The following is a 72,089-nucleotide window of genomic DNA, read 5'->3' as shown; positions in this document are numbered from 1 at the left end:
GCTGACCAAACGTGCTGGAACTCAGCTTGGGTTGCTAGGTAACGGCTGGGCTTGGCTGAGGTTGCTAGGTAACGGTGGAATCCCTTTCAAACGTGACATTACATTTGATAGATTTTTAAAAAGCTCAGTTTCCAGACACCTAAAATATTAATTTATTCCCACAAAAAGTGTCTGTGTGTTTTTTAAGTGCTTAGGCTGCTTCTAGAATCAGCAGAAACACAAACAGAAGAATACAATTTATACAAAAAGTGAATTTTGCATAATAGAACTCCAGAATACTCACTGGCAAAATGCTTTTTTTTTTAGACTAAAATCACAAAAATCTTTTATTAAGAATTATTTTACCACCTCTACAATGAACTAGACATTAAATATTTCAATTAAACAAATAAAATAACAATTTAAATTTTATTTGTAAATCATTGATGTTCCAAAATGTCTAAATTGCTCCTTTATTAAAACACTTTACAAATTTAATTTAGGCTCGATTTAATCTATTCTCAGCAATGAAACACAGTTTAAGTAACTCTTGTGGGCGACTGTGGCTGTGTGGGTAGAGTAGTTGTCTTGCGATCAGAAGGTTGTAGGTTCAATTCCAGCTTCCTCCTGCTTCATGCCTATGTGCCCCTGGGCAAGGCACTGAACCCCAAATTGCCCACCGATCGGTGTATAAATGTGCGAATGGGTGAATGTGGCTGCAGTGTAAAGCGCTTTGAGTGGTCAAAATGACTGGAAAAGCACTATATAATTTCAGTCCATTTATCTTCTTTTGAATTCTTGTATTTAGTCAATTTTAGTAAATTAATCACAAACAGATTTGGGTGCTGCTGCTTTTCAGGCAAAGTCACAGGAAAGATGCAAACCTTGCAGGAGAAACCATAAAACCTGCTTCTATTGTGAGAAGATTTAAATTTGTCCGCGATAATTTTCCCATCATTTGAACAAAAAGTCTTTGGGAACCTAAATGGTAAATAGTTTTTCAGAGGACTGTTGAACAGTTGTTGCAGATGCATTTTCTTACACTCCTCTAACCCCGTTTTGACCTTTCACCCCCAAAACATCTCCTGTCCTCGTTTTTCTGCCTCCAGGATGAAGGAGACGAGCAGGAAGAATGTCGTCCTCGCCCAGTTCAAGAAGGCGGACAGAGACCGACAGAAGCTCATCGACGCCGTCATCAAACAGCTACGCAACCTCATCGCGCAGCATCACGCCTAAACGGAGCCTCCTGATTGGTCAGGAGCGCCTTCCATCAGCCAAAAATCAGAACTAGCGCCGCGATTTTGGTTTTCGTTTCCATTCGATCTCCTGCTCTTTAGTTGCTAACCAAGCTGCCGTCAGTTAGCAAATCCTTGTAGAAAGCTACTGAGCCTTTATTTTGGTGGAGAAGCAGCAGATTAATGAGCCGAATCTAAAGGTGCTGCTCCTGAACGTCATTCATGCTGTCAGGTTTGACTTATTCCTCCATATGGTGCCAGATGTACGGAAGCCCTGAAAGGCCAAACAAGAAAATAAAACATTTTCAAAGTCTGACCAAATTTTGGACTTCTCTCAACTTCAGAGGTCAAGACAAAAGTAAAACTAAGATTTTTTTTGTCAAATTGGAGGATAAAAAAATTTTTAAAATTGAAAATATTTCATTCTACATGGTTTGTTGTACTTTCACGACTTTTAAGGTCAATAAAAAACAAAAATTTGGTCAAACTTAGTTAAAAACAATTCTCATTTGGCCTTTCAGGACTCATGGCTCATTGAGTAAGACGTTTCCATGGAAACGGTTCATAAGGAATCCATGAACACCAAATTTAGCCTGAGACTCTTCCATTTTTCCCGACTGAATAGGTTGGTTTAAGAAGCGACTTTTATTGTCTTCCACTTCGCTCGTCTTCGTTTCCTGTAGCACAACGATGAAGCACGTTGAATGTACGTCTGAGAGATTATTCTGCCGTTTGTGATGTCATGTTAGGTTGCTGAAAACTTAGAAAAGCACTGAAATAAAGTTTAAAAAAAGCAAAGTAAATACAGAATGTTACTGCAATATTTTCTTAAAGGGATATAGTCATATTAAATAAAAAAAGACACCCACTGGTTGTTGGATCAAAATTTACAAATGGTCTAACATTCAAATGCAAACATCAGTTTAAAAAAAACACAAATGGAACCAAAATGGAAATGTTTTGTGAAACTAAGTACACCTTTGGGTGTGTTTTCTTTTTAACATGACTGTAGTTTGGATTCTGCGAAGTGGGGTTGAATGAAAAGCCTTGAAACATTAGCTTAGAGGGGGAAAAATAAACATTTAAGGAATATTTGGGTTCTGTGGCCTAAGTATGAGCAGTCACTATCTTCCCAGGCTTCAGTCTCAGTGATCCTGGATTGGAAAACAGTTCCTAGTTTATTGAATATTGGCTGATATGTGGATCTATGGAGCAGTTATAAGCAGTCAACATCTCATTTAGACTGAAGAACCATACTAATTTTGGAGATATTATAGATTTATTCAAAAGCGGAGTTCTGTGGAGCAGTCATGAGCTGTCAATATCTTACCAAAGTAGAATTCGACCATTTTAAAATAAAAATGAAAAATCTTTACACTGTTGTCATTTTAACATTAGCAGGTCATTTAAGGTAAAGGTAAAAAAAAAAAAAAATAGCTTATTACCTTGTTAGGTTTTCAGTATAAAATACTGGAGTTGGTTTATGGATATGGGAAACCAGATCTATGGAGCTAAAAAATAATAATTATAAAAATCTTTGTAACTGAAAATGATATAAAGCTGAAAAAAGTTCAAAACTACTGTTCAGGTTCAATTGTAAAAACTCAGTTGCAAAAGTTTGTTTTTTTTAGAACGACAACAGGAAGGAAGCATAGATTTACACAAGTTGGGAAACCAACTGCAAAACTGGGGAACACAACTAGAGCCAAAACATTTCTTTTCTTTTTTTTTTGGGAAAAAAAGAAAAGAAAAAATGATCTTGTTTTCATGAGATCATGAAAAAAATGATCTCGAGCTGAAAAAAATGTTCAAAACTACTTTTTAGATAGCTTACCCTTTTTACAGAACATCAGTGAAACAACAAAATATAGATGTTTTGCTCCCTATGAAGCAATAATTTCTCTGTAAACACAGATGTTTCTGTTTATTGCTGCTAAATTTGGTGAATTTTGTTGTTTGGTTGCTTTGACTGATGATATTTATACAAAAGGCTCTCAAACAAACCCACTTCACAGAAAACCACCTAATATACAACCTGTAAATACTTGAACCGGTGCCAGAACTTTACACCTCCACACAGAGAGAATGAGAGACGCAAAGCTAAAGAAAATGGGGGATGTTGTCCAAACATGGCAACTTTTTCCCTCCCAATCCTTATAGTGAAACTTGATCAGAACAGAAAGGGTGTTTGTTTATAAATAATTATAAATAACTGGGTCTTAAAGTGGAGCGGGGGATAATGCTCCAACCTGGCAACCACTTTACATTGTTTGTGTAGAACCATTTAACTAATGCCAAGCACACTCAGTCCTGTCTTCCATGACGCCAAGATCTCAATACTTTTACACACAGTTCACTAATTAAAGCACAACATCTACTTACTTTCACACTAGATTGTTTCTCAAACTAATAAGAATCTTTTTTTCCTTCCTTTATTTCTCTTTCTTTGTTGTTGTTGAACTTGGGTGCAATATTGGAAAATGCAGCAGCGCGTTTAATGAATTAACGAACAGTGTGTGCTTTTTAAAGGGATTCAGACCTAAATGTACGTTTTTCTGTTTCATGAAGAACATTTTGTTCCGCTTTCTGTCTTGATTTTGCTGAGCGGCGTCTCATTTTGTGCATTTCTACGAGAACTTTAGTTACATTTTGTCTTTTTTTTTTTTTTTTGGTTTGTTTTTTACTTTTCCAAAAGGGAACGGGGTGTTGAATGTGCCTTTGCTGTACGACGTTGTTCCGTCAATGAAGCAGCAATACTGTGTGTTTGGACAGTTTACTGATGGTTTACATAAAAAAAAAAAACATTTTCCCGCATGTCAAACTTATAACTGGTTTCACTTGTTTCTGACTAACAGCATTAGCGCATCTTGGAGGGTTTTTGGATTTTTTTTGTGTTAAAACATGAGATTCAGTCCTTTTTCTGCTGGTTTTTCCAGAGTCTTCTCTCTGCAGAAGATGTTGTTACTTTCTGTTTGTTTATGCGAAGCAAAAACTGTTGTGACATTAAATACACTGTACACTCTGATGTAGTAAACCACTAATTAATGAAAATACTAATAAATGAGATATGCCAACAGATTAAAAATGGGATAAAAGTGCAAACTGTTGAATATTTTCTTCAAGTTTTGTTTATTTGAAGATATTTTTTAAATTGATTCTAATTTCTGGCTCAACGGCTCAATTTCAAACAGAATGGAAGTAGAGTACGTAAAAGCAAATGGTCAAAGTTTTATTGCCGGAAAAAGTTTGATGCAAAACATCCAGTAGCAGACCGCTTAACTTCGCAACCAAAAATGTTTCGTAAAATAACATTTACTGGGAAAAATGTTGATTTTTTTTCTCCTTGAAAAAGTGATAATAAATTGCAAAAATGAGTCCAGGCATGTAATTTTCAATACAGATCTCTCAAAACGAGGCGGACGGTTAAAGTTTAATTTCACTTTAGAAACCTACATAGAAACGTGTTGAAAACATCAATATCTTTGTTTTTAGCTCCTAGAAACAGTTTCACAACCTGAAGTAAATGACGGTAATGATGAGACAAAGTGAATTTCTTCTGGGAATTTATCTGAATCCAAAACTACCAAAAGCTCCAAGACGTTTCCAATAAACTGGCCTTTTTGCTCTGACCCGTTGTCGAACCACCTTTGTTCACAGTTTTCTTAAATCATTCATGTGCTAAAAATTTCTAGAAGGGATGAGTCGGCCCGTTGTCACATCATAATCATTATGAAAGCCTGCTGACTCTTCAGATTTTAGTTCCTTCTTTAAGTTCCTTTTCCAAAGGTTTGTCAAGTTTTTCAGTTTTGAAATTTTAATGTGATCACAGAATCCATGTACTCTTCTCCAGGAGTTGGCATATTTGCTAAGTTAAACTAGCATTTTGATGCTAAACATGTTGCAGCAGCACAGACCTCCCCATGCTAACATTAGCATCAACAGTTCACAGTTTTAAAGGACTAGTTCCACAGGTGGATTATCTCACTTATTACATGAAAAATATAAGTGAAAAAAAATCAAATTTCAATAATTATTGATTGAAAACTAGTTAATAAGTGCTGGTAAGTTAGTTTTCTGGTACTGTGGAAGCATATTGCTGCCAAAATTCAAAATAAATTCAGGAACAGTATCTTGTTAAAATGAGAAACTTTCACATAATTATTCTGACAGATTCCTTCTTCTCACCCTGTTGTTTTTTTTAATTTTTTAAACCAAATTTAAAAATCCTACTTTTAGCGTTATGGCATTTATTATTTGAAAGATATTTTGGTTTTAAGAAAATATAAACTTTGTTAAAACAAAGTTTTCTTCTTTTAACATTTGTGTCATTAAAATAGGACAAGTTTCTTGTTTGCGAGATTTTTTATATCGCAATAAAACGAGAGTTGTCTTGTTTTTACAAGATTTGGCAGTTAAGTGCTTCCGTAAGTTTCACTTCATCACGAGGAAGGACGACGTGTAAATCCAGCGTTTCCCACTCTAATCCTAAAGCGTTTTCCTGCTCTTCTCCTCTGATCTGAACCTTCGCTCTGCATATTTTCCAAGGTGTTCAACAGAACGACGGCGCCGCAACATGTGTGTGAGTTATCTCATTATTTATGCGCTGACAACCCGGGGGTCGCAGTAATGTGGTCTGAAGCAGATCCATCAAATCTCAAAGCCATCTTCATGTTTCATCTGCTGCTCACGAGCAAAACCCAGTTAGAGCCTTCAGAACCGAGCAGAACCAAGACGAGGCTGTGAAGGATGGGTCGCTTTTAAAGGGATAGTTTCACTTTAATATATCTAATAAACCTATATATAGATATAATAAACAAATTTGTACTGTTTTAAAAGATTTTTGAAAACACATTTTAATGAGATTCATTGCAACATAAAAACAAGAGTTGAATCGACAGTCAGTGGATCCCTGATGTTGAACACAACCGCTGGTTCATTGTTGAAATTGATAAATACTTCAGACTCCCTCTAAAAACACTTTTAGTGGATCAAACACCAAATATATCTGACTGAAAACAGTGTAGGTGACCTTAAACGGGTCATTCTCAGGTAAAACTGAACATTTGACGAACATTTGCAGACATTCGCTGAATGTCAAAAGAAAACTAAATGTTTGGTGGACATTCAGTGGACATGTAAGTAGAGACTAGCCAATGTTCACAGATTGCTTAAGGTTTTGATGTTCTGTGAACATCAGTGAACCGTTTACAAAATGCTAGCGGACAATGTTCGATGAACATCAAAACAAAACACTGAATGTTCGCAGTGTGTTCTGAGAACCTCTTGGTAAAATCCATTGGAATCCTATAAAACAAGTTTAGTGGTGATTCATTTTGATGTTTGGTGAACGTCATTTGCAAACGTTCACATTGCAGACAATGTTCACCAAACATCAAAACGAAACACCATTTAATGTTCAGCGAACGACAAAGTCCAGCCGATGTTTGCTGAACGTTCACGGCGAACGTCTCCAGAAAACAAGAACAAACATTCAGCAAACATCTAGTTAAAATCCAGCCGATGTTTACTGAATGTTTGTAGACGATGTTCGATAAACGTCAGCATAACTTGTATTTATGACAGTAAAGACCACTAAGGTCATGGAATGGTCAAAAACTCTCCATTGTGGTTGAAATGAAGTAATTCTGCAAAGAGAAATGGGCCAAAGTTCATTGACAGAGGAGTAAAAGACTTCAGTATCTAAGGGTGGGAAAGGCTTGATTGCTGTCAAGGTTGGGAAAGCAATTCTTAGAAATGGGAAGAGCGAGTTTTCCACAGATGATCGGGTTGTTTAGGTTCTTTTAGGCTGTGTTTGATGACCTGAAATGAAATTGTTGTTTCACTGCATTGTAGGTGTGTTCAGAATTACAACACTTTGAATCATAAACTAAGATTAAAGATGAAAACATTTTATCTTCTGTCTATTTTTACTTGCTGAGCCATTTTGTTGTCCTTTAGTGATGCGCGCTGATCTTCTGGGTCAGTCAGTTCACACCCTTCATGTGTTTCTCTCACTCCTCATATCTGTTCATCTTTATGGATTTGTCTAATCGGATCTCTTTGTTTTCATGAGACGCTCCGATTTGATTGGCCATTCGAACAGGAAGATATGAAAGTTAAATATAGAAACAGGAAGAGATGCGCGATAAACGACGACTTCCTGCACAAACTAGTGAACCTGGATCCTGCGTCCAAAAGGGGAAGGAGCTGGTACGCAACCACGACAAAAAAAAAAAAAAACAACTCGTGTCCTGCAAAAGTATTTACACCCGCTGAACTGTTTGTCCAATTTACACATTTAAACCACAAGTTGAACTGGTTTTAATGGGATTTTATGTGATTTTATAATGGTGAAGTGGAAGAAAATCATGAAGTACATTAAATATACCACCTGAGTCCAAACTGAACGGTTTTCACAACATTCTACCTCAAGCTCAGTCTGTTCTCAAGATTTTCAATTGGATTTGGGTTTGGACTTTGACTAGGCCATTTTAAATAATGCTTTGAGTTAATTGACCCCGTTTCTGTGTTTACCTGTCGTCCTATAAATGATGCTGCCACCGCCATGTTCCATCAACTAAATCATGTGATTCTGGTTGGATTCCGGTTGGTTTCCAGTTGGATTCTGGTTGGTTTTTAGTTGGGTTTTGGTTGGTTTTTAGTTGGATTCTGGTTGGTTTTTAGTTGGATTCTGGTTGGTTTTTAGTTGGATTTTGGTTGGTTTCCAGTTGGATTCTGGTTGGTTTCTGGACAGGTGATTCGAGGTGCTTGGCTCCATATTGTGTTTTGAAAGTTGTCGATAAAGTTTAATCTTGGTCTCCTGTGACCTGAGCATTTGTTACCTCTTGTTTGCTGCTGTTTTTCTGCTACAGGTGTTACTTCAGGTGTTTCACATCAGAGCTTTGTACCAAAACTGAAGATAAGCATCCAGCTCATCCTGCACCTGTTCATGTCAACAAAACTCAAAGCCTCTCCATCACTTCCTGGTTTGATTCTCCTTTGCATACCGTCTGGCTGAGACAATCAGATATCAGGTCGTTATCTTTGCTTCACACAGAGGAGCAGGCGAATAGAAGTACAACAAGATCAGGTTGATCTCAGGGGGTTTGAGGCAAAACCTGATGGATGCAAATCATCTTGTTTCTAAGGTTTCTAAAGGTGTTGCTGATGTTTCAAAAGAAATCAGCAACAAACTGAATATATTTGGATCAGCTGTCAGACTGGCTGGTTTCCATCTGATCTTCGTTTGGATTCTGGTTGGTTTCTCAACATTAAACTGTTTATAAAGTCTGATAGTTTCGGTTTTGTGAAGAATGTTAATTTGGACCCTGCTGATCTCCGGGGACGGGAGCCTGACTGGGACTGAAACGAATGCAGCTGGATTTGAACCGGGCCTGTTTGTTGTAATCCTTTCAGATTATTTTGGCTGAGATCTGGCACAGATTAACTCAAGTAAATAAATGTTTTGTGTTTGTTCCTTTAAGGGCGGCCATGTTCTCTCGGTGCGACCAGCAGGAGGAGGAGGAGACCCGACTTGGTTTTGGTAGAAAGGTGGGTTCACCTCCAGAACAAGGCGCTCACACACACAGTAGCCTAATGAAGACAGATGAGACAGCACACACACTTTCCCCAGTCTCCTGGTTACTGATGAGCATCAGGGGGTCAAAGGTTAAATAAACACAAACTCACCTCTTTGCTGGAGTTTCCTTCCCTGTAATTTCTGGATTTTTCTGAAGCTTTTTTGTTGTAAACCAACACAAAGAAACAAATTAGCACAACTTTTCTTAAGAATATGTGTCCAAAATTAACAAAACAATCATAAAAACATGTCTTCAAAATCACCATTCTGGATATTCTGACCCAATGGACATGATCTGGGTCAGCACTTATTCCAACGGTTTACAGTAAATTAAGATCCTGAGCTACTGAGAGACGCTTGTCTCTCTAACTTGGATTGTGGCTAACCAGTAAACAAATCCGCCAGAAAATATTTATTAAAGTAAGTTGATTTAAAGCTGGAAGCCTCCCATGCGAATCATGTTTGACTGGATAATTTATCTGTCTGTTTCCCTCTGGATGCCTGCGGTTCCAATCATCTGGACTTCTTTCTGTTCATCTCTTCCACTTTCCATCCAAAATGTGTTTTACTAATACTCCCCCAAAAATATCTGCGGCCTGACCAGAAACTTTTAGCTTTTTTATTTGCAAAGCAAAGACGACTACTGTGCGTTTGTTTCTGTGTGAAGTTCTGCCAGCTGCTCATTCCTTAGTTTTTTATGTGGGCCACATTTGAGTCTGGTCGCTCCGTGTTTTAGCGACGTTTTGCTCGTTAGTGCGTCTTTGAGGACATTTTTTGGGCCGTTTTGGCTGAACTGTGTGGTCGGGATTTGGTTTTAGGATTAAAGTTGAGGAATGCGTTATGTCACAGTTCTCCACGGTGAGCAGAAAAAACAATAAAGTGTCGGATGGCGTTACTGTAATTCCCGTTTTCAGATCTGATTCAATACAGACCTCTCTGGGAATTTTTCTTTGTTAACGTGTGTGTGTGTGTGTGTGTGTGTGTGTGTGCGTAGTCCAGCAGGGAACAGGGAAACTGACTAACAGATCACTGTTACCACTTCTGGGAAATGGGTAATGGTGTACACAATTATTTTTTTTTTCTGTCGTTATCTTGCTGGTTGTTTGAGCGGCGATCCGGCGCCGACGCTCGTTCCTGTTTGTGGAGCAGCTGTGTTTAGAAACTTCTCGGCGCAGCGTTGAATGTAAAACCCATTATGTCTCAGTGGGTGAATTCCTCTGCAGTTACTGTCCTGTAACTTTAAACGTTCCCGGCGTTAGGATTTAATGGAACATTTTAAAAGTTAACATTCTTTGACTTGTGCAGAATGTAAAGGATAAAACCTGCAGGTGTTTTATTTTCCAGTTGCTTAAAAGGTGATTTTAATGATTTTTATTGCCTTTTGTTTTCATAAAGTTAAAAATTACAACAGAGAACCAGGGTCACGCAAAGAAAATCAAAGCATTTAATTATGAGAATAAATTCATAATAATATGAGAATGAAGTAGAAATAATAGTGGAATAAATTTTAAATAATATGAGAATAAAGTCAAAATAATACAAGAATAAAATCATAAAAATATAAGAAAGTCACAAAATTATGAGAATAAAGTCAAACTAAAATAAATTCAAAGTAATATGACAGTAGAAATAATACTTAGTTGAAATAATTCAAAAATAAAATCATAGTATTATCAGAATAAAGTTATAAATTACTAGAAAAAGTCATAAAATTGCAATAATGTCACCTGCGAATAAAGTTGTAAAATTAAGAAAACAAGTCATAATATTTTGAGAATAAAGTCATAGTTTTAGTAAAATAAAAAAAGTCTAAAATAATTTTGTGCATTTTTTAACCTTCTAAACAATAAGCACATGCAACATTTTAGGTAAATAAAATAATTAATCTGTAGGAAAACAATCTGTACATTATTGTAGAACCAAAATATAAAAACACTTATTTTTTACTCTTGTTTTATTAACAGAATATAGTTTATGTTTAGATATTAAAATGTTTTAAAAAGCAAAACATATAAATTGTTGTTAAAGGATAAATACTTTGTAACATTTTTCATTAAAACATTTATATGAACCGTAGTTGAATTCTGTTTTGGGGGCCACAAAAAAAAAAAACAGTCGAGGTGCCAAAAACGGCCCCCGCGCCGCACATTGGGCAGCATAACAACTGGTTGTTGTCATGGTAGTTTCATATCTACGCTAGAATTAAAACCCAGACAGATTTATTCCCGTTTTCCACCTCAAACGTCTCATCTGGCTTCAAACCAAAACCAGTCAGACACTTTCTGATCTACGGCTCCGTGGAGGTTGGATTTTCACAATAAAACCGATTTGAATTCCTGCTGTAAACATCGCTTGGAAAAAAACAAAAAAACTGAGATTAATCCCAGTTTATACTAGAATCGCATCTTGTCTTCGTCAGAACAACAGCTCTAAATCTCTGAACTTGAACTTTTCCCACCAGTGATGACGAGATTCAGCAAATAAACGATAAAAAGAGAGACGGAGGTGGTGATGACTGACAACCTGCAGGAAAAAACAAACGCTCACTCAGATTAGTAATCCAGCTCGCTTCTCTACTTACAAAGGTAATCATGGTTAAAGTTAGATACAAAGACTCTGTTATATCCTCAATGCTCACAAATGATTCACTCAGATAAACACAAACACGTTAGCATGAGCAGTGTGAACACACACACACACTCACACACTCCCTGACCTAATGAACCATGTTTTGAAGCCAGAGGCTGTATGTCATCATGGCCAACTGGTGCTACATGTGTTAGCTATAAAGCCCTGATTAACAGCAGTGTGTCTCTGTGCAGAGGAGCGCCGTACATGTGTAACTCATGATGGTTGTAAGAAACGCGTTGTTTGACAAACAGACACACTTACGCTGCAGCCCCCCCCCCCGCCTCGCTCTCTCTCTCCCTCCCGCAGCGCAGACTAATAGCTTGGCGATGTGCGTTTCGTCTCGTCGGCACCGGGCTGTGTGAACGTCAGCGGGGGAGCGGACGCCTCGAAAACAGGGATTTTTTAAACAATATGTCACTGATGAGCAGCGGGTCTGATTGGGACGGTAGCCAAGTCGAGCTAGAAAACAAGTCAACAAAATAAAACCATAAATAAAAACAGATTAAAAAAAAAGAACATGATAACATAATTTGGGTTTTAGGTGAAAACTAAAAGCTGTCTTTTCTACACCTCTTCTAAAACATATGCTCCTTTAAGTTTAATTTGAGAATTTTTGACACTGTATTTTTAATAAATTTACAAAAATGGTTTAATGCGTCTAAAGTTGTTTTTTTAATTATTTGTTCAGCGAATAGATATAACATATATGATCATATTTTAACGAGAGAGAATCAAATACAGTCCAGCATTCTTAAATGCACAGTCATTTATTTTGGTGACGATGGGAAGCTCCAACCGGATGCTAACGTTAGCATTGTTAGCGGCTAACTGTTAGCTAATCGCACTATTCACTCAGTGGCTCAGTTTCTGCAGTCTTTGACAGCTAGGAAGCGAAAAATGCCCCAAACATAATTTATATTTATTATATTTTACCTAGAGAGGATAAAATGTAGTTCAGAGTTTTGAAATATTCCAAAAAGTATATTTTCTGTTCTGTTTATTGAGTTTAGGAGGCTGCAAACGGATGCTAATGTTAGCAGCTAACTATTAGCTAGTCGCAGTCGTCTCTCTGTGGCTGTAAATGAGTCAGTTTCTGTCAGCTGGGATGCAAGAAATGATCCCAGGCATATAACCTAAAAAAGTAAAGTTTTTTAAACAAAAACATAGCTTTTATTTCAGTTTAAAAATAACTTTTAATGCTTTTGTTTGTTAGTTTTAATTATTGTGACTGTCAGCAAAACAGGATGTTGAGTTTAAAGCAAAAGCATTTTAAATGTATAAAGTTTTAAAATATTATTTTTTATATGTTTTTGTTCTTTACTCTTAAAAATATTGTCTTTCATTCAAAGTCTTAAACTTTGGGGATTTTCGTCTGGAATGATAACAAATTATTAGATATAAAATATTATAAATGTTTAATTAATAAAACTAAAACACCAGCAGAGGTGGAAAGTAACCAGTTAGATTTACTTGAGTAACCTTTTTGGAAGAATAATGTACTTTTAGGAGTATTTTTACTATTCTTTTTACTTTTAACTGAATAATTTTATTATGAAGTATTTCTTCTCTTACTTGAGTAAAATTTCTGGATTTTCTTCCCACTGAATGAAAAACAAACATGTTTTAACCGAATTTTCACCAGGCAGACGCACCTGCAGCTTTCGTTAAAGTTCAGGTTTTTATGAAAATACACTAATTTGGAAATATTTTCTTTTGCCCGATTTTGTTATTTTTTGTTTCTTATATGAATTATTGTAATTTTGATCTTTAAAATACCATAATTTCCACTTAATTTAATATTTTGGTCCATCTTATGATGTCATTTTTAAATAATAAATGATTGATTTGATCAGTTTCTCAGTACCTGAATAGACTTGAGTACAATTTTTGGGTATTTAAATAAGAGTGGTACAAAAGTGAAAAAACACATAAAATATAAAGTTTAAGTGGAAAACTTTATGCTTTTAAAGGAAAACAGACAAAACTCTTACTTATTTAGCCTAATTTTTTTCTTGTTTTTCATATAATTAACATTAAAGACGCCTGATGTGTTTCATGGCGTCACATTTTCCTCCACATTCGTTTTTGTCGTTCATCATTTATTTTGTCAGTGAAAAATCGATTCGCTCTTTGTCTTCTTTCCTTCACTTCTGCCTCGGCTCCTTTTCCATGCGAGGCTTTATTTGTCAGAGACGCTGCTTTAATCCCTCCGTTTTGTTGCGTCATCAGACGTGCCGCAGTTGGGATTAAATCTGTCTACCCAAAAGATATTCTCCTAATCTGAACCATCCTTCATCCCAGCAGCAGTATGGCGCTTTCCTGTGAAGTTTTTAGTGACACACGCCGTCCAAAATGAGGGGAAAATAGTTAAATGAGTCAGAAATCAGACGGAGCCAGTGGTTGCTCATAAATAATGAGTATTTAGCTTTGGGCTGCATCGAGTTGTCCCTATCTTAAATCACAAAAATAAACGTTTCCCGAAAACATTTGCTGCACTGATATTAATGAGTTGGCTCAAAACTCTGCAAAACAAATTAATTTGAAAATAAAGTTTTATTTAGTGGTCTCTGTTTGGTCCAAGTTCTGGTTTCATTGGCTGTGCTGCTGTTTAATGATTAATGTGAAAATTATTGAAATTTAAGTAACAGGTGGTTTTTAACTGTTATATTAACAGTTTATTTAAGCTGTTAAGGTTTAAGGTTTCACAAACTTCTCAAAAATACACACTTCCCCTGGGTGTGCTGTGGTGAGGCAGGGGTTAAGCACAAACCACATATGGAGGCCTTACTCCTCGACGCAGCTGTCGCAGGTTCGATTCCCGGCCTTGGTGACCTTTGCTGCATGCTTTCCTACTTCTCTCATTACCCACTTTCCTGTCAATTAACTATCAAACAAAGGCCAAAAAAAAAACCACACTTCCCTTTATTTTTTTCTGATTAGTGAATAAACAGGGTTAAATGATGTCATTTGAATGCAATTAAATCACTTTCTTACCCAGATGTTAGGAAAACCTTTGCATTACATAATGAGAACAATTTTCAATATGATGGTATAGATGAGGAAAATGAATGAATAAAAAATAAATAAGATTACAAGAGCAAAATTGTAATTTCACCAGATTAGGTCGTGATATTATGACTTTATTCACATAAATACTACAATTCACGTATAATTTCCACTTTATTCATGAAAGTCTTTATTCTTATGATTTTATGTTTTATAAATGTTTTAGCCTGGCCCTAAACTCCGTTGTATCTGAAACTAACAATTATGTTAGTAATTAATTATTCTGACAATAAATGTTATACAATATTAAAAATACAGAATTTTTTTTTATAAATAATTCATTAAATTTTTTAAAATAAGGAAATAAACATTTTATTGCTTAAAACTGAACAGCAATATCTTTGTTAACTTCCTCCAAAGCAGAAAATCGAAGCCATCGTTCTTTAGAAATCAAGCTCGACGGGAGAAATCCAAGCCGGAGAAGTGGGGGCGATGAGAATCAAGCAGGATTCCGTAGAGAGGTGATAGCGAGGCTAAGCGTTAGCATTACCCTGTTGTTTAGCTATCACTATGAAACATGCATTCAGAGTCTTTAGACAGAATAGATGATTGTTGATTTTGTTTTGAAATAAAAGCAGTTTGATCCATTTCTACATGTTTCTGTTGTTTTGCCGAACATCCTGTGAAAGTATTATTTTACCTCAAAGTTATGAGGATCACAGTACGAACCACAAACACTGAGGAAACAAGCAGCTGTTGAAGATTATACAGCTCATAGTAAAAATAAAGACTTACACTAGCAAACTGTTTTAGATGTAAGTAATGCTGACTCTTCCATAAATAAAACCATACAAAGTCTGATGAGGACCAGCTAAATTGTCACACAGTAACCTTGAGGAATTGGATAAAAAACCCACATCCTTGTTTCATTCGGAAGTCTTCCCACAAGTCCCTATCCAGAAAATTTGGCAGAGAGCTGGGCAGCTTTGTTCTTAATTAGTTCAAGGAATCTGCATGAAATCTTGAGCTGTTTAACCACATTTAGTCACTGACCCGTACCCCTGAGGACACGACACACACCGCACACTGTTTCTCTCTTCTCACCAAATTTAACCCCAAAATGTGTCCCGTGTTCGGCCTCCACCTTCCACAGATGAAAAGGACTTCATAAATTACATCAATTTAGATATAAATTTAATTAATGGTGATAATAAAAACCAGACTGCTGTTTGACCTCGTGTGAACTTTTCGGTTAGCTGAACCCACCGGCGCTCGATATTCTGCTTTTTTAAAACTTTTCTGTTGTTGAGAACGACGCAGGACGCAGATCATAACCAGATGAAATCATAAAAGATCCAAAACAACTTTGAAAACCTCCGTCTTGCAGTTAAAAATGAGCCACCAGCCACATCTGTAACAGCTGTTTCCTCGTCACGGTGGCTTTCCTGTTGTTTTGTTGCTCTTCTTCTCCGTCCTGACAGTTTACCCAGCCACCCTGCTGGGCCATGCGGCTCCAATTTTGTTAATAGAGGTTACATTACATTTTTATTATCTATATTTTACTCAATCAGAACCTGTTTGGAATAGTTTAGCTATTAAATCTGACTGTTTAAAACACTAACTTTCTCATCTCCCCCATGTATTTTGGCAGATCAAAAACGTGCTGTAAAAGTCTAAATGTGAGGAAAGAAAGCAAATTTTCTTTATTTGGCGAAAGTAAATTGTTTTCTGTGACATCACAATCTTGTTTTAAGTTTTTGCATAACTAAAGATTGTTTATTTATCTCTGTTTTCATTGAGATTTGTTTCTTTTTGGAGAACCGTTCCTTCTTGTTGTGGATACTGTGTGATTTATGGCAATAATTTTCATACTTTGCTGCTTTGTTATGGTGCGTAACCATAGCAACGTGGTGGTTTACAACAGGGAACAGCTGATTAACATCGGAAAAGCTGAAATAATGCCACAACTGAAGCCAGAAACCCCTGAGGAGTCGGAAAGGAGGGTTTAACTTTTCCTTTGGGATCAATCAAGTATTTTTGAATTTAAATTTGAAAGTACGTTGGGTTGCCATACGTAAATTTTCATCAGTGCAAACAGAGTGTATGCATAGCATAGCAGGAGAGTAAATAATGTGGAATCATTGCTGCAACATTTGAGTAACATTTTTATGTAGAACTGCATGTGTGGTATTTCTTTTCAACATTCAGAAAACATGTAGAGGCTGGAGATCTCTGAATTACATCCTTTTTGTTGTTGTTGTTTAACACTTTATTTTCAAAACAAAACAAAGCCGGTGTTGTCATGGTAAAAACTGAAGTGTGAAAAGCTAAAAAATAAAACCCTAGGATGATGCAATCAACTCACTCTCTCGCTCTCTGGTTACCTAGCAACAACCTGTCGAGTAACTGGCACTTTTTACTACAAATAAAAATCTGAAAAGTATTAAAATAAATGATTTGCCCTCAGATGTCACGTTATTACTCTCTTAAAACTTTAAATGAATGAGTTACAACATTTAATTTCCCTTTGGGATCAGAAAATTATTTTTGAATTGAATTTGAACCAGTAGGCTTCAATAAATTACAATGAATTAAGCTACATAAAAGGTTAATAAATGTCAATTATATTAAATAAACAACAAATTAAATAATTAAAAATATATTCACTGTCCCATTATTAAAAAATATTTATGAAAAATGCTAAAAATGTAACTGTGTCATTTTGAAGCGATGAATCGAAGCGGGTTTCGCTCTCCGTCCTCCTTGCTGCCGACGTGCCCCCTGTTCGCTTCCTGTGCCCCCCTAAGCCCTCCAAAGCCCAAACTAAACACCCTGGCTGTGAAAGGTTGTTCCCGGGTCAGAGGAAATTGAAAATGTGTTCAGCAGCAGCAGCAGCTGAACACATCATCTTTCACACGCACACCTTCTCCAGTCAGTCCACCAAGTGGAGCGAATGCGCTGCAGGTGTTAACAGCTTAGATGGACATAGATGTGGCATGTAAAGATAAGCCTGTAGCTCACATGGCGACACAAAGCAGTAATTATCTGAGTTACACACATAACCGTGTTAACAGGTCACGACCTCTGAGCAGGAGCGGGGTTTGTTTGGTCGTGTGATTTTACAGGAACTGTTTAAATCAGATGTTTGGCACCAGCTGCCATTATCTCATCCTCAAACCGGCAGCAGGCCGTGAATCAGCTTTGAATCAGAGCTGCTTTTGACTCGTCACAATCCTCCACTTCAGTTCGTTCCCTTAGACTCAGGCGTTGTGTGAAAACAAATGTCACCACCACGTTGTGTTAAAAAAATAACAACACACCAGTACAGGTGAATGTCATCTGCATAAAAGTGAAATTTATTAATGACCTTTCCATTGGTGTATACTTTTATACTGCAACAGAAGAAGTGGGCCAAAAACATCGCTTTGAGGAACCCCACATTTTGAATCAAAAAAAATAAACACTGTTTTTAAGACAGATCTACCAAACTGGAGGTAAAATATATTTTAAAATCATTTCTCTAAAACACTGACACAGCACTGTAAACCTTAAAATATTTACATTTCTTCACACATTGTGGAAAAAGTGAGCGATGGAGTTTCTTTTAAATGAAGCATTTTTATATCTATAACAGGTTTTAAATTACATCAGTGTTATAATTAGTGACTTTTGATGGTGCAGCAAATTACTGGACGATAAACTTATCACGATATAAGAATTTCATATCAGTCGATATCAATAATTATTGATTAGTTTTGTGTTTTGTTTAAATATTTGTTTTTGTCAAACTGGTGGCCTTTCCTGTTTGATCCACAGTTTTCAATCCACTGTGTTGTTTTTATTTATTAGCAGTTATGAGGCGAAACCTGAAACTGCTGCTGTGTCAGTTTCTCAACAGGTTGTTGCTAAGTAACTAAAGAAGGAGTGGGTTGCTAGGTAACCACAGAGCGAGTGAGTTGCTAGGTAACCACAGAGCTTTAAGTTGCTTTTTTTGTGGAAGTGGTTTTTATTCAGTGGTAGAGAGAAAAGAAAAGAGAAAACTGATGATTTCTTACAACCAGTAAATCCAGTATTAGCATTAGCATAGCAACGGTGGCTCATGAAGTCCAAAAAGATGTTTGCAAAACAAACTCTGGTCTGTTTAAAACGTGCTAAATGTGCCTGGTGTGAACAGATGATGAAACTCACAGTCGAGCTAAACTTCTGTGGAAAGATGACAGATGTTGAGTCAGATGTTAAAACAGATGAGACTCAGATTTGGTCACAGCATTGATTCCAGTTGACATAACTATGTATAAATCACACAGATTTGTAAAATCTGTATGAAGTAAACTGGATAAATAAAGAGGGAAATCATCTCCTGATTAAAGCTGAGCTGTTTGGTCATCAGGTCAACACATTTAAAATACTGTCTCATTAAGCCTAATCTTTTTGTGATCCAGATGAAAAGTTATGAAGCTTCTTTCATGGTCGTTTACAGTTTTCTTTGGACTTTGCCTCCTTTTTCACTTCTTTTCTTCAAACATTAAACTAAAACATGAGGAAAGTGGAGCTGGAGTCGTACTTTCAGATTTAGAAAATCTCAAGAATCCCGAAGAAAGTCTGACCTCTTGGACGGAAATGGTTGATTTGGTTCTTTTTCTAAACTGTCTCTGAAAGTCCTTTGTGTCTTTAGATAAATTTTAACTCTATAAAGGAAAATATGTAGTTGTAAAGACTCGTAAAACTAAAGCAACCAAACAATGTATTTGGTCCATTGATTTTTACAAATACAGTAGCTCTAACGTGGCAAAAGTGTGGCTCGGGGGCCATTTGTGGTCCGTGACATGATTTTGTTTGGCCCCTGATTCAAGAGAGAGAAAAAAATTTGCCCACAAAATAGAAGAAAATTGATGAGCCAAAAAAAATAGGAAATTGTTAGTTTTTCTTTAAATAAGGCAACAATCCAAAGCCATTTTAAGTTTTAGATGTTTAATAACAGACGAATTTAATGAAAACGTACAAAAAAATTACAATAAATTAACTTTTGCACTTCTAATTTAATGGATTTTGTGGCCCATTAGTACTTAAAGTTTACCAGTTTTGGCCTCAAGGGCAAAAAGTTTGGACCCCTGCTGTGGAAACTTCAGAAACTCTGGCATTCAATGAACAATAGGAGCTTGTTTTAAGTCAATAATATCAATACTAATATTGATTAAAAGCGCTATAATCAGTGAAATAATCATTTTCATCAATATTAAGGAATCGCTGGCTTAAACAAGCTCCTGCATCTTAAGGAAAAGTTACTTATAAGTTAGTTTTGTGTTATTTCAAGTTTACTAAGATGCAATAGAAACTAGACCAAAAACATTTGGTAACATTTTGTGTTTTTGCAGAGTTTGAAGACATTTCTGGAGTGGCCCAGTCAAAGCCCAAACCTCAATCTGATAGTGAACTAGTGGCAGGACTAGAAAATGGCTGTTCACACCTGATCCTGACAGAAATTTAACAGTTTAGTCAGAAAAATTGACCAAATTTTGACTTGAAATGGATTTTTATGTAATTATTTTAGGTGACAGATTTTTATTTGTTATTTTGTAGAAATTAGTTTTCACTTTGATTTTAAAATGCTTTTTTGTTGATCATTGTGGATTTTTAAAAGCAATAAACATTCAAGGAGGTGAATACTTTTAATAGACGCAGTCATACGAATATATCATATATATATATATATATATATATATATATATATATATATATATATATATATATATATATATATATATATATATATATACTTGCAGAGTCTATGACCTACTTTCATTAATTTACTTTAAACCAAACATCAGAAATAAGAGTTTTATCTCATTAGGAGACCAAAATGCTGAAGACGCTGTTTGAAGGCTGAGAAAGATGAATGAGAATAAATTATAACGCTGATGGAGAACTTGAAATAATCTCTCAATAAGACAAAAATGACTCTTCAGAGTGACTGCAGTGAGCTCAATGTCCGCTAGGCGGCAGCGCTGAGCTGCTGACTGAGGGCCGAAATGAAGAAAAGACTTGAAACGAGGAAAATGAGGAAACCCCGGTCAGGTTCTTCCTCTGTTCTGGGAAGGAAAAATGAAGGAGGGAAAAAACATTTCTACACAAGTTATGAGTTAAGATATAATAAATGATGTCAAAACGCCTCATCTGAGTGAGCGGCTGTTACGGTGTTGGAGATGAGCACAGATCTGCTTCATCAGCAGATTCACAGAAAAGAAGACCAGACACACAGGTTCAAGTTTCTGGTGACATATTAATCTTTTTGTGGAAAAAAAATTAAAAAGGGGGTCAGAATAGTTTTATTTAGTAAATAATTCAGACAGGTTTTAGATGTGATGAAGTCAAGAAGAGAAAGAAAGGAACAATCTGAGAGATGTTTGAAGTGTTTAAAACCAACTACTGTCAGTGTTTAAGTGTTAAAAGTAACCATTTATTAATAACAATTCAGTTTGACCAAAGTTCAGGGGTGTCTCCAAGTGGGGGGACCTTGGGGCCCATCACCCAACCCTATAAATCCTATAAATTTTTGGGAATTTTTATAATAAACACAAAATATTTTCTGCATGAATTTAGGAAAGTTAATTATTTATCTATGTAGTTATTTATTTACGTTGCTATTCTCAAAAGATTCGTAGATCAAGTATTTTAGGTCAAAAAATGAACAACTACAGTTTTTATTCCAATATATATCAACTGCTTCTTGAAACTTGGAAACGTGAATTTACTGTTACGAAAACATTTTGTTCTTTAATTTTGATCTAAATTTTATATTTAACTTTCGCAGCATATTTAAAGAAAAGTAGAAGTTATTTTATTGGTTTGGGTTTTGGTGTGCCATCTCAAGACTACCAGTGGAGAGACATTTTTTAAATTAATTAATTAATTTTTTAGTAAAGTCCCAACATATTTCTTGAATAAAGCTATGATCATAGACAGGTTACCAAAACCCTCACCTTAAATTGTAATGTTTTCTAGAAAAACTGAGGTGAAAATTTATCAATTATGATACATTAGGAGTCATGGATTCAGTTTATTATAGGTGGATTTTGTTTCAACATTTGGTTGGGGAAGTATGGCAAACAAATAAACACCAAATGTATCGGTGATGATACAAAACATTGGAATTAATTGTTTGATTTTGCACATTGGAGCAGTTTTAGCACCGTTTCTTTGCACTAAGAAGGTTCTGGGTTTGAATCCCAGCCTGTTTTTTCCTGCATGTTCTCCTGTGCATACGTGGTTCTCTCTGGGTACTCCAGCCAGAAACCTGACAGTTAGTTAATTAGTTTCTCTGAGGCAAATTTTAACTCCTTGAACTTAATGTTTAGCTATCAGGAAGTTCTTCCTTATGTTCAGTATTCTGATAAAACAGTAATTAAGTATGCCACTGTTATCTTGAATTCTATTTCTGTGACCACATAACTTGCTGTGGTGGGCCGGATTTGGCCCGTGGGCCTCCAGTTTGACACTGGAAAGCCATGTGTGTCGACGTTGGCGGTTCTTGCTGGAGTGGCGCCTTGAGCCCAAGTTATTTAGCTATTGAGGAAATAACTACATTTAATAATTATGTCTTTTTTAAAACCAGATGTCAAACTGAAGGCTCGGGGGCCAAATCTGGGCCACCAAAGCTTTTTATGCGGCCCTCTACTCCAGAGGCCAAGTTACATCAACCAACCCCTCTGTTTGTCACAGTTCCCTCATCGTGGAAATCTATGCAAAATCAACAAATCCCCATATTTTTTAAATTATTTTCAGCAAAAGTGGTCAAAACATTGAGTTTAAGTTATGCTAACTCTAAACAAAAACAAAAGTCTATAAATAAGTTTATATTTTTGCCTACCTCCTTTTCAAACTGTAAATATATATCATGCTGTTTGAACAGTGAATATGTTTTAAATAAACTAAATTAAGCCTTTTTGTTACTGTTGATTTAGTTTTTTATATATTATTTTTAAACACTTTAGGAGCTTTTTATACCTGATGCTGCTGTTTTACCTGAATTTCACCCTGACAGAACAATAAAGACTTTATCTACTTTAAATGAACTAGAGTGTATTCTTAATTATCTCTGATTACTGAGTAATAAACTTTATTCTCTATTGATCCATGTTCACTGGATGAGACTTACTGAAGGAGGAAAGTTTCACTCAGACCGACTTCCTGGCAAAAAGAAAAATAAATGGCGTCTCCATGCAGCTAAATACTGTCTGAGGTTTAAACAGTCAGGTTCTAAACGCCTCCAGAGGTTTTTGATGCACAAACAGCTGTCAAAAACAGAAAATGACGACTAGAAATAGTCTCTCCACCATCGTTTTGGCGCCCCCTGTAGGCTGCATGGATGATAAATTGTCCCAGAAATTATTGAAATAAACAATAATATTGTTGTTTTCACATCATTTTTAAAGTAATATAATGGTAATAGTGGCATAATAATTAATGAACACGTTCTCAGATTAATAAACTTTAATACCTAATGAACATTTAGCACCAGAACTGGAAGACATTTTAAATATACAAATCAAATAAACAAAGAGAAATGAAGTTTCTGTAAACCAAACTCTGCTTCAAAAACAGATCTGAGACCAAAACACCAGGCTGAAGACGTTTGTCATCCAGTTTTCAGCAGGAAAAACAAAGAAAACAATAAATCATCCAAATGGAAACGATTGAGTTCATTTTAATTTATCATATGACTAATTGATTTAGCATACCAACTTGTGGCGCCCCCTCTAGCACGGCGCCCACAGCGCAAACCCCCTTTCTGCGCCCGTCTCCGCGGATTGCGCTGCGTGTTTTCGGCCGCAGGTGACCGCCTCTGGAGCACAAGAAGGATGAGGAGAGCGCACGTCCCGCACGGAGCCCAGCTTCTCCCTCTCCTCCTCCCCTCAGCCGCTGGCGCCGCGCCAGCTCCAGCACGAGCCTCTCCACCTCTCCTCTTACGCCGCTTGCTGCTCACTTTACAGCGGCCCCCTCCTCCTCCTGTTTCTGACGGGAGGGGGGGGGGGTCTCCGGGAGCTGAGGGAGGGGGGGCAGAGGGGGGGGGGGGAAGATGGGAGGGGAGTCTGGGGCTGGAGGGGGGCGACGGGAGCCCTTGGCCGCCTATTCGCCTTCCAGTTGCCTCCACACTATATAAACACTCATTGGTGCCTCTGGCTGGACGCACACACACTCTTCACGCACACACACTCACGCACTGAGGGTGACTTGTGTGTGCAGCCAGCAGAGAGAGAGAGAGACGCTCGGAGAGACAGAAAGGTGCGCAGAAAGCAGAGAGGACGGCAGACAGAGAGCAGCAGCAGGACGGAGCATCTCCTGCGCATCACTGCAGCTTCAAGGATCTTAAACGTCTCCAACTGCAACGCACTGAGGCGCGTAAACCTTTTCAAATATACAGATTTTTATTTTTTCAAAAAGAGTTTTGGATCTGAATCACGCGGTTCCTGGAAGAGTTTCCCCCCATTTAAAGCAACTTTTTCCATCCCAGTCCAGAAGTTTTAAAAAGAAAAAAGTTTAAACTTTTCTTGGCCCCAGGCTCGGCTTCCCTTTTTCCCCGTGTTTTTTTTTTTATTTTAAATATTATTAATAATATTTGTCTCAAATTTCCAGACATTTTTTTTTTTACTTTATACTTCCAATTTTTTAACCCAGAAACTCACAAAAATGAACTTTCAAACACCAGGAGCGTCCCCAGCCAGGTGTGCCTCCAGCCCCAGATGTTTAAATCATTAAAGCAAACTGACTTTCGGTGATTTCATTTTTGTTTTTTCCTCTGAAGGTTTGAGATTAAAGCGTCACCTGTTGCTGCGTCTCCTCCACTCAGACAACCGCGATTTGCGCTCTGGAGACGCCAAAAAACAATCAGAAAAAGAGAACATAATCCATATCACACCTCCGCAGTTCATTCATTCCCAAAGCAAAAAGAAAAAGAAAAAAAAGAAAATCAACCCGCGCCAGGAGCGTTTGGAGTGCGTAAATCGGCGCTGCGCTTTTTACGCACAAGAAAATAATCAACAAATCAACAAAAACTTGTGACCCAGACTTTTATTTCTTTATTTTTTTGAACATCTTCGTCATCCTCCTCATCATGCTGTTCGACAGCTTCGATTTGATCTCGGCTCTGGCCACGCTGGCCGCCTGCCTGGTGTCCATGGCGCTGCTGGTCGCCGTCTCCCAGCAGCTCTGGCAGCTCCGGTGGACGGCCACCCGGGACAAGAACTGCAAGCTGCCGATGCCCAAAGGCTCCATGGGCTTCCCGTTCATCGGAGAGACCTGCCACTGGCTGCTGCAGGTAAGCCTGGACCCGGGTGGGATCGTTTGATTCCGACCCGATCAGAGGGAACTTTGCGTTTTACACTTATCCATTTGGTCAGAATTAGTGAAGTTATCAAGTTACTGATGAGTTAGTCTGATTTTTCCCCGCTAAGCTTTTCACTATAACCCGAGGCAGGAAAGTTCAAACTACTTTGAAATTATCCCGAGTTTGCAGCTCATATTTGTTGGAGATTCCTCCGGTTTGTGAAGTTTGTAGCTGGACTCGTGCTGATAAACGCATTAATCACATTAGATGCGAAGTTTGACTTAAAAGTTGATTTTTTTTGTTGTTGGAGTTATCTCCAATTTGTCAAGTTTGTAGCTTGGCGTCATGTTGAAAGATGCATCAGATTCAAAGGACGGGAATGCGTTTACATGGAGATGATGAGTTTCTGCAGCTCCATCCTCCAAAATCCCAACTTTAAAGAGCTGGAGCATCCTTTGCCTCCAGCCGCAAAGCCGATCAGAGCGAACACGTAAAGCTGGAGGAGGAGGAAGAGGAGGAGGGTATCGGTAATAATAGCGAGGATCGGAGAAATAATGATGAGCGAAGTTCACCGGGACGCGCGGAGGCACGTCGGCAGCGTGCGGGGTTTGAACTCGCGGTGCTCCCGTCGGTGCAACATCTGACACCGAAAGAGAGAGAAGAGAGAGAGAGAAGAGAGAGAGAGGAGACGCGTTCCCGGAATGCAGCCGAGGACCACGGCCAAGTTTATGGAGCGGCGACGGGAGGGGATAGGGGGGCTTGTATGTCAGTCTGATGGAGGAGGCTGAGAGTGTCTGCGCTTATGAGGTCCAAATGTCTCCGAAACGCGCTGGAAAAGTGTGGAAAAGTCCAGATTGTTGGCCGCGGCGCTGGTTCTGCAGGAGACTTTTCTTTTTTCTTTTTTTTCCTGAGGTGAAATCAGAGATGCACCGATCAGCCTTGAGTTCCTGCAAAATACCGATTTTTGTTTTCACCTAAAGATGGTTGGAAGAGTCTATTCCGTTTCAAAATGTTGTTGTTTTCTTAGAGCGGTTCCACGGCGCGTAGTTGTCCTGAAGTGAAGCTTAGAGACTTTCCTTTAACACCGGAGGTCAGGATTTTGTAAAGTGAGATTATTAGCACCTGCAGCAGATTAATTTCTTTGGGTCTTTATTTATTATAAATCCAGATTAGATGAAGCTGGAGGCTGAAATCAAAGCGCATTAAAACTCTAACACCAAAAATGTAAAAGTGGTTTGTGGGAACCTTTCAGTCGTTATTTACACAGAAACCGATTAGAGTTTATTCAGGTAGGAGACGTTATCTTTGAAACGGCAACTGAGAACAGATCATGTAAAAAACAAAGTAAAGTTGTGTAAAAAATATCTCTACTTGTTTCACACAAGAACACAATAGGTGTCGCACCGCCTCCAACCTCCATTTCCTGTATGAATAATCAGCAACTTTTAAATAAATAACCGACCAAAGCTAATTTAACGATTTCTTAGAGGTTCTTGAAATACAGTATTTGTAAACTGAAATGCTGTTTTTTTGAGTTTAGAAACCTACTTTAGTCGTTAACGTTAGCATATAAGAACAGCCAACCTGGATCTTTACTAAACAAAGTTGTTGAAAGTTTCGATTTGGCTTTGGGAAAATACCAAATAAATGCATTTTTACTCATCATACAGTGTCAAATAAAGCTCCACTTAGTAAAATGTGGTAGTTTTGCTACATTGGCTCCTGATATAAATCATAAAATTTAGATGTTACAGTTGCTGCAGTTTCCTTCTTGGCCAGCAGGTGTTGCTGTAGAAACAACTAACCAAGTCAGAGCAGAAATACAACCAGAGTAAGAATTTCTCAAACGTAAATGTAACTCAGCAGCTTTTAATCTATATATAATGTATAAAATATGGACTTTTTTGTTTGTAAGACTGTAGAACTCGACTGCAGCAGCTTACAAACATCAGTATGAACAAGATTAGACAAAAAATGAGAACAAAACTGAAGAACCTTTAAAGATTTGAAAAGGTATCTAAAAGTAGTAGTAGCTCAGTGGTGACACCTACTGTTTGAAACAGGAAGTGCAGCGATTCTAGTACATCCCAAGGTTGTGCTGTTACAACAAAGGCTTTTATGCTTTTCTACAGTTATACGAGTCAAGTTGTTCGGTCCGTTTCTCCCTGCGGGGGGCGCTAGACCTCCATTAAGTTCACAATGAGTGCCACTGTCAAGACTACAAACGTATTTTTGAGAATAAAATGTGTGAATGTCTGATTTTAGCAATGATTGAGTTTTTTTGTTGCTACTATGAGTTTTGGCCACATGGGGGCAGCAGATACGAGTTTTTAAAGTAGTAATTACATATTTTTGCGTTCAGTGATGTTCTTTGACCCGACTGGGTCGTTTTAGCCCAGGATTCCCATGTTTTGGTCCCGTTTTTGGTCGGGTGTTGCTCTTTGCGTACTCTATGTTCCAGCAGTTATTTTCTATCCGTATTTGTTTAGTTTCTGCTGAGCTTTTCAGCCAAAAACAGCACTGCTGGTGGGTTAACGGGGAACCAAAATAGTTCATTTGTGCACCGGGCGGCCAAACATTGAGCTGAAACTCGCTATGAAGAATTACAGCGGGGTGTTTGTTTACATCAATGAACAAGTGGCGGCTCTGTAGCCGCGCGTCCCGAGGTAACAGCGAGGGCTTTAAATCTCTCCCGATACAAATCGACCGGTTCGAGATTATTTTCTTTTCTCAACTCACATCCTCTTTTGTTCTGCCGCGCTCTCGCCTGGCGTCCCCTGGCACCTCGTTCAGGACTCCAACATAAACACTTAAGTGTCTAAACGTGTGTGTACAGTGTATATATTTTTACCTCGTCACACACACAGCTACATATTTCTGTGGCTGATCCATTTTAAAGCGATCTGCAGTTAGAAATAGCGGCGCGGCCACTCTGCCAAGGATCTGTCTGCTCTCATTAGGAGCCGGAGCTTTCTGAATGGACGGTGCCAAGCTACTGAGGGAGGACACACACAGAGCAGAGAATCACTTACCTACACCGGCACATTTATGCACACAAAACAGCAAGAAGAAATAACAACAATCTAGACCATTCCAGATGTGATTACTTCAAATACAAAGTGCGGTCCGGGGGCCATTTACGGCCCTCTGAGTGATTTTGGCCGGCCGAGACTAGCCTAGGTTTGGCTAGCATGCAGATACAGATTTACAAACAATGTTGGGGGGGAAATTTTTCCTTTTCCTTTCAAAAATAGAAAATGCAAGGTGCAACACAAACTACTCATCTAGATTTTTGCTTTTAATTTAATTAATTAATTCATAAAAAGGACCCAAAGCGTCCGGCGGCTTTAACTAACAGTGTTGGCATTTAATAAACCTGGGAAAATAAAGCAAGAGTGAGAAAATAAAATAATGTGTGTTTAGTTTATATAGCAGATAAAAATAATAATATATCAACCTTTGCAATTATATATAAAAAGAAAAATAATACAAGTGCATTAGGACTAGAGGTCGACTTTTATTGTATTGTGATACATTTCTTATCAAAAGAATTCCAATTTATTATCACGATAAATTTAAATTAATGTTTAACTCTCACCCCCAAAATATCCGTATTGTTAGTTTTACTATTTTGTCCAGTTTGTTCAATGAAAGTACCAATAAATATTGATTGATTTGAAAATATGATTAAATGCAGTTAGTGTTTGCAGTTTAATGATACAAATCAGGCTTTTTTAGTGATTGTGTCCTAAAAAAGTATTACAAGTGGCCATGTTCCTCAAGAGAAGTAATAAATGGTTCTTTTTGTCACTTTTATCGTTATCACAATAATAGCACAAAATATCGTGATATAACTTTAAGTCCACATCGCCACCTCTAATTTGGACAAAATGTCTTTTAATTGTTTTGGTATTTCAATAAATATAAAAAATGCTCCTAATGAGACAAAAAATAGCATAAAACCTATTTATTAAAACTCAAAATTCATGTGTCATTGATCGAAAAATGTTTTTGATTTTCAAAATGCCTGATTTTGATCAGTAATTCATTTTTCCCACCTATAGGGGGCGCACTTAGGAATCTAATGGTAATATAAAAACATTTAGAGGATAATCAGACGTGAACATTTCCTGAAACAGTTTATGATTAATCAGTCCAAATAAACTTAACAGTGAATACTTTATGCTTCCACAAGGTGTCACTAATGTGCAAAAATGCTCCATATTTTTTTTTAAAGACATGTATTCTTACAATTTTTAAAAAATAATAACTAAGTTAAAAAAACTAAGTTCTTGGTGAATCAGGAACAATTATTTGTTTTTTCTTCATTTACAGAATCTCACATTTTGATATCTATTGAAACACGTGTTTATTCGTGGTTTATGTTTTTGAATAACAGACACAATATTTTCGCACAGCTTGTTTTTATGCACAAACTGCAACAGCGACAGCTTTTAATCTGTCATCCATCTTTCCTCTAATCCCGTCAGATTGACGGTGATGAAGTGTAAATTATAGTGTGCAGGTTAACAACCGCCGCCCAGACCAAACGCGCTCTTCACACGAAGTCCTTCGTATCCTGCACCTGCTGTCAGCTCTACGCTAAACATCAGGGAAACAGTTTTAAAAATCAAACATCTTGGCTGTTTTTGAGACGCTTTTGACTTTTTTTTAATTTAAATCTTCTTAAATATAAACTGAGTCCAAGCTTCAGTTCAAAGTCACATCTACACACCTTTTAAGTGTTATTTTTTTTAAAGCTTTTATAAATCCTTGTAAAATATGATTGTAATCATGATCCTAATCATAAGTTTGGAGTCAAATTTTTATTTCACTTCAAGTTAAATTATTGAGCTGATCAGTGATAAAGAATCAGAAACTATTTTGGATCTAGGATAAAGAATAAACACTGAAAAAACGTCACTAAGCTAAAAGTTTAATTACGTTAAATACGTTATATGCTAAAATGTATTAAGTAGCCATTTGTGGTTTTAGATACAGCTGACATGGATCACTGCCCAGGGTGGCTTAAAGTCCGGGGGCGGCCCAGACAATTTCCTATCTGTTGTTGATTTTTTGCACATCCACTAAACGGACAGGATAAACAGCTCTGGCCGACGTTGGCACTAAACTAACGGGGATTTAAAAGTGTCTGAAGGAACAGAAATGGTCAACAAATTTAAATATGCCTTGAATTTTAAAAGAAATGACAAAATATTACGTTAATTCTTCTTCATATTTGACTTATCAGTAAAAGTTATACCAACAGTTGATGTCAGAAGTTTTATTTATTTTCTAAGATCAGGTTTTCCTGATCTCCAGATTGTATTTTAAAACTCCTGATGAACAGATTAGTTTTTATGCTACATTTAGTGTTACAGTAATGTAAACACACAAAAAGAAAAGGGTTAAGAGTTTTTCAGGCCCAAAACAAAGTTTCATTTCAGTTCAAATTATTAATACTTAGCCTATTTGACGTAATATTGCACTATAATGTGTTATTGTATTAAAACCGTAACGTCAGATTAAAATTAAAGCATTTTTATAGGATTTTAAGACGTTTGAGCCCAAATATTCGCGATCATCTGGTGGAAATGAAAGTCAGCTTGGTTCGACAGTGAATCCATGAAATAACAAACTGTTAGAACATATTTTCTGTTCTTTAGAAAAACCACAAAGTCTCTACTGTACCGACAGTCATGACAAAACCCCCAGAAATCCATCCAGTCGACTTCTTCAGAGGTTTTCAGAGGGTTGTGCCTTAAGCGGCTCAGACAGAGCGAGCATTGTGAGGCCCGGTGGCTTCATCTATAGTATTTTCCATTACTGCGGTGCAGCTCGCTGTGTGCTGTATGACTGCGGTTATACACACAAAAACCCAAGGCAGGAATCTCATGAAGTCATAAAACATCCCCAAAACATAATGCATGATGATGCAGAATCCACATCCACAGTCTGGAAAAGTTAGGATTTGTTTTTGTCTTCCAGGTCTGGAACGTTATTCACAGAGAAAGTGGAGCTTGGAAATATGTTTGTAATCTGAAGCATCTACTGGTATTAAAGGGCACCAATGTTTGGTAAAGCTACTGTTCAAAACAAGCAGAAAAGCAAAAAAATGTGCACAAAATACCTTAATAGTTATTTAATTAGAGACCAAAATTAGCTCAAATAAACTTACTCCTTACATACAAAACAGGAGAAATTATGCTGGAAATATTTCACATGAAAAAAACCCAACAAACTACTTATTACAATTTAAAACGTAAAGTTAGTAAGCTACCAGAGCAGATAGCCTGACTAAGTAATCAGCAAATATTGGTATTAAAGCAAAGAACAAAGAGATAAAATATTACGCCTACTAAATATCTGAAGAAACTTAATTTTGTGGAAATTTGTTCTATATTTTATGTATAAAAATAGAGTACAAGTACAGTAAAAACAACTAAAACTCAGCATTTATTATTTTACAGCTATATTTCTCTCAAAGAAAGATTAATGTATATTTCTGTCAGAAACTTTAAAGTAAATACAGTGAAACTGGGTTTTTTATTCATCATTCTGATAATAATCTTGTAAAAAAATGCTAGGTCCAGACTGTATTTCTTGTCCTGTTGCTGAGGTGATAAATATCTGAATCTTTTTACATTTTGTGCTGTTTTTATGTAAAACGAAGACATCTTTGGGTTCAGAGGTTATCATTTAAAGACTAAACGTCCAGTGTAAATTCATCAGGAGGTTACCTGTAAACCACTGACTTGTTGGAAAAGCACATTTTATACATTTTCCTTTAGTTTTGGATTCTTTTTGGAACTGAATAATTAAAAATCTCACATTTTGCAAATATCTGCTGTAAATTTTGCACATATTTATTCAAAACTGGAACAAAAATATAAAGATTTTAAAAACATTTGGGTCTGGAAATACATGCCAGTTTTAAATATGAGCGGACCAGGGACCTGGTTAGTTTGTGTTTTTCTTGTGCAGAGATTCGTAGCTCATGAAACGAGGGGCGTCCCTTCGCGTGTTAACATTCAAGGCAGGATCCCCGAACCTCCAAGGACTCTTCCTCAGCCGTCACGTAAACTTTCAAAGCGTCCAATCCAACTTTTCTTGTAGTTTTTGTCAAAACACACATCCAAAAAAATAACATTCGTGTGTAAACGTTAAGATTCAGCCGCATTCTCAGTGCTTTACCGTTACTTCCGTCGTTCGACTGGTTTTGCGTCGTTTCGATCTTTCGTTACGAATTTGTCAGTCTCTCCAACATGTGAGTGTTTTTAAAAGATTTTCCTGTCGCCTCACAATCCGATTCTCTAAATGTGACTTTTCACCCCCGTCGTCTATGTTTTCGTCCTCATGTTTTCATCCTCATGTTTTCATCCTCATTATCAGTTTCCCCAATGTTAAACTAGTCCACTGGTTTGTGGCAGAAAGTGTTAAATCTATACGTTTAAGCCACTTTCTGTCCGTCTCTAGGTCCATGCGACCTCGCTGTCCTCCTCTTGTAGATTAGCGTGAGGTTCTGGCAGCGGTCTCCCCTGCCCCTGCTTTCACCCCAAGAACACACTGCTCCCTCCTTCAACACTCTTGTCCTGGGCCGACTATAGCGGCCAGTGTTAATCCCCCTCCCCTCATCGAGTGAGTGTGTAGGTGTGTGAAAGAGAGGTGGCTGCACGTTTATCGCTTACAAACTTTGTGTGTGAAAAGCTTAAAGGATAAAGCGGGTGTCTTTCGGTCCTTCGGTCAACAAAACAACCACAAATACGCCCAAAAAGAGACTCATGGTGAAGTTTTCCCATCACTTTGACTTTAGCTACATGGGGTTTATACTGTTAAATTATGTAGATAATTGGTTTAAAGGTTTTTTCACACCTGATAGTCCAATAGACTTGGTTGAATTGGGGACTAAAATTGCACGTTTATTACATTTTCAGATGATGTGGTGAAAAAAACAGTTCCCCTCCTCGCCTGTGGTGGCGCTGCAATAAGAACCACTCAAGGAAACAACACAAAAACCTCTGAAGAAGACATGAGCGCAATTTCCTTCACAAAATGTGGACAAAAACGTCAGATTTTAGCTGATTTTGTTGTTTCTAAAAGTCCATGAACTATTTAACCCACTAGCACTACTCTCACGTTTGTTTTGGTTGTATTTACCCAGAATGCACTGCACTATAGTCCATTATCTGCTTTTGGAGTGTTCTACAGTCTGGTTGGTGTTCACATATACATTTGAACCGCACCAGAGTTCATTTCAACTGAACCAAGACCGAGATATTTCGCATGTTTGGTCTGCATCTCAAAGTTGGGTTAAAGTGGCCCAAACAGGACTGGCTGTATATTGGATGGTATCTTTATGCTCTTTATGAATGCACAAATGTCGATGAAGACAAAAATCAAAGTGTCTTCCTGGTGTTTTGTGTCTTTAGCCTTTCATTACTGCTCTCAATATGTGGATTTTTTTCAATAAAAGGCCTTTTTTGAGTCTGTATACACCAGCTAACGATTAAAACAACTAAATTAATTGAAGAATATTTCAATAATTGATTCAATACGATTAATTGATAAAATTGGCTTTATGCCATGTTATAATGTTACATCAAAAATGTACCTGGAGTGTTGCCTTGTGAAATCTTTTAATCTCCATGGCAACCATTCAGCCGTGCAAAACGCCTGGGTGGACGTAGCCCCGCCTTCAAGGCACAGCTCCTCCTCAGAGCTGCAGTTTCTAAGCTTACCCCTCACAGAGCTGCTCCTTCAGACTAGCCAGCAGCAATTAGCAAACACCTGGTTGAACTACGCATCTGCTGAGCTCATTAGAGCAGCTACTTCTCAGTAAAACGTTGGTAAAAACGTTGCTAAAGTGTTTAACAGATGCACAATTTTGTGATGACTTCCTAAAGAGACAAAGGCCCAATTTCAAGGTCATATTTGATCTATATGCCATTTTTATAATAACAGAAGTTAACATATTTATTTGATTGTGCTATACAATGGCACTATGTGTCTGGAAAACGCATAACAAATAACATCCATCCATCCATTTTCTATTTTTGATGTTTTCAATTCCTAAAATTGATATTTTTTATTGGCCCTTGAGAGAAAAAGTTTGGACACCCTGATAGCGAGGAACAAACAAGATTAATAACATTTGTTTTTATTTGGATGTGCAACAAAACCTTCTGCACTGCAAAAAACCAAAATATTACCAAGTATTCTGGTTTGGTTTCTAGTGCAAATATTTGGATACAATTAAATGAGACGAAACTAACTTACAACTAATTTTCCTCCAATAAAAAGGAGTTTATTTTAGATCAATAATTATTCCTTAACATTGGTGAAAAAGTTTCGGTTCCATTGGCAGATTATTTTCACTTATAACGAAACATTTTCCCCATTTAAAGTGAATAATTTGCCAATAGAACTAGAATGTTTTCATCAATATTAAGGGATTACTGACATAAAGAAGTTCCTACATCTTGATTAAAGGTCATCTGTAGGTTAGTTTTGTCTTATTTCAAACATACTAAGGTATTTGCACCAGGAACCAGATCAAACATACTTGGTAAGATTTTGTGTTTTTGCAGTGTGAACATATCTGAGATCCGCTCTGTTTGTACTGAGGCAGGGAAACGTCTGTGTGTGTGTGTGTGTGTGTGTGTGTGTGTGTGTGTGTGTGTGTGTCTGGGTATTAGCTGGGGTCCTGGGGTTAGCGCTTAGAGAGTTTTGAACAACCATAATCTCCCTTTCTATAATGTCCCCGGGTCAGGGGCCAGCCCTGCCTCCCCCTCCGTGTCTCTCCAGCTCCTTCGCCATTCTTCGTGTTTTCTGGCTGAACCATCTAAAACCTCCCGCTCCCCCCGTTTAATCCGTCCTGTTTAAAAAAACGAGGGCCCGTCCCATCTCTCTGCCTGCACTGCCACGCTCTGCGCCTGCTTTCTCTGCCTCCGTTTTTGGCTCTTCGCTCCCCCCCTCCTCTCCTCTCTTCGGTTTCCTTCCCTCTTCGCTTTCTCTCATCTTGTTCCTCCTCCTCCTCCTCCCTCCGGGTCTCCCTGATGCGGTGGCGTGACCGCAAAGGGACGGGGTTCATTGTCAAGTCGAGGACCTATCGCCCCATTCAAACACACAATCACTCACACATAAAAGCCCTCACACTGGATCCTCGGTATCTCTGGCACCGGCTGAATGATTGACGGCTGAAAAGAGACGAGGAATTCCCTCGGTGCCTTTGACCTCGTTTCCTCTCTCTTGTTCTCCTCCGCTCTCGCTGCCGTTTCACTTTTTCATTTTTAACCTTTATTTTAGACGTAACCGTGGAGATCGCCGGCTTTGGATCCACCTGCCAGTTGAGCCTCCTGGCTTTCGAGGGAGTTCAGTTCCTGCGATTTCTGCGGGAACGTTTTTCGGCTTGGTGCGTTTCGCTCACCTGCTCGGTCGCCGACTTTCGCCGCTGACAAACATCTCGATCTTCACTTTCACCTAACGCCAAACCTTTGATAACAATCTGATTTTTATAGCAAAAAAATAAATAGATGTGGCGCAGTCTGACTAATAAATGAGTGTTTTTTGTAACTTTCCAGTGGATTTTCATAAAATCAAACAAAAACCAAATCAAACCTGGTCCAGTCCTGTCTTGGTTTTGTTCACTTTCAGATGGAGTTTCACACCAGATCAGTAACATATTGTAAAAACACAAAATTTTACCAAGTATGTTTACTTAGTTTCTATCTTAGTACATTTGAAATTAGGCAAAATTAACTTAAAATTAAATTTTTTCAGGATATTGCAGCATATCTTAAGTAAATTTTCAAATATAGATTAAAAAACTACTTATTTTCCCGTATTAAGTTGGTTTTGGCTTTTTGTGTTTACAATTATTGCAAACGTGAAGCTTCAAGTACTATAATGCAAATTAATAAAAATTTAATTTAAAGGTAGTTTTCTTTCAGTGGTTCTCAAACAAAACGTAAAATAAAGTCAGGTCCTCCCTTATTTTATTTTTATTTTTTCAGGTATAATTTCACACCAGCACAGTAATACAGTCAGAAAACAACAAATTTTATCACTTATCTTCGTCTAATTTCTATCTTTGGACACCTGAAGTTTGACAAAGCTGACATAAAAAAGTAGCTTTTTGGTAAGACGTATAAGCTTGTTTCACGTAAATAAAAAATGAAAAGACATTTTCCCGTTATAAGTTGTGTTTTTTCAGACTGTCAGGAAAAACCCAATTATTGTCAATTTTGTTTGGGAAAATGTGGCGTTTGGTCACCCGTTGTTCAGCTAAAACTAACATCAGTTTCCATCAGTTTGATTTGTAAAATAGCATTTAATTTGATTTACCTCTTTGTAATGTTGTGAATTTACCAAAATATGATTGATCTGAATGTGAGAACATGTAGAGTTTACCAACGGTAAAAAAGAACAGAAAGCGAGTTAATATTGATATTTTATTTGCTGAATTTGACGTAGAATATGTGCTGAATAGTTTAACATCCTGCGGATGTTTTTTGTTGATGCTCGTCTCACGTATGGAGTCACAAAGTCGTTCAGCTGTTATTTAATTTATTTTTTAAGAGCCTCCTTGGCAGGCAAGCAGTCTCAGTAAATAAACTGGTTTTGTTCTTTGACCAAGACGTTCAAAAGTTTAAACTTTAAGAAACGTCGATATCAAACATTTTCATCAGAAAGTGAGCGGAGCGGTTGGATTAGTTTGAGACCGGACCTGGCAGCCGCTCGCCTTCATCCGCCTCTGATCGGCTGAGATTGGTCGTTTTTAATCCAACGTCAACTGGCTAGCCAACCGGCTAACCGCAGCTTTAACAGGCGATGAAGGACAACCAATCAGACGGACGACAGAGGATGAGGTTACAAAAAACAGTTTAATTCATTTATTTTAAATAATGTCACTGTAAAAACATGGAGCTACGCCATTAACTCTAATTAAAGCAGAACAAAAGTCACAGAAACTGTTGATTATTGTATATTTTATGAATTTATCAACTTTTTGTATGAAATATAATTAATTTTTATTGCTGTGTGTTTAATGACGGACCCTAGGAAGTTCATTACCTTAAAAAGTAAACAAGAACCAACTGATTCTGTGAAATTTTTACTGAATTTTTTAACTGATTTCAGTGAATGTAAATCACGTACATAATAAAACAGTGAATCATAAAGCTGTACTTTGATGCTAATTTAGTAATTCATGGCTTCATTTCAGGTTTTACAGGACAAGCAGAAGGTTTTTTAGCTCTACTTTGCTGTTTTCTTATCAGTCTCTCTCTCTAATACCTTAAATGTGAACTTTTCCTCCCTCTCTCCTCGCACACGAGAGTGTGTGTGATCAGAGCAAACATAATTAGCTGTGTTTTTTTGTCTTGCCCTAATAAAAGAGTCATTTGTTGGACATTTCCACTGCGCTACAAAGAGCACATTTATAAGCCCCGGCCCAGGTTCGCCCCCAGGCCAACCCCAACAGTACAGACGGGGGTATTTTTAGCTCGGCCGGCGGGTTAGCGAGCCGGGACAGCGTGAGCGAGTCTGTTGGTGTGCAACAAGGAAAACTTGGATATTTGATGGGAATGTCTGGGATGGAGCTGGTCAGGAAGCTTCTGCTGATTTCAGGACCCAAACGTTTTATTTGGGTGAGATTCATCAGAGAGACGCCGATTTGTCTCGTGTTTGTTGAGGTTTTTGTAAAATACCCGAATAAATCAGGTTGAAATAATAAAAGGAAGTGAATGAAGGCGAACACCACAGGTTGCAAGGACGGCCTTTAGATAGAAAAGTGTTTTAGTGAGAGTATGAAAGCTTTAACCTGGACAAAAACCTGATGTAACCCGGCTCCAGCCACGCCTTGGGGTGCAGTTTCAGTCACCGGCGCCGGGTTTATTCTCACTTTACAGTTAGTCGGCAGCTCAAGGGAAACGGAGGGAAAGTGTTTCATTTTACAAAGAAAAACTGGATTTGGTATTCCCTTCATTTTATTGCACACTGCTGGGTGGAAAATGTCAGAGGAGGACATGCATTTATTTTGCACTCTTTAAAAACACAATTAATGGTGCCCGTATCTGATTTTTTACATAAAGAAGTGCAACACTAAACGCGCTTTCCTTTAATTTATTTATCAATTATATTGTTGTTTGAATATTCAAAGAAGAGATCAGAACCTGACTTAGAGAAAAAGCATAAAACATTTTCTCTGGAAATATTTTGTGTACTTTTTTAGTTTATTCTTATATTAAAGGTAAATGTGGTTGGGAAATTATTGTTGTTTACCAAAATATTTCAATTTATTCATATGATAAACTTTGGAATATCCATCAAATATTGCATCCATAAAGTTACAATAATTAATAAATTAAATATTTTATGACACAAATTCAAAATGCTGATTTTAATCTGAGGTAAATTTATTTTAGCAGCGTTTTCTCTGAAAGTGTGAATCTTTACATTTTGTGTTAATGAAAGTGAAATAAATGTTATTTAATGTTACGTTATTTTAACTGTGCCTGGATTCCTGTGGTTAAGGCTGCCAGTCCCAATAATATAGTTTTATTTTTTAAAATAACGTTTTGGCGATAATAGAAGAGCAGGAAGGAAGAAATGCAGCAATGAAAAATGTTTGACCAAAGAATTTTAAGTGAATTAAACAAAAGACAATTTTACCGTATGCACATGTACGCTCCAATTTAAATAATTAAAATCGCACAACGTTGTATTGTTACGTAGATGGGTTTATTTATTTTTAATCTTTTATATAAAATTGCAATAAATGACTAAAATCTCAGTTTTTGCTTTCGTCTAAGAAAAATGCCACCAGTTCCTTTAAATTTGTTTTAAAAAATACAATGTTTACGTAAACTTAATACAACAACGTGTTTTTATTTGCGTTTGCTTTGATATTTGCTAGCGTTCTGTAGGACTGCAGCTTGTTTTCGCAGACGGTCGTAACGGATAAACTACTTTTATTATTTTATACTGTTGAAAACGCAGAACAGCAAAGAAAAGAACAAAAAAGTTGAATAATTATTTTAAAATTACGCAGTTAAAGAACCGTAAGGTTGTATTAATCCTGTCTCCACCGCCGGCGTGTACGTCTCCTCGTTGCTAAGCAACATGTTGACAAAGAAAGCCAAAAAACAAAAAGCTTTGACACTTCTTCGCCTGCCATCATTAGGAAAAACCTCCTTATGGTCCTCAGCTCACATCAGAGCTTTCCGCCTCTCGCCGGTTAAAATCAGCCGTAATGCTGCGGTGGTAATTTTGGTTTCTTGGAGGTTTATTTTATGAAAACGGATCGAGTGTTTACAGTGGAGAGCTTCCCTCGCTTCGCTGACGTTTGGAGGGAAACCGTGTCGCTGCCTCCGCAATCAGCGTTAAAAAAGAAAAAAAGAGCTGGACGTTTGCACATTTCGTTACGTCATGACTTTCCATGAGTTTCTCTATTTGTGTGAACATGTAAGAGTTGTTTCTTTTTTTTTTTTTAAACCAAAATTTGGCGAAGTGACACGTCTCACCTTGGAGTTAAATGTCATCCAGACCACACCCCTGGCACGGATTATTTCAGTGCAACGTTTTGGTGTTTTTTTTCCCCCACTTTCCAGCGCAGAATGTGACAGTTGAAAACCTTCGGTTTCAGAAATATGCGGGTCGAGGCGGTGGAAAGACAAACCGAGCGGAGAAACGCACATAATGCACGCAGACGCACAATCGCTCCAATCTAACGCTGTATCTGAAAGGGAGCCTTGTCTGGCTGCCTGAGGAACTCCCTTTGAATTAAACCGTGTGTGTGTGTGTGTGTGTGTGTGTGTGTGTCGGCCGGTCTGCCAGGCAGACATACTAAACCACTCTACATCCATGTGGCAGCAAAATGTAGCTTGGAAAACAACCCCACTCCAACACACACACACACACACACACACACACCCTGAGGGCTCCAGAGGCCAGCCGGCAACCTGGTGTGTGTCTGCGTTACTCAAAATGTGTGTGTGTGTGTTTGCCACAGGAGGAGGAAGTGTACAGGAGCTGGGAAAACAACTCAGGTCAACAGTTTGTACCCTGAAAGATGGAGGCAAATCAAACTCGAAGCATAAATCTACGGCAGATGAAGGACCGTAAAATTTACAAATTTGCCGTTTGGCGTAAAAGTCGGATCCAAGACAGTTTTATAGAAAAACCCTGGTGTAAACACGCAGCGTAAATAACATTTTGTCATCACCTCACAATTAGGTCTTAACATCTGAAGAAGCTTAAGCGCAATTACAACAAACACACCCGCAGACATCGCGCTGGGGTGGGGGGTAAGCTAATTAGCAGCATTTTTCTTCTATAAAAGCAGGTCTGGTGTTCAGAGGGTTTTTTTTAAGCAACATGAAACGGAGAGGCATCTGTGCTCAATTTAGCTTAACGTGGAGAAAGATGTGAGGTGCGTCGCAGGAAGGTGAGAAAGAGCTGGAGGGCAGGAAGGCTGATCGGTGCTTCTGCGTTTCCACCGACACATAAAGCACAAAACGTTTCACTGTAACTATGGCGAAGCCTCAAAAACCCAATAAGATGCATAAAACCCACGTTCAATCCATAAACTTACATACTTTAATAATCTTGATTTTGACCAAAAATCAGGAAAGGAATAACTCTTACGGTTTACGGGGAACAAAGTTTCATAAAGTGGTTAGTACTTAAAATTTACAAAAATGAGGCCAGAAAACTCAAATTTCTAGTCTACACCTCTCTGTTCGCGCCACTTGTTAACCATTGACTGAAAAACATCACGACATAAAGAAACCTTTATGTTTCTGATATGAAACGTAAACGTCTTTGTCTTAAATTTTTGTCTTAAATATCAGTTTTATTGCCAATTTCTGTTTTATCCACAGTTTTCGCTCCACGACGTTGTTTTTCTTTTCTTTTTTTAGCAGTTATGAAGCAAAGTGGTGGAACCTGAAACTGCTGCTGCGCCGGTTACTCAACAGGTTGTTGCTAGGTAACCACAGAATGAGTGAGTTGCTAGGGAACCAAAGAGAGAGTTGGTTGCTAGCTACCCAAAGAGTGAGTTGGTTGATGCCACCAATCTTGCTTAGCTAGCCAGGAGAAAATGCTGCGTGGTTCTGGATCGGAGTTCAGTGAATACACTACATATTGATTATTCCATCAGATGTATAAACTATTGATATCGATCACGTGTTTATCACAGTGTATATTGTTATTGGTTTATTGTCCAGCCGTACATTGAAAGTGGGCATAAAAGCTTTGATGAAAACGTGGCGATTGAAATATTGGAAATACTTGAGGATAAGATGGCAATAAATCTGGTCTGAGGAAATAAATATTAGATTATTATTAATATTAGACTGCAGGGGTCAGCTCTTACAGCAGCTGAGGAAAATGATCTCATGATATCATGTAGAAATTTTTTTCTACTAAAAAAATTAAGATGAGATTATTTTGTGTTAAAGAAACTACACGTATTAAAAAAATGTATATATTCCCACCAAAACATTTAATATTGTGATTTCTGAGCTTTTTGCAGTTGTCTCGGTGCTTCATGTGGTTCTTGTAAAGCTAAAGGTTTTGAAAAGCCACAACCCTTCACTTGTCGCAACACGAACTCTACGCAACAACTGCAAACGTCAAACCATAAATCTGGTGTCGTCTCCTGAAGGAGTTGCTCAATCGTCCTTGGGCGATAGCCAGTGCCGTCGCAGCTCTGTGTTCACCCAGCTGTAAAGGCCTAAAGGTGTAAAAGGTGATGTTTATCTGGGTGTAATCAAAGCCCATTCATCGTTATCCCGTCGTTAACCTCGGCTTCACAAAGAACAACAAACAAAAGCCAGAGAGCGTTCATTTCCCAGTGGGGACCACAACAACCGTTCGTCTTTATTTGTTCACTTTACAGCGTGTTGTTGAACCAACTCTCAGGTTTTAACTGTAATCCAATAAAAACTACAATATTCTCCTCATGAAATAACAAAACATCACAAATATTTGGATACTGTCCTCCTTGGCTGTTTTGACAAAATAAAACATTAAAGAACATTAACGTTAATATTTTTGCAGTTTATAAAATATTCACGTTTGGATCTGTAGTTAATTGTGACAGATTGGCTAATTATATGTGGTGAACCTCAGGGCTCTGGTCTTAGTCCTTTAAGTAACAAACACATGATCCTCATTGCCTTCACACACGACACAAACTAGTATTTACATCCAATAAATTTCTTGAAACTTTAAGATAATACACATGCTATGTTCCAAACAACCTAATAAAAGTCTTAATCTGGCTCTACAGATTAAACTGTAGGTTCAGTATGAAATGCTTCTGATTTTTGACGTTACATTTTTAAAACAGAATATCATGATCCACATTAGCTTTTACTGCAAAACTGAGCTACAACTCATACATCTGAGTCATTGTTTTGAGGCGAAGCTGCACGAGCGCACACATTTAAAAACAAGCTGGAAGCGCTGCTGCTGCCAGAGGTGTCTCAACCAGCAAATAAACTCTCAGCTAAAGTTAGATTTAGCCGATTTCTGCATTCATTTTCATGTTGCAGAGGCTATTAATGTAGACTGAACAAAGACGAACACTGAAGATAAATTAAAAATCTACAGAAAATAACATTAACTTAAACTTTCTCGTTTGAACATGAATTGTGTGTCTCTCTGATGGCTGCATTTATCTTTATCCCCTTGAGTAAAGCAGTAGGTCAAACCAGTTAGTGTTGTCGCTGCAGAGCTTGTGTATGTTTGTTTGCTCTGCGTGTTTTTCTGTTTTGTCGATTCATGAGTTCAGAGTGTGTGTTCGTGGAACCGAACATGTGCGCGCTGGAAGTGTGTGCTTTTACGGTACGTGTGAATACTTGCATGTGAATGTTAGATACGCTGAGCGTGTGTGTGCGCCGCGTTGAGCTGCTCTCAGGCTGATGTATGTCCTGCTCGCTCAAACGGTCCGTTTACAGTTCTGGGGTCGGCTCCCACTCGCTCTGCCACGACCCCGACCATTTGGAGGTCAGCGATGCAGCCGGGTCAGCCCCAAAACTGACTGAGCGGGTTTATCAATAACCAGGACGCTTAGATGAAATGCAATGAGGGTAAAAAAATAAATAGGAAAAGGAGGTAGATTAATTAATGGCACGTTAAAATTAGTTTTACGTACAGTAGTTCTTAGTGGAACCTTTGTATTCACGCGTTTCCAGTACGGCAGTAAATCTGATGCGCAAGCAACATCCTCAAACAATGACAAATTCGCTTTTCTTGGCCCAATCCGGGTTAATTTCTACTTCAAAATGCGATCTGATTGGACGCTGGATAAGCCTGTTACTGTGTTCAAGTTGTGCTAAAAGACGTTAGCATCTCAACGAAGCTAAACTAGCATCTCAATGCTAAACATGTTGCAGCAGCACAGACAACGCTAATGCTAAGGTCAGCTTCCACATTTCTATAGAACCACTTTTTAAAATAAATTACATGAATGAACAGAGGCTCTTATTTTGAAGGACAATTTTGTTTACAGAGACTCATTCATTTTATTTGCTGTTTCTGTTTTTTTTATTTATTTTGGATAACTAAAATGTCTTCCAGTTCCATTGTTGAATGTTCATTGGAGTTTATGGATCTTCGAAAATGTGTTCTTGCCTCATTATGCCAATTAGCATTATATATAGTCTCAAATCAACAATATTATTGTTTATCGTGATAACTTATCATCTAGCAAAACTTCTGATGTCCAGCTGCTTTCCTGATGTTTTCTCATCTTTCCTATTTTGAAGAGTGTCTCAGAAAATGTATGGAAATTAAATGCTCTTATGTTCTCCTTCTGACACACCTTGAAACATAAACATTCTTGGCGCCTGTTCTTCTGCTCTCTCAGGGTTCGGGCTTCCACGCATCGCGAAGGCAGAAATACGGCAACGTGTTCAAGACCCACCTGCTCGGCCGACCTCTGATCCGGGTGACGGGGGCCGAAAACGTCCGGAAGGTTCTGATGGGCGAGCACACGCTGGTGACGGTGGACTGGCCGCAGAGCACGTCGACGCTGCTGGGACCCAACTCTCTGGCCAACAGCATCGGAGACATCCACCGCAGGAGGAGGAAGGTCAGGACCCGAACACGGGGATTTAACTCAGTGGAGTGGGGCGTAAACGTTGCACGAAGCTCTTCGTTCACAGATGATAATTTATGCAAATGCATGAAATATTACGAAGATGTTTACCAAAGGAGGTCAAACTTAAAATATAGGCGACTTATGAATTATTTTTACAAACGGTGGGAAAATTGATGCAGAATGTGGCTGTTACTCTCAAAGAAAAACACATTTTCAGATCCACATCGAATCACATTGTCACAAGTTTTCTGGAGAATATGGCTGAAAAACGTATCACAATATGAGCGTATTATATCAGCCAATATCGATAATTAACCAGTCGTTTCTTTTTGTTTTAAAAATTTGAAATACTGCCAAACTGGCAGTGTGACCTTTCCTGTTTTATCCATAGTTTTCACGAAAAGTCGTATTTTTATTTTTGAACAGTTTTGAGGCACAATGGTAAAAGTTACTCAACAGGTCGACTGTATTCTCGTACTATCATGGCTGTTGAATATTACGACTTTATTCTCATATTACTGCAGCTTTCTTGTAAAAATCAAAGTCATAATGTGAGAATAATTGTACAAAAATAAAGTCAAAATAATATGACGCAATTTTGGTAGTATTATGACTGTATTGTCAAAATATTGCAACTTTATTCTCATATTTTTACGACTTTATGCTTGCATTATTTCTCAATTTATTGTTGAAATATTGATTTTATTCATAATATTATGATTTCATTGTCGAAATATTGACTTTATCTTTCTGTTGTTTGACTTTATTTTCGTATTATTGATTTTTTAAATTGAGCTGTTCTTCCTGGCCCTGGTACTTGTTGTAAATCGATCCCTCTGTCTGAGCGTCATCTGCGGCGCTGAAGCGTGAGAACGACGCCTCCATCAGGAGACTCTCTTCGATTATCGGTTTTCCGTCACTGCCGTCCCTTCCTCTCCGCTGTCTGTACGCGGATCATTACCGGTAATCGCCTTTCCTCTCCTGTTCACCTGACTCACATCGAAGAAGCTCGAAGGAGCGCGTTTTCCTGTAAATCAGTCTCTCATTTTCTCTCATTTTGCGGGGGAGGGAGGGAGAGGCTTCGGTTTCGGTGCCTGGGGACGGCGAGGGGTCGGCTGGGTCTAATCTGAGCTCTGATCCCTTCTCCTCTCCCCGGAGACCCCGGGACTAACCTCATGTAATGACCCCTGATTAGGAAGGCTGCCTCCGACATGGCACAAAGACGGGCTTTCTGTGTGGGGGCCCAGCACACACAAACACACAGCGCGACGTGCGCACACACCTGAACATCGCCCGGCTCTCAACACAATGAAACACGCAGAGAAAAAGGATGTGAGGTCAGGAAAGTTGATTTTAGAGATAAGTTCGTGTCTTGTCTTGCTAAGCAAAACGATATGACAGCCAGTTTTCCACACCTGCTTCTTCTACTATGTCTGTAACACCTGGATAACAAGACAAACAGATCCACAGATGAAGAGATAAAATGCCTTTCAGGAAACAACCAAATGTTTACAACAAAGTTATACTTTCTCCACAGTAATATAATATGAACACAAACTACAAACTTGGTGGGTTTTCGTGTTTTTAGCTCATCTGTTTTGTAGGCTGGGATTCATGTTTTGTTAAAGTCTTTTTATTTTGGGGAATATGAGAGAAATTGTAATCGAGAGTGTCCACATCCTTAAAAAGTCCTTAAAATGTCTTCAATTCATAAAACAAGATGTTGGCCTTAAATATGTAAATCACGTATTTCATCTCATGTATTCTATGTAGCTTCCTTTTTTCTCATGGGACTTTACTGTTACACAAAACTTTGAGTTGGTATTTAGCTGCTAATATACCTCGCAAGGGTAAAGCTAGCTAGTGTATTTATGTCCATCATGGGTAAAGTGCAAATTTATCGCACTTTAAACATCGTCCATCTTCTTTGGCCAAAATGGACGATGTTCATCTTAGCCATTGGCTAACTTCTCTTGCTAACCTTTATGGTTTATTTATTTGCGATTTTCTGTTATACATTTGTACTCTTAGTTTTAATAGTTGTGTTAACTTACATTGTTGTATCTGTTAGCTTGGCTTTGAGTGATTTTCAGCTTTAACTTTCAGGAAATGCTCATTTAACTTTGAGTCTAGTTTCTAGGTTTCAACAAAGTAGCTGTTAGCTGTAGATTCCAGTATTTATTAGCTTGAATTTTATAAACTGAAAGCTAAACTTTGGGTCTGTAAAACTAAAACAAAGTATGAGTAAATGTGGGCTTTGATTTGAGTAGCTGTTAGGTTGGCTTTTGGTGTTTGTTAGCTTTTTAGCTTGACTTTGAGCAACTGTTAGCTTGCTAGCTTAACTTTATGTATCTGTTAGCTTGTTAGCTGAATTTTTTATCTGTCAGCTGCATTAGGTTTGTCAACTGAATGCGGTATGTAGTAGCAAGTCATAAAACCAGAGGGATTTGCCAATATCCTAATGCTAACTACTGATAGCAACATAGGCTAATAACATGTTTATCTGACTTTAATGTTCTAAAGGAACATGTCCATAATCTTTCATGTTTTTATTTTAACTGAGCACAAATAGTGAGAAGTGGTGAAAAACAGTTGATACGTGTGGCAGCCATATTGGATTGTACCTCTGACCATGATCTCTGAAAATCAAACTTCTGTGTACAAAGAGAATATCTTATTTGAAAAGCTCTAGTTTGAGGAATGGTTAGCTTGACTTACAGTAGATTTCTAGATGAAAATTTCTCCCTGATTCTTTCATTACTGTATCTTTCAGATAACACACTGACTACTCAGAACTACTCCCTCTATTCCCAACAACAGCACTGCTTAAAAATCAATGTCCCATCATTGACCAAGCAGAAAAATGGATCTAGAAGGAGTGTGTGAACAGTGTGGTGGTTTCCATGTGTGTGTTGGCAGGTTTAGGGTTCAGTTTTCTGAATAATAAAACCAAATCAACAGACTGAAACCGGACAACAGCGACCCAGAGAAAGAGTGAGCAACCGGCTCGGTGCTCGACCTACTGGACCGGAGCGTGTGTGTCTGCCCTCCCTGCGGTTTTCACACGGAAAGACAATCTTCACACAGCACATTAGCCTTTAGTGGATCACCAGAGCCAGACAGTTTCTATATAACCCAGTACTGAGCTGGGAAACCGAGTCTCTTACAGAACCACAGAGCGCCGGGTTTCCAGCACCGACCGGCCCGGCCGAACAAAATAACACCATCCAGAAGGAACAAGCTGAAGCAAATCTGAAACATGAATATTTCTGTTACACTTAGCAATGCAAATTATCTTGCTTTAGTCAATATGAAGCCTGATTATCGGAGCTGAACTGACTGAAGTTTTGGTGCTATAAAACCTGAGCCTGTCAGAAAGAATGAAGATCTATTATTTCAGATTTTCTCCGTATTTTCCACCAACACAGGCAACAAAAACGACAAACAGAGCCTCGTTTTCATCTAAAACAACTTCAGCCTTGGGTGTTTCATCTTTATATTAAACACTGCCTCACACCTCAGCTGTGAGGCAGAAAGGTGGTGATCAGAAACCACAAACAGCAGAGCGGTTTTCTCATCACCAGTAGAGGGCGCTGCCATTTTGAACTGGGCCTGCCCTCTTTTTATGCCTAAATATAACGCAGCAGGGGTATTTGCACAAATTTACGCTTTAAAATGAGAACATCTTTGAAATTTTAGGTGTCATAGCCTCTGAAATAAATAGAAATTATGCAGCTGAGGAACAAAAGTATTTACCACACAACATATTGAAGTGTTGTACGAAATTAGAGTTAAAGAAGTAAAGCAAAAAAATTTACATACTTTATGTTTAAGACGTTTATATGTAATAAATTATATATAAATAAGATAATTTTAAAGATTAATCAGCATTACTGCAGTTTTAAATCCTGGAATTGGTGGAAATGTCAATTTACTGGGATATAAACTCAACATTTTGAAGCATGTCGTCGTTTTACTGTCGGATACTTTAATATTTTATGATCAAACACCAGCAGTGGCTCAAAACTGTGAAGTGAAGAAGATTATTTTGGGTTTTTGTTTTACTCTGATGTCTGTGAGGATAAATATTTAAACTATATCAGTTTGCCTACTGTCTGGACTTTGACTGGGCCATTTTAACACATAAACTGGACTTTGATCCAAACCATGTCAGTGTAACTTTGGCCGGTTCAAAGTAATATGAGGCCTTCAGCAGAACATGACTTTTTATCAGTTCTGTATCTGTTTTCTTTAAAGCACATACTCCCCAAACTACGACGCTAAGAAAATAAAAAAGAAACGTGTGACAATAAAGTCCTAATAGTACAAAACTAAAGTTTTTATTCTCGTACTTTGACTTTATTCTTATGTTATTGAGACTTTATTCACAATATTACAACTTCATTCTCATAGTTTATGAATTTGTTCTCGTTACATTACGACTTCATTCTCGTAATTAAACTTTTTCCTAATATTTTGCCGTACCAAACCGATTGAACCACGTTGGGAGCCGGTACCTGAAGGAACTTCACCTCCTCTGATCCGGACTGACGACAGAACGTGGAGTAAAAGAGAGCGAAGGAGTATTTTTGAGAAAGAGGATGGATGGAGGGGGCAGGCGGTGACGGGAAGAGGAGGGAGCAGCGAGGGCAGAGAAAAGAATAAAGGAGTCTTTACATGTCTGTGGAACCAGCAGCTCGCAGCACTTTCACATAATTTAAGACATATGGACGTTATTAGAACAACTGTGTGTGTGAGTGTATGTTTTTGTCTTTGCGCTGCAGGCTACAGAGGACAGTCACGTTTTTGTGGTGCAGGAGAATGACTGTTGTGCAGAACAATCCCCCTTCAGCTTCCTCACACACACACACACACACACACACACACACACACACAGCCTCGTCCCGACTGGAACCAGAATGACGCTGCATAAGAACAGAGTTTGATTGGCAGCCAGGATCCACAGAGATGCTGTGTGTGTGGGTGTGTGTGTGTGTGTGTGTGCGTGTTTGTGCGTGTTTGTTTGTAATACCTTGTGGGGACGATTTTCCTGACATATACTACGTTGTGGGGACCAATTGCTCCTTGTGGGGACCGGAGCTTGGTCCCCACGAGGGGAAACCCTGTTTTTGGGTCAGGGGTCAGAGTTAGGACTAAGGTATGAATTGAGTTTTGGTTAGGGTTAGGTATGTGATGGTTAGGGTTAGGAAAAGGGTAAAGGTAAGGGTTAGGCTGTAGAAATGAATGGAAGTCAATGGAAAGTCCCCACAAAGATAGCAACACAAACGTGTGTGTGTTTGGATGACCTGTAGTTACCTTCCAGGGAGTAGCACACTGACGGACTGACTCGTTGGTCCTACGGTAGCTCAGCCCTGCTGCTCCGGGTCTATTTATGTCAGTGTGTGTGTGAACAGCCAAAGGGTTCAGTCAGACGGAGCAATTATAAACAATTCATCGTAGACGGGTTAAATGGGTTAATTCACAGCCTTACATAACCGGGACATGCAATACAAAAAGGTTCTTCAGGGTTTTTGCTGGTGTTTCGAAGATTTTCTTTGGACTTTGGTTGATTTTTTTCTTAATCCAGTTCGTTTGGGGAGGTGTGAATGAACTGCTGCGAACCAAAAAGCGAACTCTGCCCCGCCTAAAACCCACGTCTTGGTTCGGTTGAAATGAACTCTGCTGCGTTTTGAATGCGTATGTGGACTGGAGACCGCTCCAAAGTAGGAAATGAGCAGGGAATTCTGGGTAAATACAACCAAATCAAACGCGTGAGTCTAATGCTAGCAGGGGAAATGATTTTTCCAAAGACAAAAGAAAAATCCTACATCTGCTAAAATCTGATGCTGATCCATTTCTGTTTGTATTTCATGAAGAAGGAAGTTGTGTTGTTTCCTTCAGTGGGTCTTGGTGTAGCGCCACCACAGGCGAGGAGGGGAACAGGTTTTTCTAAGGTTCATTTATGCAGTGAAGTGTGAAAGAGAACCACACCAACTGAACATGAAACAAATATTTCAACAGACGACAAAGTTGCTTCTCTGGACTCATTTTGGGTTAATTTTTGCTTTAAAAAAATGATCAGATTGGACTCTGGAAAAGAGTATTATGTTCTATTTGTGCTAAGAGGAGTTAGCCAAAGCTAAACGAACATTTTAATGCTAAACATGTTGCAGCGGCGTAGACGTCGCCAACACTGGTGTCAGCGTCTGTATTTCTAAAGCATGTGTGTTTTGCCATTACCATTATATTACATAAAAATGGTCTTAAAACAACAATATTATCGTTTATAGCAATAACTTCTAGAGTTAGCAAACTTTGCCATTTTGACAGGCCAAATTGTTTGTGATGGTTCTTTACCAGATCTTAGGATTGGACAATATGGCAGAAAAACGTATCATGATGTAAGCGTTTCATATCATTTAGATAGATAATTATTGATTCATGGTTTTTTTTTCCTTGTTGTTTTAAATATATGGACTATTGCCAAAATGGTGGCCTGACCTTTCCTCTTTAATCCACAGTTTTCTCTCCACAATCTTGTTTATTTTTAACAGTTATGAGGGGAAACCTTAAACTGCTGCTGTGCCAGTCACTCAAGGAGTCGTTGCTAGGTAACCAAAGAGTGAGAGAGTTGCTAGGTAACCAAAGAGTGAGAGAGTGACGTGACTATCATAATATATGTGACCCTACCAGATCTCCCTTGGAAAACAATAAAGCTGCTAACCACAGAGGTATGGAGACGATCACTACTTATGATGTAATCTCCAACAAATAAAGAAAGTCTTTAATTCACGAGGAAAAGAAACCCGTGTGTGACTTTTGAGTGAACCCGACGACGGGCCACCAGCCATTACACAGAAGCTCGTTCAGACGTTCCAGCCTCGTTTCATCGAGCAGAAAATGCAAACCATGTGCGTTTTGCTCAGGGATGTGCCGCGTCGCGATTCCCGATTCGCTCCAACCTTGTCGTGGAAAAGGATTTCCCGAAGTGGTCCCAACAAGCAGCTCCTTTATGTTCTGTTCTCCAACAGCTCTGACTGTCAGATGCATGGAAATATTATTTGTTTAGACAAAGATACGTTTTAGAGACTGTTTAAAAATAGTTATAAAGGCCTCATTCTTATTCTTCTACTTCTAAATCACACCCAGGACAGTTTTAAGGGGCAGTTTTGGAGGTCCGATCTGATGGAATGTTATTTGTTCAAACAGCGCTGACGACTGGTGATTGATTCGTCCAGAAAAAACGCTTGAAGCGGGCTTTACGTGGACCCCCCTCCTCGCTTTTTCCTCTTCAGCCTGTCAGAAAATGCTTTGCTGACTGCAGAGGAAAAACCTCTAAAAGTTTCTCTACAGAAATGTAGTGACTCTCTGTCTCTCTCTCTCGATCCACAGCTGAACTTTCTACTAAATTTCACATTAATTGTGCGTGTTATTCTCTGACTGGCGACTTGAGGCAGCTGCTTTGCGTAATTTTAAGTCCAATTTAATTGAAGTGGTCTTTCATTTTGTGTCTGCAGGTGTTCGCCAAAGTGTTCAGCCATGAAGCGTTGGAGTCCTACCTCCCAAAAATTCAGCAGGTCATCCAAGAGAGCCTCCGAGTATGGAGCTCCAACCCCGAGCCCATCAACGTCTACAGGTACGCCGGCAGCCCAGGAAGGTCACCCTGAGTCCGTTCACACCAGTTCTGTTTAGTCCACTTTAACCAAACTCCAGTTAGTTTAGAAAGTTTGGTTTGTTTGGGGAGGTGTGAACGCGAATTCAAACTCTGATCCGAACCAAAAACAGCGAACTCTGGTCCGCCTACAAACCTCGGTCTCTGTTCGATTGAAGTGAACTCTGGTGCGGTTCGAAATCATGTGTGAACGCAAAGCAAAGTGCTCCAAAAACAGGAAGTGGATTATAGTGCAGGGCATTCTGGGTAAATACAAACCAAAACAAATGCCTAAGAAACGGCTTGTTGTCTTTTACCAAAGAGAAAAGAGAAATCCTGTAACTGCTAATGTCTGATGCCTCTATTTTTGTTCCCATCTTGTAAAAACAAAAGTTGCACTAAGTCACTGCGTTCTTTTACAAATGTGCGCAGATCTTTGTCTGCTAATGTTAAAAAACAAGAAACTCCTATGAATGCGGTTATCATGGTGCAAGAGAAATGGAGAGCAGTTTGTTGGTTTGATAAAACACAACCCGAAATCGTTTGGGTTAAGATTTCTTTACCTCAACGAGATAATATCGGCGATAACTTTTACCCTTAGCTTTTCTAATCTGTATCTGAAGATCTCTCAGGTTGAGTTTCACGTGTTTTTAAAAATCCATCGTAGTCAAACCAAAATCGTGTGGGGTAATTTGTACCAGATTTCTTGACGATAAGGAGAGAATCATATGTGGAAAAATATCCCATTTTTCTCCTTTATCGTTTCTGAAGTGAAGATGTGTCAGGCTGAGTTTGACGTGTTTGGACGTGACCGTGTCGTTCCTCAGGGAAAGCCAGCGGCTGTCGTTCACCATGGCCGTCAGGGTGCTGCTGGGATTCAGGGTGTCGGAGGAGGAAATGAGGCACCAGTTCTCCACCTTTCAGGACTTCGTCAACAACCTCTTCAGCCTCCCAATCGACCTGCCGTTCAGCGGCTACCGGAAGGTAAGACGACGATTTCCACAGATCAGGTCAACAGTAACGGGAATTTATCGTGATAAATCAAAAATCTTATGATGAGAAATTTATTGTGATAAATGATAAGTATGATAATTTGCCATCTATACTCTAGCTGTGTTTCCATTAACCATAAAATTGGACAAATTGAAATTCACTTAATGGAAAAGTGGCAATTTTGAAAAAACTCACGTTTTTCAGCCGTATCAAAATAGATGTGAAGAGAAAAACAGTTGGTTAACAGCCAGTTGGCATTGTGTTGGTGGAAACGACAGGAAGTGGTAGGAGGATTTGTTCTTGTTGCATCACACAGTTCATAAAAAGTTGTGCGTCATTCGAACGTGTTGAATCCATCGCTCTTCTGTGAAATCGCCAACAGTTTCCCCAAAACGCTGCCTACGTTGCCCCTAGCTGCAGCTAGCATGCGGCTAAATTAAATCTCATGTAACTGTTTTACATCCGTCGCTGCCAGAAGTCTTAATAACTTATCGCGTGATTTTAATTTAACTTCTCATCTAATGGAAACACAGCAACTGTGAAATTTAGTTTTTTTGACATTAGCAGAACATAGACAAGGATTTCCCTACATTTGTAATGTAGCTTCTGAATGTATTTGACGTGTTTTCATGCGGTTCTTCTGCAGGGAATCCGAGCGCGAGACACGCTTCAGAAAAGCATAGAGAAAGCCATCAGAGAAAAGCCTCTGTGTTCCCAGGGGAAGGATTACAGCGACGCGCTGGACGTCCTGATGGAGAGCGCCAAGGAGAACGGCACAGAGCTCAGCATGCAGGAGCTCAAGGTACGAAACACCCAGGACCACGGAAACGTTCGTCCAGAATTCATCCAAACCACATGTTGAAAAAACTATTATTATTTTAACTGTATGGAACAATAATAAGGCCATTTTTAGTTGTGTAATTTCCAAAAAGAAGCACATTTTGCACATATTTCTCCATTTGTTTATGATGATGACAATTTATTTGCCAAGATTTTATGATAAAACTTTGTTTTGTAGTTACATGAATAAAATAATATGAGAATAAAGACATAACATTAACAGAAAAAAAGTCTTAAAATTACTAGAAGGAAAGTTGTTTTTACTGAGAGCAAAGTTTCAATAGTTCTAACGTTCTGACCAGCATATCTAATCCTAGTCTAGGCTTATTTCTCGTATTATTATGTATATTCTGCTATTTTTTACAACTTATGTCATATTACAACTATTTTGGTAATATTACGACTTTATCCTGGTATTATTGTCACTTTTTCCTTATATTCGTATGACTGTTCTCATAATATTGCTACTATTCTGGTAATAAAATGATTTCCTGTATTACTTAGACTTTTTTCTCTGGTAATATAATGACTATTCTGACCATTTAAAAAAATATATCTATATATCTCAGCCTGGCCCTACTATTCCTAAAAAAAAAAACAGCAGCTTGTTATACCTAAAAATTACATCATTAACAGGTTTTGTCTCTTTGGATGTTGGTTTCACTTTCGTTCCTTATTTTGAAAGTTTGGTTAAATATCCTGCTATAAGCATCACGTCGTATTTCCCGTCATCACCGACTCAAATGTTTGACTCCACCCTCAAATTGCGCTAAAGCCAGACACTAAAAACCTTGGAGAGGAATGAATAAAATGAGGAATTGAAGGAATGAGCTGCATTAACTCTTGAAATACGGAGCTGATGTCAACAGGCGGTAAAGAAACTTCGGCGCAGCCTCTGTTTACCTATTTGAGGAATTCAGTGGAGGCTTTTTTCTCTCTCTGCTTCACTGTTTGTGGTTTCTGGGCGAAGTCCAGGACCAAAAATAAGTCAACACTGCCCCCGCTAGGGGTCTGAATGAGGCCTCCTGTACGCACACACTCCACCGCGCTCAGAAAGTGAACGGGGAGGCCCCGGCCTTCGCTGACTCATTTAAAACACTCGTGCTGCGTGAAGCGCAGACACAGGTGATGGCAGAGGGGAGAGGCTTACGATCTGAGGCACGCGGCCCGGTCCGTCTTATTTATTCCAGAACCAGCATGGCACTTTCTGTGTAATTGGAAAACATTTTCTTACTTTCTTTCAAATGTGTCGCTTTTCAGGAATCAAACACATTTCCATTAACTGGTCAGGGATTTTTTTCTGGAGAGGGGGGCGACTTTGCCAACAATAAGAAACTGAATGTGTGCAACAGAGGACTTGTCGCCAAAGCAAGTTTTCCTACTTGGTTTGGATTTTTACCAACTGCATTTTCAAAATAATAAATCACAGCAAAACTAAGAATCCAAGGAGAGAAAACTTCTTTTCTTCAATCATAAGTTGTCCAGCAAAGCTCAAAGCTTTAGTTGCTGGAGTAAGGTAGTTAGTGTCCAACATGAAGAGCCTTATGGAAGTGTAAGGGAGCATTCACACCAGCCATGTTTAGTCCGCTTTAATCTGGTTTACATGCCTAATCAAACTTTGGTTCACCTACAAATCGGTGTCAAAGTTCAGTGGAAGTGAATTCTGGTGCGTTTTTTTTTTTTTTTTTAAGGATTTGGTTCATTTGACTCGGTGCAGTGTGAAAGAGAACCGCAGCAACTGAAAATGTAACAGTTTTGGTCCACAATCAAACCGAGTCTTCTGGACTATCGGGTGTGAAAACGCCCTGAGAGTTCACCAGAGATTTTTCACATTCAGCATTTCAAATCTTTAAAAATGCCGTTTTAAGCCATCGTAGTTCTCTTGTCGTTAAGATGAATGCAAGTTAAAATAAAAGCTGCTTTTCTCACGCTTCCACAGGAATCAACCATCGAGCTGATCTTCGCTGCCTTCGCCACCACCGCCAGCGCTAGCACCTCCCTGATCATGGCGCTCCTCCGCCACCCTCAGGTTCTGGAGCGCCTCCGGGAGGAGCTCAGGGGCCGGGGCCTCCTCCACAACGGCTGCCTCTGTCCTGAACAAGAGCTGAGGCTGGACACGATCATCAGCCTCAAGTACCTGGACTGTGTCATCAAGGAGGTGCTGAGGCTCTACACGCCGGTCTCCGGCGCCTACCGAACAGCAATGCAGACCTTCGAACTAGATGTAAGTCTTTATGTGCAATTTTGTTAATTTTATTACTAGTGGAGTACCTCAGGGCACCTTGTTGGGCCCTATTCCCTTCAGGTTCAATTAAAAAATAAATAATAAGTCATATTACCTTTAGATGATCTGGCTGTACGTAGCTAGCGCTGTAGCACCCAGCATATGTCATCTACACAAGAAACATAACCAACGTGGCGACATCTTATCAGCATTTATAAATTAAACAGCCTACAGTAATTTTACTGTCTTGTTTCTACATCTTAAATAAATGTTTCTCAAATCAAGTCTAATTTCGTGCATGGGCACAAAGCTGTGGGGGGGGGAAAAGACGATTCTTTTAGAACAACTCCATTAACAAGATGAAACCTGGAGACGTAGGTATTATTAATTCAGAGCTGTGCATCACGCCCATCGGAAAATAAGGCAGAAAATCATTGAAAACAGCTCAAAACCACTCATATTCTTTTTTTTTCTCACGCTCTGTGTCGGCTACGCTGCGCACAGACTCGTTGCCGTGGCAACTGACTGACGACAGCTGCACTAGTGTATCAGGATTCAACACCAAGAAACACACAAACATTTCCCACATAAAGAACAGAACATTCGGTCCGTCTCAGCTGCATGTTTTCAGGCTTGATGTTTAATAAGTGATTGTCTGAACACAGCGGCGGATAATTAGCTAATTTAAACATCTTCTGCTGAGTTGAGGGGCGGGTCGTCTTTTTTATTTTTAACTGGACCAAAACACATCAAATTCTGCAGCACATCTACTTGTTAAGTTGTCAAAGTCAAGCTAGCATAACTTACCCAGTTCCCTCTTCTTTGCTATTTCTTTTAAATTTATATTAAATTGTTGTTGTACATTTCTATTAAAGCTTTTTCCTGACCTTGTTGTCTAGTTGTTGTAGTGTTGACAATTAGTAGAAAAGCACTGCAACCATTTTTCTTTTATATATCATGGTGTACATTTAAAATTTAGCGAGTTATGTTGATAACTTGACAGCTAAAACCAGTGGTAGTCATTGTTGGCGTCTAGTCACAACTAATCATGAATACTTTTTATAGTCAGCTTAGTAATTATTTCCACAAATTGTAGAAGAGTCTGCTTAAATTTTTAGGACTAATTGCATCAGATAAATCCTACAAACCGTCTTATTCTCTGGTATTTTTCTCTACAGGGAGTTCAGATTCCCAAAGGCTGGAGTGTGATGTACAGCATTCGGGACACTCACGACACAGCTGCCGTCTTCAAAGACGTGGAAGCCTTCGACCCCGACCGCTTCAGTCAGGAGCGGAGCGAAGACAAGGAGGGCCGCTTCCACTACCTGCCGTTTGGCGGCGGCGTTCGCTCCTGTCTGGGAAAGCAACTCGCCACGCTTTTCCTGCGCATCCTGGCCATCGAGCTGGCCAGCACCAGCCGCTTTGAGCTGGCCACTCGCCAGTTCCCGCGTGTCATCACGGTGCCCGTGGTTCACCCCGTCGATGGGTTAAAGGTCAAGTTCTACGGCCTGGACTCCAATCAGAACGAGATCTTGGCGAAGTCAGACGAGCTGCTGGGAGCGACGGTTTAGTAAGGGCGGCTGCTCATGAGGGTTGGGTGGGGAAGTTCAGAGATTTAAGTCTTTAGGGAGAAGATTGATGGAAGGAAACAATAATTTCAGAAAGATTTTTCCTTCTTCACCTTTGTTCTGCCAGATTGGAGCGTTCTTTCAGACTCTTCTAACAAATGGTTATCAGGACTCTTCTTTAAGAAAGGAGGAAACTGCCAAAAACTTTTTAAATATGCTCTATTCTGTGTATTTTCTGAAGAAGTATACTTACAAAATATGTACAAAAAGCTATCTAATATAATTTGAATGGGAGTGGTGCACAACAGACTTTTGGTGAAATGAAGAGTTGAGATGAGAACAGTGACGGTGTTTTAGAGAGAGGCGGGAGATAAAACAGGGTATAGAGAGAAGGAATATAATTTTCAACCATTTTGCTTGTGCTTAAATTCAATAAATCATTTTCAGTTGACTTGCAGGGTAAAAGAGATGGATTATATGGAAACAGAGTTTTTCTTATCGGCGAGTATTTAACCTTGCAGCCATGTGCTCAAATGTGTAATATCTGATACAGGGATGAATATTTTTAAAAAATCAAGGACAAAATTGCTTTCACTGATTGGATACGTTAAGCATACAATACATTTTAATATAGAAAGAGAATTTTTTATTATTTTTTTTAAATTGCCTAAAAAAATAATAACCAGACAGTCTAACAACAACTTGATTTGAAAACAAACTTTTAAAAACTGTTAAATTTGGATTGTTTTATTTATATCCTTTTTTTGGATCATCATATCTATTGTTAGGTTTAAGAAAAGCCTTCTTCATTAACCTTAATAACTAAGTCTTCTTCATTGGAAATAAAATTGTTAAGCTGTAGGAACCAAATGCACCTGGTTAGGGTTAATGAACCGAGCCTACTTAGTTTGGCTTAAGAGCAGGAAACCCAGTATTTCATACTTGATTAGGTTTAGGAACCAGATCGAAACAAACCAACTTCTTTATGTTGAAACGGAAACTTGGTTAACGACCAATCCTACTAGACTGGTTTAGGGACTACAGGCTTAGAAACCGTTCCCACTTGGGCAGGTTTAAGAACCAACCCTACTTTATTGGGTTTAGTAACCAAATCTACTTGATCAGATTTTGTTAAGAAATCCTCCTTTGTTGTCAATTCTATTTGGTTTTTAGAAACCAATCCTAGTTCATTGGATTTAGGAGCCAAACCTTCTTGGTCATATTTAGGAAGCAGTCCTACTTGGTTGGATTGGTTTATGTACCAACTCTATTTGGTTCTGATTAGAGAGCAGTCCTACTTCATTGGGTTTAGGAACCAGTCTTTCTTGGCCAGGTTTAGAAACCAACTCTACTTGATTGAGTTTAGGAAGAAATTATACTTAATTGGGTTTAGGAAACAATTCTACTCAATAGGATTTTTGGAAAGAAATCCTTTGTTGTCAGTCTTACTTGGTTGGTGTTGAAGAACCACGCCTACTTAACTGGGTCTAGGAACCAAACTGACTTGGTCGTGTTGAAGAATCAAGCCTACTTGGGTAGCTTTAGGAACCAAACTGACTTGGTCATGTTTATCTGAACAAGCTAGCATTAGCTTTAGGAGTTAAGCTTAGTTGTTGACCAAACCTACTTTATTTACATATCCAGTTTACTCAGTTAGTTTCCAAACCTTTTTGGTCAAAAAAAAGGTTTGAACCAAATTTACATGTTTATATTTAGAAATTATTCCCAAGAAGGTTCTGCTTACCATCAGTGACACAACTAACTACAAAATCTGCGGCTGTTATGGTATTAAAAACCAGTTTTAAAAAACTTTTTGTTAAAAAACAAAACACAGGTTGACTATTCCCAACAGTAAAAAATACAAACTTGAACGCTTCCTAAATTTTGCTTAACCTAGTGATGCTAACGTTAAACTCAGGTGCAAAGAAGACAATGTAAAACTTAGATTATCTGCTTGTTGATATTTTTCTGACTGCAAAATAAAATTTCTTACTAATAGCTTTAATTTTTTAGGTGAAACAACTACCTGGCAAATTAAGATTTTATTTTTTAGCTAATGTATTCCTCTATCTTATCCTTTACAGTTCAGAAGGCACAATTTTCAGTTTTTCTAGTTATTAAATAAACAAAGCTACCAACTTACATTAAGAGATTAAAACGTCATGGATAATGAACGTATTTGATAGTATGCTTGTTCTCATAAAGTAGTGCACCTTCTTAGGCTGGAACCGGGTTAAAAGATCAGGGGATTTGGTGAAAGTATATAGGAAGAGACCTACATACATGCTGCTTAAGTGCTGCCTTATCTTTGTCCTTTTTTTTTGTGCACTTCTTTTATTGTTCCACCACCATGGAGGTCAACGGCGTTTACTCTCTCGTTGCTCCTCCGTTCAACAACAAGACTGCAAAGCAAATTCAGTCCCAGAAGGCTTGAGGTGATTGCACAATCAGAACTTCGGGAATTTGCGTGTTCGGTTACCCCAGAGGTTTTGGGGGGCGGAGCTTCTGCAGCAGAGATCTGGAACTTGCTACAAGACATTCTAAAGCGTCTGAGAAATGGACCAATGGGGTATCAGGCAGGGGGCGGGGCTTCCTCCGTGGAGTTCTGGAACTTGCTAGCGGAACTTTCAGACATTCCGGAGAGTTCTAAAGAGAAAAGGACCAATGAGATATCAGACAGGGGGCGGGGCTTGATGGACTCTGCCTGTGCCACGCCCGTTTCATTTCTCCCAACCACACCACTGATTTTTATTTTGTTTTCACAACAGAGAAATATGAAAACTGAAATGGTTTGTTTTGCTGCTTTTTCTTGTATACGTTTTCAAGTTGAAAGTTATAGATTGCAATAGTTTGTACTGAGTGAGATTTGTGTTGTCAATTCTTTTCTTTTTTTTAAAAAACATTTTTTAAAGCATAAGGAGCATTAATAGGGTTATTAATAGGTGTGTATTAATTTGTACATTATTCCTTATCAGACTATGGGGAAATAGCTATTTACATCAACTAATAACCTATTATTAATGTTATTGTATGAATAATATTGTTGGTATAAGATATTTGAAATGCTATTTTTTATTCTATTGCAGATTTAGTTTTTAGCCTACATGAGAATGTCTTTGGTAAATATTGGATGTATTTAGAATGTTATGAATTTCAGTTTATATTGTAAACAGTGTTTAAAATGTTGATATTGTTGATTTGATTACTGTAATAATTATTATTTTTGTTATCCAGACTTATTATCACTGCATTTTATTTTACATTAATTATGGAAACAGAAAGCACTTGCCAGATATGTTTATTTTTTAAGTGCCATGCGACTACAGTTCAATCTTCCTTTCAACCTGTTGGTTTCTGAGTCTGTCTTATGTCCTTCTGTACATAATTTGCAATTCTTTTTACAGGAAGAAATGTTCATTTAGTTTAATTATGAATGTCTCGTGATAGTTTTTCCATTTTCTTTTTTTGTTACCAAGACTGCTATGTGTACTCCTGTAATAAACCACAAAGAAAAAATATCTGACTAGTGAAATGTTTCTTATTTTGGCTTTTATGTGTGTATTCGCCAATTAGCGCAACAAAAGAAATATTGCAGAGTAGTATTGATCTACAAATTACTCAATTAGTTAAGCAAAGACAACAAACAAAAAGGCGACAACAAAGGCGTGTAAAAAAAAAATTAAATGTAGACATAAGGAATGTCACAACAAAATGTTATGTTTCAACACAGAATGTTTTTTTTCCACCTATTTTTCCTAATATTTCTTGTTTTAGTAAATCTAAAGACAAATATTTTGGGCAAAGTTGGAGAAAAACTAAGAATGCCAAAGAATAAATAAGTACGTAAATTAAAGATAACTAAAGAGCATGTTTAGTGATCATGAAAGGTTTCATCCCTGTAACTAGCTAAACATTTAAAGTTGTTAAATATTTCTAACACTGTTGTCCCTTAGTGGGGTCAGGAGGTTCTGCTGCTGATCTCCAGCTAACGTTCGGGGCGAGAGGCGGGTTCACCCTGGACAGATCGCCCGTCTGTCGCCGTTACTTATTCCACAAATATAATTTTAAGAGGTATTTCTGAAATACCTCTTAAAATATTAGAAAATAAAACAACAGGTGGAATGATTCAAAAGTTACACTGTATGTGGCTCGGTTTGCACTTCGCCACAATTCGTGATCACCTGAGTTACGATACGAGGCTCAGAGAAGGATGTTGGTAAAACAATAAAAAACAATAGTCAGTGATAATAAGAATTAGTTTTGTCACATAAAAGACTGTCTTTATTAACTTACAAAACTGATATTTCTTCCCACAATAGGTTTCAGAATTAATTTGTGTTTGTCTCGGCGTATGTATAGTCTTGATAGTCTGGATACTGTATTGTGCTTACAAGGGCAGGAACGTTAAGGTGTTAATTTTAATTTATTACATTATATTGACATGTTCATTTTAATAGTTAATTGCTCTTTTTTTTTCTATTTTTCTTTTTTTTACATACAAACAAAACAAGCTGGAATGTCAGGATAGTCAACCATAAGTAACCGTCCAAGAAATTACTGAAGAGTAAAACAGTATTTGGTAAAAAAGTTTACTCAATAACTGAGTAACTGATCAAACTATCAATCATTTAATATTTAAAAATTATAAATGGACTAAAATATAAAGTTAAGTAAAATTTTGTCATTTTGAGGATGAAAATGACAAACATGTACATAAGAACAAAAAATAAATGTCTAGTTACTGCCAAACTCTGGATGTAGTCCCAGCACTCTGACATGTGGAACGACCCAACGGAGAGACAGAGATCATGATCAGGAAGCTGATTGGACGCAGACGTCTGGGCCTGGTCCAGACCGACACGCCGCTCCCCGCAGGAACACGCTCGCCTGTTTGTTTGCAGACAGCAGGTTCTGTTTGCCCCACCGAGCTCCGGCACCAGCCACTTCGCGGGAACCGGCAGTCTGCAGTTATTAGGCGAATGTTCTGCCGTCAACCTTTGACCTTTGTTTACCCAGCCATAAGACTGAAGGAATGCATCGCTCCCGTCTAAAAACAACCAATCAGAGCCAGGAGGAGGGTCTTAGCATTGTCAGTCATCCTCATGAATGTGCTTCTAAATGTGCTAATGGCAGAGAAACAACTTACTGTTCCAGAAAAACCATTTATCTGCCGTCATTGATTGTTAGGCCAACTAGCATTAGCATTTGCAGTGGTGTAGCATAGCAAGGGGGAAGGGAATGAACACAAGAGTGATTGACAGCGCTAAAACCCTCCTCCTTGCTCTGATTGGCTGTCTCTAGTTGGCAATGGAAGAAATACAATTTATAACAAATATGTAAATCAACTTGTTTTTTAATATAAAATATGTAAAAAAGTCCTTATGTCACTTTATTAATGAATGTAAATGCGGCCATTTTTATAGGATTTTAAAAGCAAATGTGATGGCAATGCACAAGAATTTAAATTAAAAAACACATCCAGTAAAAATAACATCCAGTTGTTTTTTTTAATAAAAACATCCCAGGATTTACTACAGCTCCCCTCTCATCATGCCGATTTGTTGGCTTCAAGTTTGTTGTTTTGGAGTTATTGGCACATATTAAGCAACCCGAATGATTGATGGATGTGAAAATGGCAGATTCCTCCGTGTCCTAACCTCGTTTTGACCCTGCAGACAGTTGGTAGCTTTAGGTACGTGTCGCTCATCGCCTTCAAAGACGTGGAATCGCTGAAATCGCAGGAGTTTCACCTGCAAACGAAACGCCTCGGGCAAAACCGCCTGCAAGGACTTAAGGACTGACACAAAAGGAAAGTGAAGATCAATAAGTTTCTGCGCAGCTTCAACTGGAATCAGCTGAAAATAGTTGATTTAAAGAAGAGAGAACCTCGTTTTCTAGTCGCCTTAAATACTGGTTTGAGTCACGATTCTGTAGGAAAAGCATGAAAGACTGACCTAAAATCAGTAGGAAAATATTCTGCAGAAATGGATTAAATTTTAATTTCTGATCTCCTCCGTTGGCCTGTGCTTCTGCCTCTGCATGCTTGAGCTTGTAGAAATATTTCCAGGCTCGGCCGCTCCGTCTGTTGGCAAACTGGCAGGTATTGTGGTATGCGCGAGGCGTGGCATTTCCATGGGATTTCCCCGCAAAGACGAGCTGTCAAACGGCAAGCCAGCAGCCCTGACTGGCAGCAAACATCTACAAATGCAGCAGGCGAGCAAACGTCCAAAGTAAACATTTACCTGCTGATGCAGTGGCGGAGCTGATTGTTGAGGAAGTGAACTGAGATCGCTTGGATGGCTGCCCTCCTAATCCCGTAAAACTGTTTCCAGTCATCCTGATTTGCAGTTTCAGTTTTATTCCCGCGACATTTTGCTGAGGAAATTCCCAAGAGTGAAAGCTGCAACCAGTTGATCCGTCATTTCTCCCACTTCTGCGCATTTTCTGTTTCAAGCGAAGATTCTCCTTAAAGGTGAACTATTGTACTTCCTTGAACGGGTTGGGATAGGTCTGTGGTCTACACAAAACATGTTGTCTACTTTATTTGTACAAAATAATTCTTATATAATGAGATTTTAGTCTGGTCAGTTCTATTTTAGAACTTTGAAAAGCAGAAGTGGAGCCTCCTGCACAACCAAAAAGAATTCAGCAAGTGGATTCTGGATGGTAAGTCAACAATGAAACCCTTGTCTTTTCCAGCAACCATTGTACAGCACAGACAGCGGTGTAACCAGCTGACCAAACATGCTGGCGCTTTGCTTGGGTTGCTAGGTAACAGGGCTGGGCTCAGCTTGGGGTGCTAAGTGACAGCGCAGTCACATGTGACTCAAAAAACTTTTTTTATGTAGTAGTATTATGTATTTTCCAGGCACATAGTGTAATTTCATAGCACAACCAAACAGCTACATTACTTTCAGTTGTTATATAAAAGTTGTTTGACTAAAATAGAAATTAGACTTTGTACTTTAACGCCTTGAAATTGGACCTCTGTCTCTTTAAAAAACTCCTGCTCTTTCTGAAGCTCCTCTTTTTGCTCTTTAAAAGCGTTTTTACCATCATTACACTGAGAAGTACCTGATATATTGAGCTCAGCAGATGTTCCACCAGGTGTTTGCTAATTGCTGCTGGCTAGTCTGAAGGAGCTGATTGGAGGGGAGTCGCAGTTCGAATGCACATGTGAACGCCAAGCGGACCAGAAACTGCTCCGAAAGCAAAAAATCTGTGGCGAGACGTGAAATTTGACCTTCACAGCAGATCAAAAAGTGTTAAAATATATATGCACATATAAATAAAAATACAAAATCAACTAATATTTTGTTAAAGATTGAGACGTAATGTGCAATAATTAAAAAAACAGTTTAGGAAAAATGTGCAATAAAAGCAGAAATGTTATTTAAAAAGCTGGCTGAAGGGGGGCAGCTAAAGACAAATGCATGCCACACTTTTCAGATATTTTCACCATTTTATTTGTTAAGAATGACAGAACAATTAATATTTTTCCTTCCAGTTCAGAAATAATTCACTCTGAGCTGTAAAATTCTCATAAATTACAACGAAATCTGTGGTAAAAATAGAGTTCTGGTTTATACTGGTTTCTGGTTTTCCCCCAGGAAACCTTTCGACTACATAAACAGTTGCATTAAACTCCAGTGAAAGCATATTTGAGTGCTGAATGACAAATAGTTTGAGGTGAAAGAGCAGTTCGAGGAGGAAAAACCCGTCCGTTGGGACAGAAATCACCACATTAATCTACTACTTTCACTCTGACTCAAGTTTCATTTCACAAAAATCACAGTTTTTCGCTTGAATTTTATTCAAGAGGGTAGTGACTCACGGGGAATCGACATCAGCAGAAACCGGCTCACAACCCGACTGTCAAAAATAAACAAAAACTGGAGAAGGAGGAGGAAGCAGAGAGGAGAAAGACGCTGAGCGGAGAGGAAACGTGAAAGAGCGGCACAGCGGAGATAAGAATCATAAATCAACTGTGGGAATCACCGCAGGTGTGCGTTTTGATAGTGCAAGTTCATGAACTTCAGGTGAACTCGGATGATGCATTTAGGCGCAGCAGGTGCAGGAGTCACGCCGAGTTCAGAGAACAAGCACAGACACAGATTTCACCTTGGATTTCTACACTTCTGAGGACCTGAACGCCTCAAAACTGAGTCGCTGAACTTCACCGAGTCCAAGTTCCCAAACCAAAACCCAAACCTGGACTCTGAGGGTCATTAAGAAGCAAAAAAACACTCATTAGAAATCAAACCAGTCCTCACAGAAACAGCAGAACACACTCTGGTGTACAGCATGGCAGCTGGGAAACGCATAAATAATATATATCAACTGGCTCTTTGAAGAAAATCCAGCTTTCATGTGAAACAGACATGAAAGCCAACAGGTCGTTCGGCTCGAATGAGAGAAAATCCAGCAGGTTTTTTATCCTCCAAGTGTCCAACAGCGCCATCTAACTCTGAAGACGTGACAACTGCACCAAGTTGTTGTTTTTTGATTTAAAAAAGGGGCAAAATTACACTTATTGGCACTAATCAATGCATATTCTGAAAGATACTGATTAAAATACTTCACATCAGTGGTTTTCAAATATTTAGTAACATCAAGTTGAATATGATGAAGTATTAGGGCCATATTAAGAAAATATAAAAAATAAAATGACGAGAATAAAGTCATCATATTACATGAAAATAAAATTATATTACCAGAATAAATTTGTACATGAATAATATCAAAATAATACAAGAATTCAGTCACAATATTATAAAAGTAAAGTACTAATATTATGATTTTATTGCTCAACAATAAACATACATTTTATTATCTAAATAAGTATAGTCATTTTTAGGAGAAAATTATCCATAAATCATGTAGAACCAAAACAAAAAAAGAGTTTTATTAAAAGAAATGCAACATTTACATTAAAGTTTAGTATTAACTTAAAAAAAACAACTTGTTATTAAAGTGTAAACTCTTTGAATTGTTCCCAAGATTTTCAGTAAAGAAATAAAACAAAGTCTTAAGTTCTTTTTGAGGGCCACAGAAAATCAGTTCAGGGGCCATTTGTGGCCCCCGAGCCTCACATTGGACCCCCTGCTTTAGCTAACAGATGCAGCAGATTCATTTCATCCCATTAGAAGAAATTCAATCTTTTTCATAAATACTTTTCAGTCTTTCTTGTGTCTCACTGAGAATCTGACCCACAGGAACATCGTTACTAACCAGTGACGCTGATCGATTAGTGGAAACTGAAGCCAGGTATTGATAAACTGGGAGCTCAGAGACACTGATCAATACCAGGAAGTGGAGAATAAATGTAAATGTCCTGCTGGGCGATGTTAGCTTAAAGCTGAAAGAAGATAGAGGCGGTTATAAATTATTATTATTATTATGAAGCAGAGAGACATAAAAACAAAACGGAGTAAAGAAAGACATAAAGGGATATAAAGGTTTTATTCATGTTATCTTAGTGGGACAATTTTCTTTTTTTTCCCTCCCAATTATTTCAGTTTTTTTTATTTTTTTACATCTAAAATATTCTAAATAAAAGCAGCTTGGGAAACCGATACGCATCTCTACGTGACTTCGTGTTGGATAACGATTTTGTAAGTTGGTTGCAGTGATACTTGGGATTGATTCACTGTCCTACGGAGGACTGATCCTGCCAAAGTTGGTAATAAATTTGTAATAAAATAAATGTCATTATAAAGTAATTAATATACCAAAAATTGAATCCAAACATTAAAAAGTAAGAACTTTCAAAAGTTTTGAAAGTTCTTACTTTCTTACTTACTTCTTACTTATGTTATTATAGTGTAACATAAGTTAATATGTTACAACAGTGTTAATTCAATGTTATTTAATTTTCAATTTATTTACAAATGTTTTATTTCTTAGGGTTTTTTTATTTCTTTGTTTTATATTTTCTATATTTATTTAATGCCATTTTAACATTTATTTTCATTTTATTTATTTTGGCTCATTTTTTAATATTTTATCACAGTTTTTTATTTACTGTCACATTTTATCTTAATACCTGTTTCCTAGTTTTTAATAATTTATTTATTATTTTTTCCTAATTATTATTTATCATATTTCCTCAAGCAAATAAAGCCTGGACAGATGAACAATAAGTGTGGCATTATGTGAAATCAACATTACAACAGACGGCGTCACTGAATCTTTGTCTGAAAGTACAAACTAGAATTAAATGTTTTATCTTTGCTCATTTTGTACTAACATTCTAAATTATTTCCAGCAGATACTGTTTGACATATTTTCCCATTTATTCCAATGTTTGAAAAATAAGGTCCTTTCTGTACCATCCATTTTCTCTAATTGCCGTCTATTTACTGCACTTTATGGGTTCGAAGCCCAGAAACATATTTCTGAAATATAGATGTGAAAGATATGGTTAACCGCTTTGTTTATGTCATCCCAGAATTTTTGGAGAACATGATATTCCCAAAAAATATGATAATAATGTGCTTTCTGACATCCATAATTTCTGCAGCATTCGCTGTTTTCTTCTGAGAAGTGAGGATGTTGACATGGAATGATAAACCGTATGTGAAAAGAAAGAAATGACATTAATGCCAATAATTTAGTCAATCAAAATTCGCACGTTAAAATCCTGGCCTTAAAACTGCACTACACAAAAAATATTTTTGACATATCTGTTGAAACTATCACCATGTTGTAACAGTTTGTTATGAGACAGAATTCTGAGAAAATTTAACCTCTGTGCTGTTTTCCAGTGGGATTAGAAACAACCAATCAGAGCCAGGAGGCGGGTCTTAGCGCTGCCAATCATCCTTCTCAATTTCTTCTCTGCTACGATGCAGCTAGCATAGTCTGTTGTGCTAAGGCTAGTTAGCATGGCCAATGATGACTGTAGATAAAAGGTTGTTTCTAATTTACCAGTTGTTTAACTAATTCTTTAGTTCATGAGAGTGATTGACAGCGCTAAGACCCGCCTCCTGGCTCTGATTGGTTGTTTTTGGTGGATTTTTTCAGATGGCAATATTAGCTCAAGAAGAAGGTGGAGGAGATCAATCTTTTCATTTTAGTTGCTTGATCTGTGAATTAAAATGCGTATGTGAATGCAAGTGGACCAGAGACCAGTCCAAAAGCAGGAAGCGGACTACAGTGCAGGGCATTCTGGGTAAATACAACCAAACCAAACATGCTGGTCTAGTGCTAGTGGGAGAAATGGTTCAGTGCCTTTTAACAAAGACAAAAAAATAAATTTTACATCCATTAAAATCTGAGGCTACTTTTGTGGAGAAGGAAGTTGCGCTCAGTGCCTACTTCAGAGGTTCTTATGGAGCAGCGCCCCCACAGGTGAGGAGGTGAACAGATTTTTCAATTCTTTTGGTTTATTTGAGACAGTGCAGTGTGAAAACAAACCACACCAGATGAAAATACAACAAATGTTGCAACTTTAATCCCCAATTGAACCGAGTCTACCAGACCATCAGGCGTGAAAATGTTCACCAAGGTTTCCATCCACCTTCCAGAAGCTCGTTGAGGAACTTCGTATCTGGTTTGGGGTGAATTTCTACACGGATTAGATCTAAAGAGTTAAATCCAAACGGGTTTGAAAACAATGGTAAATATCTGGGAAGAAAAAACTGGAAGAAAACCAACAGAAATCCAAAAGGTTTGAGTCTTGGCTCTGCCGTTCAGCCTCCCCTATCAACCCATTAGCATCTAAATTGTTGAGGGAAAACTGTTTCTTTATCGCCGCCATCACGCACTCACGGGGACTATTTTGACTCCACTTGCCCTCTGGTTATTGGGCTCTTATCTGCCTTTACGGAGGAACAATGCCTTCTTTCTTTCTCTCTCCACTCGTCTTCCTTGCTGCGGTATGCGCTGCTCCAACCGCAGGGTTTGAAGTCGGAGTGGAGGGGAGCTAATTACGATGGAAAAGAGAGGAAAGAAGTGATAGGGGGAGAGAGAAATGAAGTAAAGAAGCAACAACAAAGAGCGGGGCTGTTGTTTATTACCAGAAGAAAGACGAAAGTCACAATGTGCTCTAAAGAGCCGGGGAGCCGATGGGCCACATCCCAGCACGACGCAGAAACACAGACAGACTTTGGCTCTGAGGCCACATTTGGACTTTTAGCAACAAAAGCAAAACAATATTGATGGTAAAAGAGGAGGGGGATTTTTTTAACATGCTCAACCATGAATATATGCAGCATTTTAGTTAAACAAATAGACATTTTGAGGGAAAATTATCTGTAAATCATAGTAGGCTCTTATATGTGTGTGTAAATATATATATATATATATATATATATATATATATATATATATATATATATATATATATATATATATATATATATATATATTTGTTTGTGTGTGTGTGTGTGGAGTTTACCTTGCTGGATATTTAAGCTATAAAAATTAAAGGATAATAATAATTAAAGGATAAATTTTGTTTTGGGGGCCATATCATTTTTAAAATTTTATTTTTATGAAGTATCTAACATTTTTTGTATTTTTTTTCCCCTGCTTTACAATAAACAATATTTTATTTCAACAAAAAGTCATTTTTCAGAGACAATCATCAGTAAATCACCGTCATACCAAAACATTAAGGGGTTTTTAGGCTTTCTTTCATGAACGAAAGTTTAATATTCACAAAAGGCCACAGTAAAAGGTCAAAGGTCACAAAATGCATAACTGATAATTTTTAAGCAGTTATGAGGGACAGTGGTGGAACCTTAAACTGCAGCTGTGGCAGTTACTCAGCAGGTCGTTGCTAGGTAACCAAAGAATGAATGAGTTGCTAGGTAACCAAAGAGAGAGTTGGTTAGTTGATTCCACCAACCTGTAGCTTAGCTAGCTAGCACTGAGAGGTTGAGCATGTCATAAAAAGCTAATTTTGCTGGACAATAAATTTTCCTAGAAATTATTGGAATAAACAATAATATTGTTGTTTTTCAGTAATATCTTACTTTTTCAGTAAGATATTAAAAATTAACCATGAACCATATATTAAAAATGATTCATCTCTAATATATTAGTAATATATTAGAGATGAATCATTTTTAATTATTGTTTTTGTGGTTCATTTCTATATTTGAACGATAATTTTAGACAGCACACGTTAAACTGGAACTGGAAGACATTTTAAATGTCCACAATAAAACACAACCAAAGCCATAAATAAAATGGATTATGATGTTTTTGTAAACAAAATTGCCCTTCAAAGAAATATTAAACAACAGAATGGAAATTACTAATCTCATTTTAATTTATGATGCAATTAATTGATTAAGCAGCTAAAGTTAAGCTGCTAAAGTGTTTCTTCTGCCTACATCTCCCAGAATGCTGTGCGGTTCTGAATCAGAGTTGAATTTTTGGCTTGCGATTCATTTTGAGCTTTTGGCTCAAAACGTTTGGAAACTCAAAATGAACTGGACAGAATGTAGAACTGGAGCTTCTTGTCCACTAATTGAACAGTTTAGTGATTTTAGGTCAGATCTGAAGGTAAAAACGGAGAAACTTTCAGCCAGTGTGAGCCGCTGTCCAGGGTGCTGAACACCAAGTTCACGCCACCGGGCAGAAATCCCTCAGCAAAGGATAACGGGAATATTTATCCTCATCTGCTGCTTCATTATTTCAGCTTCCATGTCTTTTTATTCCCTCATCATCCGTTCAGAAACAGAGCCGCTCGGTTTCCTTTGGTATGTCAGCGCTGAAGTTGATGTTGGCTCACATTTTTCCCTCCTAGCTAAACATTTAAACCAAAACCACATCAGCATCAACCGCTCTGAGCCAAATCAACATATAAATACTCTGAGCTTTGACTTATCAACTCAAATAAACAATAATAATATAAACATATTGGATGCAGGAGGAGAAGAGAGACTGGATCCAGGTTTTAAAACACAAAACGAGCCAATAAACCATCAAGCTGTTGCCTCAGCTGTCAGTGAACCGGTGGGGGGAAAATGGCTGCTTCAGACTGAAGCAGAAACCAAAACATAAAAACTTCAAGACAATCAGAGACTTTAGGGAAAACTTTTACCCCGGGGGCCAAATCTGGCACGTTTCAGCTCCAGACAGGCCAGAAGATTCATAAAATTAAAAATGAAAAGATATATATATTTTTTATTTAACCAGCTCAAAAATAAACATTTTTATAAAATCTGTTTATCATTAAAGATCAAAAACATAAAAGGGGCTTCAAACTGTTGTCTTATTAGAAGAAAAACAGACATTTTCCAAATGTTTTGGGTCAACAGTTGTTTTCTATTTTGTTGGCCAAATTTCTGGCATTCTTGACTTGTGGTCAGCAGCCGAGCAATATTATTTATTTTATATTATTGGTTTCGTTGATAAGCAATAATCATTTACGCTGGTTCACAAAATGGCAGCAACTGTTGAGTATTTTTTATGCAACCGATGTACAACCAGAGTACAATACTTTCATTTGTTTTTAATTCTGCAACTAAAAATAATTACAGAAAAAAATAAAACTGCTACCACAGTTAATAAAAACTAACATAAAGCTAAATATTTAAGTAATAAAAACTAGCAACACTCTAAAAACTAGTTAAAACAGACTGAATGAGATAAATTAAAGGTCACAATGAAATAAAACTAATAAAAAACTAAGCACTAATACAATTACACTTCTTTTTGTTATTTTTCAGAAAAACTAAAATATGTTTGAAGGGAGGCATTTTCAAAAATTAGAAAGGATTTTTTTTCTTTGGGGAAATTTTTGTGAGGGAATTCTGAAAATTTAAATAATAATTTATATTAAAAGTTAAAGTTTCCTTAACTTAGAAATTATTTGATTTGAAGTCAACTTGATGTATGTAAAAACTTAATTACAAGAAATTCTCTTAATCATTTTAAGTTTGATCTATTTGGTAAAGACAGTTAAGTCAACTTAATTGAAGTTGAAACAGGTTTCA

At 38.0% G+C, this 72,089-nt stretch overlaps 2 protein-coding genes across 3 annotated transcripts in view; both read left to right on the top strand.

Moving 5' to 3' along the window:
- The window catches only part of exoc6b (exocyst complex component 6B), a 90,094-nt gene extending 87,689 nt beyond the window's left edge, over positions 1 to 2,405 (top strand). For both annotated transcript variants that reach the window (XM_015049094.1, XM_015049096.1), the window contains one exon: positions 1,089 to 2,405. In XM_015049094.1, the coding sequence (XP_014904580.1) occupies positions 1,089 to 1,215 (127 nt within the window). In that variant the 3' untranslated portion in view covers positions 1,216 to 2,405. The remainder of the gene's footprint in view (positions 1 to 1,088) is intronic.
- A 21,183-nt stretch (positions 2,406 to 23,588) lies between these two features.
- Positions 23,589 to 60,656, top strand: cyp26b1 (cytochrome P450, family 26, subfamily b, polypeptide 1). The gene is made up of 7 exons (XM_015049098.1): positions 23,589 to 24,745; positions 43,629 to 43,853; positions 51,380 to 51,498; positions 52,341 to 52,497; positions 53,153 to 53,308; positions 55,286 to 55,570; positions 56,749 to 60,656. Exons 1-7 carry the CDS (start codon positions 24,542 to 24,544, stop codon positions 57,139 to 57,141), a joined length of 1,539 nt encoding a protein of 512 aa, XP_014904584.1. The 5' UTR covers positions 23,589 to 24,541; the 3' UTR covers positions 57,142 to 60,656.
- The last annotated feature ends 11,433 nt before the right edge of the window (positions 60,657 to 72,089 follow it).

This window comes from Poecilia latipinna, unplaced genomic scaffold (genome assembly GCF_001443285.1).
Source record: "Poecilia latipinna isolate Pla-1442-1.1 unplaced genomic scaffold, P_latipinna-1.0 Scaffold926, whole genome shotgun sequence".
NCBI classification, from domain to species: domain Eukaryota; kingdom Metazoa; phylum Chordata; class Actinopteri; order Cyprinodontiformes; family Poeciliidae; genus Poecilia; species Poecilia latipinna.
Note: the sequence above shows the minus strand (reverse complement) of the source record. Positions and strands in the feature narration are given on the sequence as shown.

Bases quoted from the DNA above. Each gene is read 5' to 3' on its own strand.
- cyp26b1 (XM_015049098.1), top strand. From the start codon at position 24,542: ATGCTGTTCGACAGCTTCGATTTGATCTCGGCTCTGGCCACGCTGGCC. The intron at 52,498-53,152 runs GTAAGACGACGA...GTTCTTCTGCAG, and splicing joins CGTTCAGCGGCTACCGGAAG to GGAATCCGAGCGCGAGACAC. The intron at 53,309-55,285 runs GTACGAAACACC...ACGCTTCCACAG, and splicing joins TCAGCATGCAGGAGCTCAAG to GAATCAACCATCGAGCTGAT.